Here is a 60,948-nt window from a genome sequence, read left to right as displayed (position 1 = left end):
ACTTTTTCAAAATCAATGTTAGGCAAGAATACAATTCCCTTGGAGCAAATAGAAAATGTATTAGGCTACTGCCATCTATGCGAATTATCCCACTATGTAGCATATATATGTTATAACATTTAATTAGTTTGTTTTTATGTGGTTCATTGATTTATTTACATTTTCCAGATTTCCACAATATTGTGCAAGGTGGATCACCCATTCGTTCTGTATTACGAAATGTTTTTTCAATTGACACTGGTTGTCCGCTCAGACGCTCCATAGTTGTGTCCTTCAAGTGACAGCGGCATCATGGCAAATGCTGGTAGCAGGGTAATTATTGAAGGAGAAACTATGCGATATGCTGAATACAATTCTCAATCTAAAATCAGGAGTGAAACAGAAATCGACAAAAGACTTGTAAGTATATTTTGTTGTTTGAATTTTTGGTGGATAACAAGCGCTGGTTATTTCACAGGCCTGCAGCTAAGATAGCTAGCTAGCTAATGCCAGAACCTTCTATTTACTAGCAATTAGCTGGTGGATAGTTACAGTACTAGCAACAGAAGGTTGGTTGTGTCATCACGGTGATGAATCTAGCAATCGCCAGTAACATGAATGTCATATAACAGGCTGTGATGTAATCAGTCGGCTGAGTGACTCAGGCTTGCAGTTAATTTTTGTTGTTGACTGGTGGAAAAAGTACCCAATTGTCATACTTGAATAAAAGTCAATATACCTTAATAGAAAATGACTCAAGTAAAAGTCACCCAGTAAAATAGTACTTGAGTAAGTCTAAAATTATACATAAGTATCAAAAGTAAAAGTAGAAATAATTTAAAGTTCCTTATATTAAGCAAACCAGTCCGCACCATTTAATTTTTTTAAATTGTATTTACGGATAGCCAGTGCACACTCAGACAATTTACAAACGAAGCTTGTGTGTTTAGTTTGTCTGCCAGATCAGAGGGAGTAGGGATGACCAGGGATGTTCTCTTGAGAAGTGCGTGAATTTAACAATTTTCCAGTCCTGCTAAGTATTAAAATGATTTGTAGTGAATACTTTTGTGTGTCAGGCATAATGTATGGAGTAAAAAGTACATGATTTTCTCTAGGAATATAGTAAAGTAAAAGTATAAGTTGTCAAAAATATAAGTAGTAAAGTACAGATACCCCCAAAAAACTACTTAAGTAGATCTTTCAAGTATTTTTACTTAAGTATTTTACACCACTGTTGACTGATGGATTGTTGTATTGATATTGTTCTGTATCTTCAGGGTGGTACTCTGATAGCGGTTGGCCTTGGTGTTGCTGCTGCAGGCTTTGCAGGTAAGAAATAGTATAATATACACATACACACACACCTTGCTACAGTTTGTATGCCAGATAATGTGATATAACCAAAGATTTTTGGTGTTAATTACAAGTTTGCCCATACAAACCGCGGCCATAAATTCTTTAACTAACCTGGTATTGGCGATAATCACTTCGTTCTCGACCGGCTCGATTTGGTCTTATGTAGAAAATTTGAAATTGTGTTTTTTTTTAAACTTTCGATAAAAGTAGAGACCCGGAGCTAGAAAATGGTATATCATACACTACAGTTGAGGAACCTCGGGTAAGTAATTCTGCTTTGAAAGTTGATAAACTTGTAACCACACTTTTGAGAAAATGGCCCTTGAATATTTTGTAAACCTACTGGAGAGTTCTTCTTTGTCTACACCCATTTATCAGTGTTCACACACTCTTAAGCCTTAGCCCCACCCATCTCTTTAAGGATATACATGTGTTAAACAGTGTGTACGATAGTGTATTAAACAACCAAATATTTCAAGACTAAAGCCTGGTTAATACTACGTCTATCGACATGTCTGTAGACAGTTGTCGCAGTGACATCATGAACATTCTATAGTCATCCGACATCAAACTTGTCTATAAAAAAGACGCGCTACATGACATCAGCAGCCTGGTGGTCCAAAATAGCATCACTGCTGTACCACACCAATAAACCCATCCGTTAAACAATTAATTTAGTATATGTCAGTCTAACAAACCAGGCAACTAAAGGCAACTTTGTAAACAATGTTTTTGTTCATTTCTAGCTTGTTAGCTAACGTTAAGTTAGCTGGCTAGCCAGTTCAAATAATGACCATATCAGAGCTGAAACATCTTAACTTTATCTTATTTACAAGTTAATGACGAGCTAATTACAGAAAATAATTTACTGTTGTGAGAGTGACGAAATAAACGCAGGGCATTCTACCGGAGAATTTTAGAACTTGGACACGGTCTCATTGACCTAATGTTATATCCTAATTTTACTTTGGTGCAGGTCATGTTGTGCTTTACATTTCCATCTCTGGTAAACACATAATTTCAAATAAAATCAATGTTTATTTATCACATGTACAGGATACAGAAGGTGTAAACGGTACAGTGAAATGGTTAATTCCATAGGAGTCTTTTGTTTAGACATGTAGCTAGCTAGCTAAACAATGAACCATAATCCCAACTCATAACGTTACTACCATGCTTAAATCTGCATGTAGCTAAAGCTAACCAACTAGGTTAAATGTTAGCTAGCTAACATTAGGCTATAACTAGCAAAGCAAATGGCTTTCTGAGATACAAATACAGTTGAAGTCGTAAGTTTACATACACCTTAGCCAACTACATTTAAACTCAGTTTCACTTTTCCGGACATTTAATCCTAGTAAAAAATTCCATGTCTTAGGTCCGTTAGGATCACCACTTTATTTTAAGAATGTGAAATGTCAGAATAATAGTATAGAAGGATTTATTTAAGCTTTTATTTCTTTCATCACATTCCCATTGGGTCAGAAGTTTACATGCACTCAATTAGTATTTGGTAGCATTGCCTTTAAATTGTTTAACTTGGGTCAAACGTGTCAGGTAGCCTTCCACAAGCTTCCCACAATAAGTTGGGTGAATTTTGGCCCATTCCTGCTGACAGAGCTGGTGTAACTGAATCAGGTTTGTAGGCCTCCTTGCTCGCACACACTTTTTCAGTTCTGCCCACAAATGTTCTATAGGATTGAGGTCAGTGCTTTGTGATGGCCACCTTGACTTTGTTGTCCTTAAGCCATTTTGCCACATCTTTGGAAGTATGCTTGGGGTCATTGTCCATTTGGAAGACCCATTTGCGACCAAGCTTTAACTTCCTGACTGATGTCTTAAGATGTTGCTTCAATATATCCACAGAATTTTCTTTCCTCATGACGCCATCTATTTTGTGAAGTGCACCAGTCCCTCCTGCAGCAAAGCATCCCCACAACATGATGCTGCCACCCCCGTGGATCACGGTTGGTATAGTTTTCTCCGGCTTGCAAGCCTCCCCCTTTTTCCTCCAAACATAACGATGGTCATTATGGCCAAACAGTTATATTTTTGTTTCATCAGACCAGAGGACATTTCTCCAAAAAGTATGAGCTTTGTCCCCATGTGCAGTTGCAAAACGTAGTCTGGCTTTTTTTAATGGTGGTTTTTGAGCAGTGGCTTCTTCCTTGCTGAGCGGCCTTTCAAATTATGTCAGTATAGGACTCGTTTTACTGTGGATATAGATCATTTTGTACCTGTTTCCTCCAGCATCTTCAAAAGGTCCTTTGCTGCTGTTCTGGGATTGATTTGCACTTTTCGCACCCAAGTATGTTAATCTCTAGGAGGCAGAACGCGTCTCCTTCCTGAGTGGTTTGACGGCTGTGTGGTCCCGTGGTGTTTATACTTAAGTACTATTGTTTGTACAGATGAATGTGGTCGTTCAGGCGTTTGGAAATTGCTCCCAAGGATGAACCAGACTTGTGGAGGTCTACAATTGTTTTGAGGTCTTGGCTGATTTCTTTAGATTTTTCCATGGTGTCAAGCAAAGTGGCACTGAGTTTGAAGGTAGGCCTTGAAATACTTCCACAGGTACACCTCCATCAGAAGCTTCTAAAGCCATGACATTTTTTGGAATTTTCCAAGCTGTTTAAAGGCGTAGTCAACTTAGTGTATGTACACTTCTGACCCACTGGAATTGTGTTAAAGTGAATTATAAGTGAAATGATCTGTCTGTAAACAATTGTTGGAAAAATTACTTGTCATGCACAAAGTAGATGTCCTAACCGACTTGCCAAAACTATAGTTTGTGAACAAGAAATGTGTAGAGTGGTTTAAAAACGAGTTAATGACTGAACATGTAAGCTAGTCTCTTACCCATATACATGGATGAACGTTTCTCCCTCTGTCACAGATGCCATGGTTGCCCTTAGTTTGAAGATGTAATCCGGAGACAGGTGTTTTATGCAACAGCCTTCTGTGTGTTCACTTTGACTCCCTCCTCGTATTTGTAATCAAATACCAGAATTTTCTTAATCTCCTTAGCTATCAAACTCTGGGCATTCCACTGATTTTAAAACTCGGTCACCTTCTTCCGTGACAACAACACTTGAGCACCATTTCATATGACTGTCTGGTTCAAAGAAAATGTTTTTACCTAAGTCAGGGATTTCCTCATTGCCTGATTAATTTTCAGAGTCAGCATGGCACGATTGTCCTCCAGAACAGTGGTTCTCGTCCTGGGGATCCAAAGGGGTGCACATTTTTGTTTTTGCCCAAGCACTACACACCTGCTTCAAATCATCAAAGCCATTTGAGATTTTGAGCACCTTTGGATCCCCAGGACCAAGATTGAGAACCAGTGCTCTAGAAAGTGGAGAGCATTAGCAACACCTTTGCAGTTCTTTGTGATATCTTTCAAAAAAGTCGCATTAGAAAGGCTTACCAACACATTCTGAGCAGCTCATGCATGTTATAGACAGAAGCATGCTACATGGCAGACCAATCCGAACTCCTCTCTCGGCATGTCCAGCCCATCAATAACCTCAGCAAATCATGGCTAGCGGGAAGGTCATAATTTAACAATTTTATTTGCATGTACAGATGGCATACAACTTTTTGTTATTAAAGCTCATGAAAGTTCACATGTTCCAGAAGCCATTTCTACCATAAAAAATGCATTTAGATTTTCTTTTAAATGCTTACGTTCAAATGTCTCGTCTGTGAAGTCATGACGTGCCTAGTTTCCTGAAACAAGTCACAAATGTCAGCGTACAGTTGCAGGTGGCAAATCCATGTTTTGTAATGCAAGAGACAGTTCGTCACCATCTTAGCTGCCCACATCTAGCATTTCACAGCATTTTGCAGGAACTAGTTGTTTCTATGCAACACTACACATATGCAAGAGGCATATCTCACTTGATACAAAACATGGATTTACTATCTTTCTGAGTTTTCTCTGGTGTTTGTAGAACCACCTGCAACTATACACATGTATAAGATACGTTTTTCCAGAATCAAGATCGAAGAGAGTACCGCCAATACCAAGTTAGTTGAAGAATTTATGGCAGCGGTTTGTATGGACAAACCTCTAACGTCCAGTAATGGACACCCAAAATCTTTGTACGCCAGATAATGTGATATAACCAATCACACATCCATGTGATTTAGAAAGTTGGATGTCTTACAAAACAGTTTATTCCTGTCATTTTATACAGTGATAGTACAGATATCATGTTGCAGAGCGCAGCAGTGAATAGGCACTATGCCATTATCCGCATTGGTACAAGAGTGTCAGTCAGCACAGCTGTTTTGTATAGTGGTTAATAGTAAGGCAGTGTGTGGTCTGCCAGTTGCCACAGAGTTCGGGTAATGTGAGGTCAGTGTTAGTTGTCGTGGTGGCTTTGAGGAACAGCACAGTCTAATTATCCTCTCAATGTAAATGGAAAGGCCAGCAGCAGGCCATCCGTGCACGTGCGTGTGTGCGGTCCCTTCATAGTTGATGGACTTTCAGCTTTGTAGTTTTAGGAAAACAGAACTTCCAGGCAGCCTGGAGGTGGAGTAGTGGATTTACACCACCCACTCAGAACATGTCAGTCACCAGGTTATAAATAATGCCCTGATTACTCCCTGAGCTTAGCAGCATGGCTCTCATACATGACTGAGTGGTTTTGTGTTTTTCTCTTGGAAACCAGCTCCTCCAGAGGGGTTTCTGCTAACTTCTTGTGTGTGTGGACTTTATAAACAGAGAATGTTTGGCAGGGTATAGATGCTGACTGGCTCTATGTGGGTTTGGAGAGTGACTGCAGCTTACCAACACAAACACTGACCCAGTACACACCGATGATAAACACACACACACACACACACACACACACACACTCCGATACATGTTACACATAGAAGACCAGTCCTTATAGCCTTTAGCCGTGCCCTTATCCTACTCATCCTCTGTTCGTCTGGTGATGTACAGGTTAATCCAGGACCTGCAGTGCCTAGCTCCACTCCTACTCCCAGGTGCTCTCATTAGTTGACTTCTGAAACAGTAAAAGCCTTGGTTTCATGCCTGTTAACATCAGAAGCCTCCTTCCTACGTTTTTTTAATCACTGCTTTAGCATACTCCGCCAACCATGATGTCCTAGACGTGTCTGAATATTCTGACATTTCCATCCCCAACTACAACATTTTCCGCCAAGATAGAACTGCCAAAGGGGGTGGAGTTAGCCTGCAGAGTTCTGTCATACTATCCAGGTCTGTGCCAAAACAGTTCGAGCCTCTACTTTTAAAAATCCACCTTTCCAGAATTAAGTCTCTCACTGTTGCCGCTTGTTATAGACCCCCCTCAGCCCCCAGCTGTGCCCTGGACACCATATGTGAATTATTTGCCCCCCATTTATCTTCAGAGTTTGTACTCTTAGGTGACCTAAACTGGGATATGCTTAACACCCCAGCCATCCTACAGTCTAAACTAGATGCCCTCAATCTCACACAAATTATCAAGGAACATACCATGTACAACCCTAATTCCTTGAACACGGGCACCCTCATAGACATCATCCTGATCAACCTGCCCTCTAAATACACTTCTGCTGTCTTCAACCAGGATCACTGCCTCATTGCCGCGGTCATACAACCACCCCTCATCACTGTCAAACGCTCCCAAAAACACTTCAGCGAGCTGGCCTTTCTAATATACCTGGCTCGGGTATCCTGGAAGGATATTGACCTCATTCCTTCAGTAGAGAATGCCTGGTTATTCTTTTAAAGTGTTTTCCTCACCATCTTAAATAAGCATGCCCCTTTCAAAAAATCTTGAACTAAGAACAGATATAGCCTTTGGTTCACTCAAGACTTGACTGCCCTTGACCAGCACAAAAACATCCTGTGGCGTATTGCATTAGCATCGAATAGCCCCTGCGATATGCAACTTTTAAGGGAAGTTAGGAACCAATATACACAGGCAGTTAGGAAAGCTATTTCAAACATAAATTTGCATCCTGTAGCATAAACACCAAAAAGTTCTGGGACACTGTAAGTTCCATGGAGAATAAGAGCACCTCCTCCCAGCTGCCCACTGCACTGAGGCTAGGAAACACTGTCACCACCGATAAATCTACGATAATTGAGAATTTCAATAAGCATTTTTTGACAGCTGGCCATGCTTTCCACCTGGCTACCCCTACCACGGTCAACAGCTCTGCACCCCCCACAGCAACTTGCCCAAGCCTCCCCCATTTCTCCTTCACCCAAATCCAGATAGCTGATGTCCTGAAAGAGCTGCAAAATCTGGACCCCTATAAATCAGCTGGGCTAGACAATCTGGACCCTCTCTTTTCTAAAATTATACCCGTTACTAGCCTATTCAAACTCTCTTTCGTATCGTCTGAGATCCCTAGGGATTGGAAAGCTGCCGCGGTCAGGCCCCTCTTCAAAGGGGGAGACAAACTGACCCAAACTGTTGTACACCGATATCCATCCTGCGCTGCCTTTCTAAAGTCTTCGAAAGCCGAGTTAACCTCTCTGAGCACGGAACCCGGTAGCGGGCTGAAATTCCACAACATACGTTGATCGCTACATAAATAGTCATATTAAACATTCATGAAAATACAAGTGTCTCACGTGTATCGAACGCCTAGAATCTTGCTAATCCAACTGCGTTGTCAGATTTAAAAAAGGATTTACTGCGAAAGAATACGATGCAATTATCTGAGTATAGAGCCCCATAAAAATAAAAAAAATTCAACCAGCACAGGCGTAACATAATCACAAACTGCATTAAAATAAATTGTTTACCTTTGACGATCTTCGTCTGTTTGCAATCCCAATGCTCATTGTTACACAATGAATGATCTTTTGTTTGATAAAATCCGTTTTTATAGCCTAACACGAAACATTTTGTGAACTGCTTGTGTCGTGAATTCCGTCTCATTCCATTTTCGACAACACATTCCAGGTAAATAACCCACACAGAACGTGACTTTTCCAGTCATGTTTGGTTTCATTGCAATCAACTGGTTTGTTTGTAACACAACCAAACCTGATGGGCCATTTCGCGGGACGTATTGACTGAAAGAAACCGATTTGAAGACAACAAGTAATGACATCACTGTGCACCAATGATATGACCACTGTTTCGTTGATTGACTGTATTTTAACCCAATGACCACTGATCGTCTTGAAATCTAGCCTGGTAGATAGCCAATGAGCTGAGGTAAGCGGGAATATGCAATGGTTGTGTGTTGGAAGACCAACCCATGTCGTAAACTCCAGCGTAAAGAGAGTCATTCGCTATTGAAGTTTTATTCCGGAAGGAGCTCCGCATTTTACGCACAGCGTTGTTTTGGTAAACGCGCAGATTCAGCTGTTTATATATCAATCAGTATGGCGACTAAGTCAGGGAAAGTTAAATCTAAGTCTAGATATACAGATGTACACACAATTTTAGAAGAAATTGATCGGAAAAGTGAGACCGAGATTGTTGTAGGACGATTCATTTAGCGATTCCCAAGTGGAGGAATATTTTTTGAATGGAGAGGACACCGTTGTAGCCACTGTATAATCTGTAACGTGCCTGCAGAAGAGGAACAATGTCACCGTTTTGGACTGGTAAGTTCTTCTCATGCTAATGCCGTTGTTTGAAATTATAACATAAAATATTATTTGTGAAATGAAATAGCCTATTTGAGGCTGTTGAGGGGAGGGCAGGCCCACAACAATGGCCAAAGTGAAATGGCGCCAGTAGATACAGCTGGTCTGTTGTAATATAATAGAGACAGTAGATGTAGCAGGTCTATAATAATATATTCAACCTTATGTTCCCTGTACTGTGTGTGTGTGTGTTAGAATACCGTTTTGGCATTTTGTATATAGTTATTTGTGTCAAAATGTATACCTTCACCAATTTTGCCACTTGGGTACATTTGGGCTACTTGTGTGGGACACCTGGGTGACTTCATGATAAATGTCATGTAGCACACTCATTTTGGAAGTTATCATTTTGAAACTTTGCACAAGTACTGTTGCCCTCTTATATTTTTCACTGAAATTGTCCCCATCATCCTATCTGAATGTTTGTTTTATCTTGTTAATTTTAAAGATGATGATACAACAATAAAAATAAAAAACATGTTTTTTTTTCATTGTATTATCTAAACCAGATCTATTGTGTTATATTCTCCTACATTCAATTCACATTTACACAAACTTCAGAGGTTTTTCTTTCAAATGGTACCAAGAATATGCATATCCTTGCTTCTGGGCCAGAGCTACAGGCAGTTAGATTTGGGTATGTCGTCAGGCGGAAATTGAAAAAGTAGGGGGGTAGCTCTAAGTTAAGCATCTCCAATCCAAAATTAAATCTAGAATGGCTTCCCATTTCGCAACAAAGCATCCTTCACTCATGCTGCCAAACATACCCTCGTAAAACTGACTATCCTAACGATCCTTGACTTCAGCAATGTCATTTACAAAATGGCCTCCAACACTCTACTCAGCAAATTGGATGCAGTCTATCACAGTGCAGACCATTTTGTCACCAAAGCCCCATATACTTCCCACCACTGCGACCTGTATGCTCTCGTTGGCTGGCCCTGACTTAATATTCGTCTCCAAACCCACTGACTCCAGGTCATCTATAAGTCTTTGCTAGGTAAAGCCCCGCCTTATCTCAGCTCACTGGGCACCATAGCAGCACCCACCCGTAGCACGCACTCCAGCAGGTATATTTCACTGGTCATCCCCAAAGCCAACTCCTCCTTTGGCCGCCTTTCCTTCCAGTTCTCTGCTACCAATGACAGAAACAAATTACAAAAATCACTGAAGCTGGATTCTTATATCTCCCTCACTAACTTTAAGCATCAGCTGTCAGAGCAGCTTACTGATCATTGCACCTGTACATAGCCCATCCCACCCAACTACCTCCTCCCCATATTGTTATTTATTTGTTTGCTCCTTTGCACCCCAGTATCTCTACTTGCACATTCATCTTCTGCACGTCTATCACTCCAGTGTTTAATTGCTAAATTGTAATTATTTCACCACTATGGCCTATTTATTGCCTTACCTCCCTAATTTTACTACATTTGCACACACTATATATAGATTTTTCTATTGTGTTATTGACTGTACGTTTGTTAATCCCATGTGTAACTCTGTGTTGTTTGTGTCACACTGCTTTGCTCTCTTGGCCAGGTCACAGTTGTAAATGAGAACTTGTTCTCAACTGGCCTACCTAGTTAAATAAAGGTGGGGGAAAAAAAATACAGGACAAGAACATAACTGTGGTGACCAGTGGAAAGGGGTCTGTTTGTGTAGGCCAATAATTATGTACTGTGTTTCAGGTCGTTATGCCTTCCAGTTGTGGAAGCCTCTAGGACAAGTCCTGTCACAGACTGCTAAGAGGATGCCCACCTCCGTAAGTAACCCACCAACTTGGTTATGTGGTTCATCACAATCCTAAGTGGAGATGAAAACGTGTCTAACCATGTAGACCTATATGTTTTTTTTTGGCAACTTCTAATGAACTCCAACTGATTGTTAGTATGTCTTGGTACACTGTATTCTGAAACTATGCATGATCAACGATGACACCCACTGGTTTTGCTGAAAACTCTCCCACCACGCTACAGACGCATATTTGCAAATCTGGGGGATTCATGAATTGCCCCATCAGATAGTCACCAAGCACCAATGTTTGTGGTATAGTACTTATTCCACTGACTGTCTGTAGGATGGGTAGTTGGTGGACTGACTCATGGTCTTCAGTTTCCCCTGCTTCACCTGAGTTATGGCTCCACAGACCAAAGGCCCCCAGACAGGGTGATGCACCCACTGCCCTCTCTCGTGTGTGTGTGTGTGTGTGTGTGTGTGTGTGTGTGTGTGTGTGTGTGTGTGTGTGTGTGTGTGTGTGTGTGTGTGTGTGTGTGTGTGTGTGAAAATAAAGCAGTGTGTGACGTGAGATGGATGAGTGATCAGACCTCACACTGTGTGTGTCTGGCAGTTTCTCCCAGTGTGTACTGTGTGACAATGAGGCAGTGCTTGACCGAAGGGAGTTAATGAACCCTATGTACCACAGAATGCACTTCCACCCTTCTTACTCTAAGCATTTACACTAACGAGTAAAAAAGGATACATTTCTAGACAGTCCAGTCAGTGGGTGAGTTGAATCATTTCTAGGTGTGCGTGTACTTTCAGTACTAACATCTCTTCTCTCTCCAGACCTTCTCATCACACTACTATAAAGGAGGGTTTGACCAGAAGATGACTAAGCGAGAAGCCAGCCTCATCCTTGGTATCAGGTAAGACTGGCGGAAGTGTGTGTCATGCTCGCCTGTTTGTGCGGGTGTGTACCCAATGTTTTATTTCAGTCTGTGTTCATGCTAAGGATGTGTTTGATTTCTCTGTGTATTTGATGGGTTCATATTAGTCATCTTTCTTTTTGGTTTAGTAAAATTTCACACTGTCAATCAGGGAGAAGAGAACAGAACACCTGAATAGTTTAGTGGTCAGAAGAACTTGATGTTCTTACTGCAACTTGTGAATGTGATTTGACCACTAGATGGTGCTGTAATCCTGTGCTAAATCTGTGTGTTGCCCTATTTTGTACATTCTACTAATCCCAATCCTGTATCTCTCCCCCCCCTATAGCCCAACCAGCACCAAGTCCAAGGTGAGAGATGCCCACCGGAGGATCATGGTCCTCAACCACCCAGATAAAGGTCAGTTGACAGTTTAATCCAATTTACTGGACATGAGAAAAAACAGATTGGAGACAACTGAGTTAATTATACAGTGATGATCTCCTATTACTGGTTCTTGTGTGAACAGCATATCACCTGTCTTTATTGAACCCATATACAAGGTGTTTTTCCCAGCGTCAGGCTTGTGCACTCGCCCCCTCTCCTCTATCAAGGTTAATGGCCTCCCTCGGTCTCCCTCTCCTGAGAGGTGTGTACACACACACACAAAGTCACGCTCATACACAGCAGCTAGTTTTACACACCCGTCCACACTGTTTTTCCCTCTCCTGAGAGGAATACACACACACACACACACACAGTGTGTAGTTTTTACTCAGTGTGAAATGAGAAATGGCCTGTGGGATTCCTCTCTGACTGGGCGATAAGGGCTGAGATGACAGAGAGGGAGGAGTTAGAGAGGGGGACAAAGAATAAATAGGGGATGAAATATGGGTCTATAGGGTCACCTGTAGGAACATCCATCAATACTGTCATCCTTGGATATGGCTTTGTGTTCTGTTTCAGGAGGTAGCACAGTATCTATTATAGTTCATTTTCATGTGTTTGGTTACTGGGACATCGATGGAGAAGAGAGGGTAATAACCCACAGCTTCTCTGTCTGTCAGTCAGTCAGCCAGGTCTGGGCAGGAAAGAGTGGACCGATTCCTGGTCAGAGTAATGGATTGGAATGATTGGCTAATTACCTCTCATTATTTCCTGTATTTGAGCCAATAAGGTCCAGTGAGCAAGATGACGCGATTTCAGAAAGGGAATCAGACTGCTCTCTATTTCTGCCTCTCTCGGCATCTAGCCCTGTTTTTAGTGTCTTTCCGTCCCTGTGAGTGTGCTGAAGGCCGTGCCAGGCCGGCTCTGTGTTTGTCAGTGACTGATTAGCAGACTAGTTGAGGCCTTCGTCAGGCCCTGCTCTCTGTCACTGCAAACAATAACACTCATTTATTACCCTAAACACACACATACAGTTCTGCTTCTGCTGACACAAAACACACCACCGGGGGGGGGGGGCAGTATACAGACATGGCTACTAAGAAAGTGTTGTACACACACACACACCTGTGCCCTCAGGCTGTCTTGGTAGTGTCACACAGCAGACTACTACTCCCAGGATGCTGTACTCATTGACCCTGTGAGCTGAGCAGACCACTCTGCCTCAGAACACACACAAATCTCTATCATGTGTTTTCAGAGCAGTGTGGTGGGGGTATGAGACGAGGAGAGGAAGTCACTTTAGACTATTAGTATGCGACCCAACCTCAGTTTGTGCTAGCTCAGCATACACCCATTTCCTGTGCTCCATAGTGATTAGTGTTCCACCGTGTGTTAAAGCACTATAAAAGGTGATTGGATGTGACTTAGACTGCTAATGACTGAGCCTACTGAAGTCCTCTACTCCTGACAGTAGATGTCACTGAGTTGTTGTTTTTTTCATGCCTGGGGAAACAGCTTGCATGCCATGTGTAGACTGTTATATTGTTCTTACCTGGAATGGATAGAGGGGTGAGAGAGATGGAATGGGGTAGGGGGGGGGGGGGGGACAATGGGAAGAAAAAAAAAGATTAAACAGGCGGGCATTGATGAGAAGCGGATGTGTGTTCTCTCTCCAGGTGGATCTCCTTACATGGCCGCCAAGATCAACGAGGCCAAGGACCTGCTGGATAAAGACCAACGCCGCTGATAAAAACTACAGCCCCCCATCACCCCTCTGACCTCCTGGACTACAGTATACTACAGATCTATTTATTCCAGCCCTAAGACATTACCATCCCCAGAGACTATTCTGTTCTGAAACATTTTTCCTGAACAAGGATATCTTTCAAGTTGAAGGTCGCCTGTAGTTAACTTTACAAAAGTCAACATGTCAACTGTAGTCTATTGTAAATACACTGTACCATAAGATACAAGATAATAATATTCCATACAATAAGAAATTCAAACCTTTCTGTTAACTTTTTATTCCTCTGTGTGGTAAAGACATTATGACCACTGTGAGATTAACAACACACTGACAGAGACCAAGCCTAGCTGAGCAGTGTGTGTGAATAACACGGTTAGTAATTTATCAAAGTTTGCTGAATAAAGCATTTTCTGTAATGGTAATCAATGACTCATTATTGTGTTTCTGTGATTAGTCCCTTTCCTCTGCGCTGAGATGCCATTGTAGTAAATGACTAACAGTGCTGCAGCATCTGATGGGAGAGGGAACATTGGGTAAGAGCTGTTTTTGAAGCTCCTGCAGTGAGCTGTGACACTTTACTTTAAGTGAGCCATTTCACCAGCAGCTTGCAGTAGGTTTTTCCACATATCTAGGAGGAAGGCTAGACAGCCATGTAATCTGCACCATGTTGCAAATGCCTTCATTCCAGCATGCTTTAGCTAGGCATCATTAAAAATCACCTCATTCTGGTAGAATGCAGTTATCAACTGATGTTCCAGTGAACCATGTCCGTCTCTGTTGGAAAGCTATTGATTATCATGTAGAGCAGCGATGGGCAACTTTTATGGCGGTGGCGGCCACAACAAAACCAAACTCATATTTTTATTGGTCCGTGGGCTTACAGAACGAGTCCGCCAGTGGCCCATCCCTAATGTAGAGGGTGAGTGCGTCAGGTGTGTGTGATAGTGTCTGCACTGTTCGTGTGTTGCTGTAGTACAGGTTAGGGCTCTGTGTGCTTGGCTGATCTCTGCTGTCCCTCCTGTGGATGGGTCTATTTCTAGCTTTCCTCTCCCTGTGAAGAACCCACATGGCCCTCCTGAGCCTCTCTCTCCCTCCCTGACCCCTCTCTCCCCCCACCCATCAGGGTATCTTTCCATTACCATGTGTGAAAAGATTTTGCTTCGCCAGCTTCCTGCTGTCCAAAAGGTTTGTTTTGCCAAGCTGTGCGGTACTGCCATGCTGGAGAGCGGGGAAATGACTCGCTTTTATAACCCACACCTCGTAAAAACTCTAACAGCTTGTGCACTATACATATGCAGGGCTCTGGGAATTTGCCGCAAAAAAAAAGAAAATGTAACTGCCAAAATAAAGGAAACACTTGTAAATGAGGATAAAGTATATTGAAAGATTGTGCTTTTTTCGCACGTCTGGTTCCTGAGTTAATTAAGCAATTAAAAACATCCCATCATGCCTAGGGTCATGTATAAAAATGCCCAGTTACCCATTATTTTGGCTACCATGGCTAGAAGAAGAGATTTTAGGGTGTGTGCGCAGTTGTCACCAGATCTCAACCTAATTGAACACTTCTGGAGCGGCGCCTGAGACAGCGCTTTCCACCACCATCAACAAAAGAAAATTATGTGATTTCTCGTGGAACAATGGTGTCGCATCCAGACACTTACAATCTATGGCAAGGCGCATTGAAGATGTTCTGGAGGCTTGTGGTGGCCCAACACCCTATTAAGACACTATGTTGGTGTTTCCTTTACTTAGGCAGTTATCTGTATTTATACCATGGCATTGTTGAGTACTGATTGGCTTGAAGGACATTCTAGAGTTTGCATTATTTAAGTAATAAGGCCCGAGGGGGTGTGGTATATGGTCAATATACCATGGCGAAGGGCTGTTCTTAGCACGATGCAATGCGGAGTGCCTGGATATACAGACCTTAGCTGTGGTATAATGCACATATACCACAAAACCCTGAGGTGCCTTATTGTTATTATAAACTGCTTACCAACATAATTAGAGCAGTAAAATGAATTATGCTGCACCTTGGGTCGTGAATGCAGATTTTAGAGAAACAAATGTCGGTACATATAAGTGTCTTATATTGGCTGAAAGCTTAAATTCTTGTTAATATAACTGCACTGTCCAATTTACTGTAGCTATTACTACGAAAAAATGGCATGCTATTGTTTGAGGAGCGCTCCTAACAACAAAACACTTTTCTTCACCGCGATAGGTTTGATTATAATTCAACTCTGAAGGTGAAATGTGTACTTACGTTCTGAAATCTTGCTCTGATTTATCATCCAAAGGGTCCCAGAGATAACATGAAGTGTCATTTTGTTAGATAAAATCCGTTTTCATATCCTAAAAAGCTCCATATAGCATGCACGATCGAGTTTGTATTTCCACTCGTTCAATTTGCAAATAAAGGAATCTGTGAAAATCTAACCCTAAACGTTGTTTCAACCAGTCAAATCCCGTTCGTATGTATTCCTCAGAGATCCTCGAACATAACGAGAATTCACTATATCATTAGGGGTGTAGTATATCCTATAGGACACCATATTTGATCAGATAGCGACGCCTTCATGGCACGCTGATGATGCGGGCAGCCTTCACTTGAACGACTCTAACTTTGTCATATAAGCACCAATTGGGGTCAAACAATGCTAGCTAGATAGCCAATGAGCTGGGCTTTACGGGAGTATGAGCCCATCATAAACCCTATATCTGTCGTAAAATGTAGCTACTAACCTTGTACGACAGCATGCCTTTTCCTTTTGGACTAAAATTATAAGACTATTCAGAGTTATGAAGTTATGAAAACTGGTTGTTTTGCAAATGTTGAACTTATAATATGGCTACTAATACTGGAAAAGCTAAACCAAAGTCCAAGTATACAGATTTGACGATATTCTTGCAGAAAAATGTAATATGAATGCAAATGTCTCCTTCACGATTTGACCAAATGTACCTGGGTGACTTTTCACTAAATGTCATGTAGTTCGCTCATACTTCAAGTTATCCGTCTGATGCACATATACTGCTGACATCTTGAGGACACCATCGGAATTACAACCAGAGTGATGGCTGGAACAGGGACCTTTCTGTTGCATTTCAAAGATGGTGGTAGAAAAAAAGGTTGTTTTTTTTCTTTGTATTTTCTTCAACCAGATCTTTGTGTTATATTCTCCAACATGCATTTCACATTTCCACAAACTTCAAAGTGTTTCCTTTCAAATGGTACCAAGAATATGCATATCCTTGCTTTAGGGCCTGAGCTACAGTCAGTTAGATTTGGGTAATGTCATTTTAGGTGAAAATTGAAAAAAGGGGGGCTATCCCTAAGAAGGTTTTACCAAATTAATTAGAGCAGTAAAATTAAATGTTTTGTCATACCCATGGTATATAGTCTGTTATAAACTGGGTGGTTCGAGACCTGAATGCTGATTGGCTGATAGCCCTGGTATATCAGACCATATAGCACGGGTATGACAAAACATTGTTTTGTACTGCTCTAATTACATTGGTAACCAGTTTAAAATAGCAATAAGGCACCTTGGGGGGTTGTGGTATATGGCCAATATACGATGGCCACAATTCAATACAAACTGTAGTCACATGTCAAACTCTGCTGGCCGTGAAGTGTAAAATTGAATAACAAGGTTAGATTTGACATGTCAGAAAAAAATACAAGGCTATCTTGCTAAAAATATATACAGTATAAATAAATATTGATTTTAGCGTTGGCATAGTCTCGTAGTGAGGAGCCTATAAAACGTAGCTCGGTTCATAAACATATTTTGGGGAATTCTGAAATGTGTTGAAATGAATGATCAAACTATAAAACTAACTATAAAACTAACGTAAACTCACTCACTTTTTTGTACATCGCCTTGGTCCGTACAATTGACCTTATTTTAGCGCCCCAAAAACGTAATACTTCCAGATCAACTGTAATGTCAATACCATTGTAAAGCACAATTTCTCCCCTTTCCAACAGAATCAATGACATGACCTAAACGCTGCCCGTTTCTTTGATTCAAGAAGGCAATGAGCTCCGTCGGATCTTTTTAAAAATGGCGGGTGGGGAAGCGAATCTAATGCGTGATAGTGAGAAGGTGAGATGTCCTGTGGCAAAACACGATCTGTCCAACTTATCGCCTCTAAAATGTAAATAAAACACTGTAAAGAGTTTATAATATGTGTCATTACATACCTATTTGAAGGTTTGTGTTGAATTTGAGTCTGGTTTTTAGGGCGGTGCTAAAGTGATCTTCAGAAGTAAACATTGTCTTTTGAGAGTCAATATCGCTTGCAGTGATGACGCAAAAAAGGACTAGGTAACCCCCCAACTGTCCATTTCTTGTACACCTGGTGGAAAGAGATTGTAAGACAGAAATAGTTGCTTTATGCGTGCTGTACGTTACGACATGACACGTCACGATGTAACGAAGGGTCAGTTTTCTCAACTTTTCTCCAATATTATAGAGCCATTACCATGTCGATCAACGCTTGAATAGAAACGTAGTTCACACCCCAGATTTTGAAGTCAACACAGTCGCTACAGTCCTATTAGTTTTCTTTGCAACCTCGTTTGAATGTCACGGTTGTGCACATTTGTACGGAATGAGTTTACGTTATCCAGTTATGAGTAACTGTAGCTAGCTACCTGACCGGAGTGCTAGCTAGATACGTTAGCTTACTAGGTACATTAATAGCTTTAGGTTGGTTGTTTTAAACTCAACTTCCAGATTTCCAAGGAGGTTGCCTCTTCGATCATCACTCTTTCTCGCTTGGGCAAGGGACATTTAAGGTACACTCAGGTGTAAAACGTCATTCAAGGGTTTAGGGCCGAGGGCTGTCTACTTTGAGTTTGAAACGCCGCCGGACTGATGGTTTAGTTAGCTAGCTAAACTACCAAGCATGTTTGTTTTGTTACCACGGCAACAGCTGTAACTATCTAGTAAACTTGCTAGCTACTTCAGTAGATGTTGAACACATTTATAGCAGCAAATGTGTTACATTATACCCATCGTATTAAAGGGACAATCAACTCAGGGCTCTATGCGTTCTCTGGAAAATAATGCAACTCAGTGGAATGTCAGTTCCACTCCTCTAGCACATCGTTGAACACACCTTCCACGTCTTTCATTATTTTCCATAAAACGCATAGGCCCTCATTGATCATTATCCCAACCCTTACATATCAAATGTTTTGCATAAAGATATCACATGATCACCCTGAGACAAGAATGGACTCAGGAATGTATTGTGTGGCATGCCTGTTGTGATGAGTCAGATTCATCATCTTATCTTTCATAACATTCTAGACAGAGCATAGCATTCCAGAGCAATCTATTGAGTTCCGTCACTCTTGCCATTCAAAACTCATTGGATGCATTGTATCCTCAGGTGTATCTTTAGCTGCTGTGGATAGACTCTGGCAGACAGACCGTCAGGCACGCAGACAGGCACACAGACAGGTCTTTGATCCACATGTCTGTTTCCTCTCCTCTCAGATAACTATCACAGAGAAGTGCAGTAGCGCTGCAGCCGCGATGTCCTCCACGTGTCTCTGAGCAGCACACCATCAGATCAAGACTCTCTCTGTCCCACTAATATCTTTCCACTGTTAATATCACAATAACATAACCCAAACCATATGGCAGAGTATCCAGCAGTCACATTGAATATTTCCTCATTCTTTCCAACTGGCAGCAGAAAGCAGTGAGATGAATGATCATATGGTCCACAACAACAAAATGTGAGAGAGAATTAGAGTGTACGTGTAGCTCAGGGAATGTACTCTCGCCATGATCTAGATTCTAGAGTATTTTGGATGAATGTGAGTGTGCATGCATAGATACATGTATATCTCATTCTAGTTCTGTGTGTTCATGACAGTCTCAAGGTAGAGGGTTGTTTAGCTGACAACATCCTAGTTGAAAAGAGGACATGGCTAGTATTACCAGTGACTGATGCTGAGATACACAGTGGTCTCTGCTCTGAGCTCTGATCACAACAACACCACCAGACAGGTCAACTGCTATGCTCTGTTCTCCCTCAATATAATTACTTCACACAGATTTCTTAGAAACTGTTATTCAACATTCTGTTGTTTGCAATGTTAAAATGTCAAGATGCACTTAATTAGTTGCAGTAAAGAGGTCAATGGAACTCAACCCAAAAATTGATGTTTGATGGAAACTTGTGTGGGAAAGATCCCAAATCTCCTCATTGCCCCCTAGTAAAATGTGCCTACATTTATGTCGTCAACCTGTCACAATCGTGTGTAGAATAAACGGACCAAGGAGCAGCAGTGTACATAGAGTTCCACATGTTTGTATAAATGAAACTCACCAAAAACAATAAACAGCAAACGAACGAAACGTGATGTCTTGAGTGCTCACAGGCACTACAGAAATACAAGATCCCACAAAAACCCAGTAGGAAAAGGCTGCCTAAATATGATCCCCAGTCAGAGACAACGATAGACAGCTACCTCTGGTTGGGAACCATACCAGGCCAACAGAAATAAAAAAAACTAGAGCACCCACCCTAGTCACACCCCAACCTAACCAACATATAGAATAAAAGGCTCTCTGAAGGACAGTGTCAAAACCACTCTTGATCTGCCAACTATGAGATCATATGACAGGTTAATTCGTGGTGGCAATAATTGCATTGAGAAAGCATTTAAAAGATTAGCACATAATGTGTAAAAAACATAGTTTGGGTTTTAACTCAGTGGGATAACTCAGTGTTGTGGTGCACAGATGATCCTGGTTCACACACACACACACACACACAGGCTACTGCTCTGCTGCAGCTCCGCTTCTCATCCCCTCATCTTTTGACACTCAACTAAAATCTCTCCTCTACCTGTCAGTCCTCACCTCTCAGATCTTAGAGGATTTCTCACCTCCTGCAGCTGTGCTGTCAGACACACAGGAGGACTAGAGGTTCTGTTCAGATGTAGGCCAGCCAGAGAAGTTACACCATCAGCCCTCAGGATGTCTGCTCCAGGGCTGGGCGCGGTGGAGTGTCTGTCTGGCAGAGAGATGGCTGGAACAACACATGCATTGAGGCCTCAGAAAAGAGGCATGACATTTGAAGCTTTGAAACAGGTGGAATGTGAAATGCCTCAACGCTGTAAACAAAGACACACAAAGGCCCTTGGCTAATTAATGCTGTCAACAGACATCATTAGAACAGGCTGTCTGGATAATGCTGCTGCTGTCTGCTTTCCCTCGGCTGCTAACACTACTGATATTTATAGATGGAGCCCTCATTTAATTTATACACACACACTGACATTAGCAGGCAGACACAGGAGCACACACACACACACACACACACACACACACACACACACACACACACACACACACACACACACACACACACACACACACACACACACACACAAGCACACCTCTGAGCTTAGAGAAGCAGCAACAGATTTCTTGACCCAGAGGCATACGTGTTGGCATCCTAGATGACAGTCCGCAACTCTCTCTCTCGCTCTAAGACATTTATTTGCATTGTAGAAATGACTGTAAATAACCGCCATGTCATTGAAAGTCACAATGACGCAGTACTGCAGCTGTTGTCTATTATCATACGTAAATCAATTCTCTTTGTTTACTCCTTACTGTCATATGGGCCCAATCATAACTGGAGATACAATACAAGTGGATAAATCAAACGTTTGAACTGTTGTGTAAATCTTACATTATGTCAATGGGAGATTTCCTCAATTTCCCTAGACACTTCCCAAACTATTTCAAATGTTATGGTTTCCTCTTGTCTTGGCCTTTGTTTCATGTTGACTGATATAGATGATAGACTGTATGGGTTTCCAAAATATTGCCTCCACTCCACCTATCCTGGGTTTTCAGATCCAAGCATAAGAAGGAGAGGAGACAAGAATAGAAGCCAACTTGACACAATGAAAGGAGATGAGTATAGTAACTACTGCAGAATATTGAGACTCTTGGATCCCAGCTCCCAGCAGACAACTAGACTATACGACCTCTGTATCTGCTAGCAGCTAGCTGGTGATGTCACACACACCAGAGAACAAAAAAACAGAATTGGCAGAGAGAGATCATGAGCTCATGGGCTCCTGAGTTCTTCTGCAAAAAAATAGAATTATAGTTTGATAAATGTAGATAAACTTGGATTTTTTTCTGCAAGGACTTATACAGAATACTACCCTACATCAAAACTTTCAAACCAAATCAAATTCCATTCTTAAAACCTTGATTTTGGACAAAATTACTACCAAGGACTGTCAAGAAGAAACTTCTAACAAACCAAAACCTGCAGAAGAAACACAGAGGAAACACAGAGGAAACCTGGAAATACCATCCAACACACAACTGAGTGAATAATGTTCAGTCGGAAACTACTTCTGATGCCAAAAAGTCAAAGATAAAAATCTCTAGGTAATTTTGTTATATACAGTGCCTTGCGAAAGTATTCGGCCCCCTTGAACTTTGCGACCTTTTGCCACATTTCAGGCTTCAAACATAAAGATATAAAACTGTATTTTTTTGTGAAGAATCAACAACAAGTGGGACACAATCATGAAGTGGAACGACATTTATTGGATATTTCAAACTTTTTTAACAAATCAAAAACTGAAAAATTGGGCATGCAAAATTATTCAGCCCCTTTACTTTCAGTGCAGCAAACTCTCTCCAGAAGTTCAGTGAGGATCTCTGAATGTTGACCTAAATGACTAATGATGATAAATACAATCCACCTGTGTGTAATCAAGTCTCCGTATAAATGCACCTGCACTGTGATAGTCTCAGAGGTCCGTTAAAAGCGCAGAGAGCATCATGAAGAACAAGGAACACACCAGGCAGGTCCGAGATACTGTTGTGAAGAAGTTTAAAGCCGGATTTGGATACAAAAAGATTTCCCAAGCTTTAAACATCCCAAGGAGCACTGTGCAAGCGATAATATTGAAATGGAAGGAGTATCAGACCACTGCAAATCTACCAAGACCTGGCCGTCCCTCTAAACTTTCAGCTCATACAAGGAGAAGACTGATCAGAGATGCAGCCAAGAGGCCCATGATCACTCTGGATGAACTGCAGAGATCTACAGCAGAGGTGGGAGACTCTGTCCATAGGACAACAATCAGTCAGTCGTATATTGCACAAATCTGGCCTTTATGGAAGAGTGGCAAAAAGAAAGCCATTTCTTAAAGATATCCATAAAAAGTGTTGTTTAACGTTTGCCACAAGCCACCTGGGAGACACACCAAACATGTGGAAGAAGGTGCTCTGGTCAGATGAAACCAAAATTGAACTTTTTGGCAACAATGCAAAACGTTATGTTTGGCGGAAAAGCAACACAGCTGAACACACCATCCCCACTGTCAAACATGGTGGTGGCAGCATCATGGTTTGGGCCTGCTTTTCTTCAGCAGGGACAGGGAAGATGGTTAAAATTGATGGGAAGATGGATGGAGCCAAATACAGGACCATTCTGGAAGAAAACCTGATGGAGTCTGCAAAAGACCTGAAACTGGGACGGAGATTTGTCTTCCAACAAGACAATGATCCAAAACATAAAGCAAAATCTACAATGGAATGGTTCAAAAATAAACATATCCAGGTGTTAGAATGGCCAAGTCAAAGTCCAGACCTGAATCCAATCGAGAATCTGTGGAAAGAACTGAAAACTGCTGTTCACAAATGCTCTCCATCCAACCTCACTGAGCTCGAGCTCTTTTGCAAGGAGGAATGGGAAAAAATGTCAGTCTCTCGATGTGCAAAACTGATAGAGACATACCCCAAGCGACTTACAGCTGTAATCGCAGCAAAAGGTGGCGCTACAAAGTATTAACTTAAGGGGGCTGAATAATTTTGCACGCCCAATTTTTCAGTTTTTGATTTATTAAAAAAGTTTGAAATATCCAATAAATGTCGTTCCACTTCATGATTGTGTCCCACTTGTTGTTGATTCTTCACACAAAATACAGTTTTATATCTTTATGTTTGAAGCCTGAAATGTGTCAAAAGGTCGCAAAGTTCAAGGGGGCCGAATACTTTCGCAAGGCACTGTAAAGCTTAATAAATAAGGCTACTAAGCTACCAAGCTGCTAGGACAGAACTGACCTGGCTGCAGCTTCAATTAGCACTGAAGTGTGAAATGAGATATGTGAAAACTCTTGAGCCTAACAATGGCAGCAGTGTTTCACAGCCTCCCCCACCCAAATGCAGAGGCCTTTGAAGCCCCCTGTGCCATGGCACATCCCTGTGCAGATGTCATCACAGTAGAGTACCCCTTGGATATTAAAAATAACACTGCACAGAATAAGTGCAAAAAGAATATCCTCAAGGACAATCCAGAGACATTTGCTGACTGCCACAAAGAGGGGAACGTAAGTAACTTAATTTTTCCCACAGACCATCCCCTGGCATGGCACGGTGCTACAAGAGCCGGGTGGAAACTCAGAATGACTTGTCAACGTGTACAAGTCTGGGACAGTAATGGTGCAGGGCATCCTCAAGCAGTTCCAGCAGGACTTTTACGGGATCAAAGAGAGAGCACAGCAGGAAAAGCTCTCTCTCTCTCTGTGACGACTCCCCCTTCCTGACTGAGTCTGATCACACCTCTTCAAACTGTCCTGCAGACGAGGATAGTCCCCCCCCCCCCCTCCCCAGCACTGAACACACCCAGGTCCCACAACTGCCCTGCTCCTCCATCATTGAGAGGACGGCTGGCTGCACTCTGGACTGAGGTGAGAGAAATTAAAGAGGATGGAGAGGAACACATGGCACAGCTAACAGCACCGAAGGAGGAGGTGAGAAAGCTGAGGTGTGACAGAGAGCAAGACACTCCTCCAGAGAAGCCAGCAGAACAGCCCACCTCAGACCCGGACCACAACCTCAACACCAAAATTGGACAGACAACACAGGACCCCCCCCAACAGCCCCCCCTGTTAGCTCCCCCGATAACCCTCCTGACAACCCCCACACATCCACTAAGGACACTCAGTAGCCAGAAACGGTGCTCCTCATTGATTCAAATGGCAAATACATTCAAGAGAATAAGCTTTTTCCTAAACACAAAGTGGCTAAACTCTGGTGCCCAAACCCTAGGCATGCCCTGGAACTGTTGTCAGAGGACAGACTAGGTTCCCCCAGCCACATTATAATTCACACCGGCACAAGCAACCTGAGGGCCCAGAAGGAAAGGGTGGCCACAGCACTCAAGGGAGTGATTGAAAAATGTTCTTCCACTTTCCCCAACGCACAAGTGGTTGCTACAACAAAAAGACATTCACTTTGCCACCATGCACTGGGTGAACGCAAGCATTTCCCGGGACTGTGCCTCAAACCAAAATGTTTACCTGGCCCACCACTCCACCCTGGACTTGAACAGGCTTTATGAGCAGGTCCACCTCTACAAGGCAGCAATCCCAACTTTTGGCAGGACCCTGAACGACATCACCCTCAACCGCAGCGCCAGCATCTCACACAGGAGAAACAGAGCAATGGATACCCCTCCAGACCAGCAAGACACCCTCCCAGACCCGCAAGACCCCCTCCCAAAGGACCTGCACCGACAACCCCCCCCCCCCCCCCCCCCCCCCCAGATCAGACCTATGCCCCTTCTGCTCCCCCCATGCCCCCCTCCTTTGCAGCAAATAAATATCTTGGAATTTTAATTGATGACGGCCTCTCTTTTAAATTGCATATTCAACAATTTACAAAAAAATTTAAGCTGAAATTGGGATTTTATTTTAGGAATAAGGCCTGTTTTTCTTTTGAAGCCAGAAGTATCAGCTACATTTATGCCTTTACTAGACTATGGGGATATTTTATATATGAATGCTTCTGCTCAGTGTTTGAGATCAATTGACACTCTTTACGTTGGCACTTTGAGATTTATTTTAAACTGCAAAACCCTTACACACCACTGCACTTTGTATACTAGGGTTGGCTGGCCTTCTCTAGTCACTCATAGGCTCAGTCACTGGTATACTTTTATTTACAAAGCCATTTTGGGTTTACTACCTTTTTATTTGGGACGGCAGGGTAGCCTAGTGGTTAGTGCGTTGGACTAGTAACCGGAAGGTTGCAAGCTCGAACCCCCGAGCTGACAAGGTACAAATCTGTCGTTCTGCCCCTGAACAGGCAGTTAACCCACTGTTCCTAGGCTGTCATTGAAAATAAGAATTTATTCTTAACTGATTTGCCTAGTTAAATAAAGGTTAAATAAATTTGTGCATTTTTATTGTTCAGAAATGTGGTGGGTACTCTCTTCGTTCGCTGGACTTTATCCTGCTAACTGTTCCAAATGTCCCAACTGAATTTGGTAAAAGGGCTTTTATGTACTCTGCACCATCGTCTTGGAACACCTTACAAAATACTTTTAAACTGGAAGAACTTGTCCCGATTGCTGTTTTAAAATCAATGATGAAGGATTTTGAGGCTGATTCTCTGACCTGTCAATGTTTTTAAATTTGCTGTTTTATACTCTTGTGAATTCAATGGTTTTTACTAGATTACTTGTAGTTTTTCATGTTGTCTGTCTGTAATTATTTTGTAATGACTTGGTGCTGCCTATCTTGGCCAGGTAGCTCTTAAAAAAGAGATTTTAATCTCAATGAGCCCTTCCTGGTTAAATAAAGGTAAAATAAATAAATACGTACAACATATGCCCAGGCCTTGAGCAGAGCAACACACCCAACCTCCACTAATGCCAAGCCCCATCCTGCAACCTATGAGGTATGTATCAGCTGCTCAACATGCTCTGCTCACACCTACTGTTACAATCTCATCCTGGAATATACAAGGTCTAAAGTCACCTGCCTGGCCTAAAGAGCAGGAACCGTGACTTCGTCAAAGAAATTGGAAATACAGACATTGTCATCCAACAAGAAACATGGTATAGAGGACTTGGACCCACTGGTTGCCCTCTAGGTTACAGAGAGTGTAACGGGATTCTTCCGTCGAAGGAGAGGAGGACCAAAATGCAAAATGCATAATAAGAAAACGATACATGAATAAACTACAAAAGCAACATATGTGTAAATCCGAAACAGTCCTGTGTGGAACAAACACTGACACAGGAGACAATCACCCACAAAACCCAACACCAAACAGGCTACCTAAATATGGTTCCCAATCAGAGACAATGACTAACACCTGCCTCTGATTGAGAACCATATCAGGCCAAACACAGAAACAGACAAACTAGACACACAACATAGAATGTCCACTCAGATCACACCCTGACCAAACAAAACATAGAAACATACAAAGCAAACTATGGTCAGGGTGTGACAGTACCACAACGGCAACCCTTCTAAATGACCCACTGGACCAGGGGTGTCAAAGTCAAATGGACGGAGGGCCAAATAAAAAAATCAGCTACAAGACGAGGGCCGGACTGTTCGAATGTTCATTGAAAAATTTTTAAATGACGCATATAGTCTAGTGAACCTAATTGAACCTACTGAAAACCTAACAAATATATTACAATATGATCAGATAAATAAAGCAATATTTTCTTATGGCTCTGTCAGTAATCTTTAATTTTCAACAGACACAAAAGACAAATTTCCTTTATATAAATATCCCCATAACATGAACATTAAATGAAAGAAACCGGTATTCAAGGCACCATCAGTAGACTATATTTTCTATTTTAGCAAAAGTGGGCTAAATTTACTTCAAAGAAAAAACAATAATAGCAATTTTCTATCATCCACTCAACTGAAATATTTTTAAAATATAATTGGATTGAAATACAAAAAAATAAAGTGCAAAAATCTATTAATCAAAAACAACACTTTGTTTAAGGAGAAGTAACATGCAGTGAAAACAAATATAAAATTTTAACTTTTAAACTTGAACTGAGTAAAAACTCTAAATATGTGATTGCACAGTAATGTTCACTTGTTTGAGGTTGAGGGTGATACTTGGTGGTGTCCCATCTTTTCCACAAGTTCATCAATGTTCGGGGTAAGGCTCTGAGCTGAAGAAATCCTCAGAATTGAGTGGAGGTGTTCAGCAGTAAGTCGACTTCTGTGTGATGTTTTGTTCAGGTTCATCAAAGAAAACAGTTGTTCACACAGGTATGTGCTGCCAAACATAGACAACGTTTGAGCAGCCTGGATGCGCAGCTGGGGCATTGTGCCGGGGAGGAAACGGGCGAACTCCGCAGCACCCACTGCCGCATATTTTGCCCTCAGTGCATCATTGCATTGGAGGTCAATCAACTCCATTTGGAGGTTTGGTGGTGAGCTTTCCACGTCAACAGCAAATGGGTTACCGAGCAGTTCCAACCTGCTTTTTTGTGCTTCAAAGTCAGCAAATCGGCGTCGAAAGTCAGCGGCAAGCATACCTATTTTATCAGCCAACTGTGTGCTCGGGAACGCACTGGTAGAGAGCTTCTCTTTCATGGTCTGGCAGCTGGGAAAGTGGCTCAAATTTTCTTTCCGCATCTGCGTCTCCCACAGAGTCAGTTTGGTTTTAAATGCCTTCACTGTACTGTACATATCAGAGATGACACGATCCCGACCCTGCAGCTGCAAGTTTATTGCATTCAGATGACTCGTAATGTCACACAGAAAAGCCATTTCACACAGAAACATTTCGTCTCGGAGTTGTGTTGTGTCTTTCCCTTTGCTGTCCAAGAACAGACAAATCTCCTCACGAAGCTCGAAACATCTTTGAAGCACCTTTCCCTGGCTTAGCCATCGCACCTCTGTGTGATAAGGCAAATCACCATGCTCCGTTTCTAACTCCGTCAGAAATGCCTTGAACTGGCGGTGATTCAAACCTTTGGCTCTGATAAAGTTAACTGTGCGCGTGATGATGCTCATTACATGCTCCATTTTCAAGGCTTTACCGCACAACGCTTCCTGGTGTATGATACAATGATAAGCTGTCAGCTCACCTGTCGCGTTTTCCTCTTGCATCTTTTCCCGTATCTTCGCCACCAGTCCGCTCCTGTGTCCACACATCGCAGGTGCTCCGTCGGTTGTCAAACCCACGAGTTTTTCCCAAGGCAGCTCCATCTCATTTACACATCTTGACACCTCTTCATACAAATCATGCCCCGTAGTTGTGCCATGCATAGGACGTAAAGCCAAAAACTCCTCTGTCACGCTTAGGTTGGAGTCCACTCCGCGGATGAAAATTGACAACTGGGCAATGTCAGAAATGTCGGTGCTCTCATCCACAGCCAAGGAATATGCAATAAAATCTTTTCCCTTTTTCACAAGCTGCTCTTTTAGATTGATGGACAACTGGTCTACTCTCTCGGCAATGGTGTTTCTGCTCAGACTCACATTTAAAAAGAGTTGCCTTTTTTCTGGGCAAACTTCGTCACAAACTTTAATCATGCAGTTTTTGATGAAATCCCCCTCCGTAAATGGCCGGGCTGATTTAGCGATCTCTTCTGCCAAAATAAAACTGGCCTTGACAGCAGCCTGGCCTTGTGATTTGGCTTTTTTGAACAGAGCCTGTCGAGATTTGAGGCCTCGTTTTAATTCCTCTGCCTTTTGTAGCCTTTGTTCCATGTCCATATTCTTGTTTTTGTCCGCGTGTTTCGTTTCATAATGTCGTCTCAGATTATACTCTTTCAGTACCGCCACACTTTCTCCACACAGAAGACACACAGGTTTTCCAGCTACCTTCGTGAACATATACTCCGACTCCCACCTTGTTTGAAACCCCCGGTTCTCAGTATCCACCTTCCGTTTTGCCATTTTTGATGGGTATCTGAAAGTTAATTTTACTGTGATGCTGACGACTGCTGTGCCAATAAATATTGAAATGAAGCAGCCTACTGCTCGGTGCGTCACCTTTGCATTGTGGGAAATGTAGTATTGGTGCGTGTAAAAGATCTGCGGGCTGCCGGCTTGCTGCGGGCCGGTTCTAATAATAAATCAAGATCATCCCAGGGGCCGTAAAAAACCTTCTTGCGGGCCGGATGTGGCCCGCGGGCCTTGACTCTGACATATGTGCACTGGACAGAGGGGCAGCTCGGGACAGAGGGGAAGCTCGGGACAGAGGGGCAGCTTCGTACTGGCTGACGACTCTGGAAGATCCTGGCTGACTGGCGGCTCTGGCGGATCCTGGCTGACTGGCGGCTCTGGCGGATCCTGGCTGACTGGCGGCACTGGCGGATCCTGGCTGACTGGCGGCACTGGCGGATCCTGGCTGACTGGCGGCACTGGCGGATCCTGGCTGACTGGCGGCACTGGCGGATCCTGGCTGACTGGCGGCACTGGCGGATCCTGGCTGACTGGCGGCACTGGCGGATCCTGGCTGACTGGCGGAACCTGGCTGACTGGCGGCACTAGCGGATCCTGGCTGACTGGCGGCACTGGTGGCTCAGGACAGACGGGAGACTCTGATGGTGCTGGACAGACGGGTAGCTCAGGCGGCGCTGGAGAGGAGGAAAGCTCCGGTGGCACTGGACAGGCGGGCGACTCCGGCAGCGCTGGACAGGCGGGAGGCTCCGGCAGCGCTGGACAGGCTGGAGGCTCTGGCAGCGCTGGACAGACGAGGCGCACTGTAGGCCTGGTGCGTGGTGCCGGCACTGGTGGTACTGGGCCGAGGACACGCACCTCAGGGCGAGTGCGGGAAGCTGCCACCGGAGGGCTGATGTCTATCCGGTACCACCTCCACACCGGACCGTGCAGGCGCACTGGAGCTCTTGAGCACCGAGCCTGCCCAACCTTACCTGGTTGAATGCTCCCGGTCGCCCTGCCAGTGCGGCGAGGTGGAATAGCCCGCACTGGGCTATGCAGGCGAACCGGGGACACCGTGCGCAAGGCTGGTGCCATGTAAGCCGGCCCAAGGAGACGCACTGGAGACCAGATGCGTAGAGCCGGCTTCATGGCACTTGGCTCGATGCTCACTCTAGCCTGGTCGATACGCAGAGCTGGTATGTACCGCACCGGGCTATGCACCTGCACTGGGGACACCGTGCATTCCACCGCATAACACGGTGCCTGCCCGGTCTCTCTCGCCCTCCGGTAAGCACAGGAAATTGGCGCAGGTCTCCTACCTGGCTTCGCCATACTTCCTGTGTGCCTCCCCCCAATACATTTTTGGGGCTGCCTCTCGGGCTTCCTTGCCAGCCGTGTTCCCTCATATCGCCGGCTCCTCTCTCCGGCTGCCTCTGCTCTCCTAGCAGCCTCCACCTGTTCCCATGGAAGGCGATCCTTTCCCACCAGGATCTCCTCCCATGTGTAGCAACCCTTGCCGTCCAATACATCATCCCATGTCCATTCCTCCTTGTGCTGCTCCTGCTTCCGCTGCCTGTCACCACGCCGCTTGGTCCTGTTGTGGTGGGTGATTCTGTAACGGGATTCTTCCGTCAAAGGAGAGGAGGACCAAAATGCAGCATGGTTGAAATTCATGTTTGTTTTTAATAAGAAAACTATACATGAATAAACTACAAAAACAACAACCGTGTAAACCCGAAAAAGTCACGTGTGGAACAAACACTGACACAGGAGACAATCACCCACAAAACCCAACACCAAACAGGTTACCTAAATATGGTTCCCAATCAGAGACAATGACTAACACCTGCCTCTGATTGAGAACCATATCAGGCCAAACACAGAAACAGACAAACTAGACACACAACATAGAATGCCCACTCAGATCACACCCTGACCAAACAAAACATAGAAACATACAAAGCAAACTATGGTCAGGGTGTGACAGAGAGGTCCAATCCACCAAACTACCAGGTATGAAAGAGGGTATGCTAATTTGACAGACCACGTACACAACCTGCACAAACAAACCAAAACCTGACAAACAAACCAAAACAAAGGCAAAGTCTTCTCATGCTTTGTTTACTTCAAAAAAGCTTTTGACTCAATTTGGCATGAGGGTCTTCTACACAAATTGATGGAAAGCGGTGTTGGGGGAAAACATACAACATTATAAAATCCATGTTCACAAACAACAAGTGTGCAGTTAAAATAGGCAAAAAACACACCATCAATTCCACAGGGCCAAGTGTGAGACAGGGATGGAAGTTAAGCCCCACCCTCTTCCAAATACAGTTTAAGTTGGAAGTTTACATACACCTTAGCCAAATACATTTAAACTCAGTTTTTCACAATTCCTGACATTTAATCGTAGTAACAATTCCCTGTCTTAGGTCAGTTAGGATCACCACTTTATTTTAAGAATGTGAAATGTCAGAATAATAATAGAGATAATTATTTATTTCAGCTTTAATGTCTTTCATCACATTCCCAGTGGGTCAGACATTTACATACATTAAATTAGTATTTAGCACCATTGCCTTTAAATTGTTTAACTTGGATCAAATGTTTCGGGTAGCCTTCCACAAGCTTCCCACAAAAAGTTGGGTGAAATTTGGCCCATTCCTCCTGACAGAGCTGGTGTAGCTGAGTCAGGTTTGTAGGCCTCCTTGCTTGCACACACTTTTTCAGTTTTGCCCACACATTTTCTATAGGATTGAGGTCAGGGCTTTGTGATGGCCACTCCAATACCTTGACTTTGTTGTCCTTAAGCCATTTTGCCACAACTTTGGAAGTATGCTTGGGGTCATTGTCAATTTGGAAGACCCATTTGTGACCAAGCTTTAACTTCCTGCCTGACTGATGTCTTGAGATATTGCTTAAATATACCCACATAATTTTCTTTCCTCATGATGCCATCTATTTTGTGAAGTGCACCAGTCCTTCCTGCAGCAAAGCACCCCCACAACATGATGCTGCCACCCCGTGCTTCACGGTTGGGATGGTGTTCTTCGGCTTGCAATCCTCCCCCTTTTTCCTCCAAACATAATGATGGTCATTGTGGCCAAACAGTTCTATTCGTGATTCATCAAACCAGAGGACATTTCTCCAAAAAGTACAATCTTTGTCCGCATGTGCAGTTGCAAACCGTAGTCTGGATTTTTTATGGTGGTTTTTGAGCAGTGGCTTCTTCCCTGCTGAGTGGCCTGTCAGGTTATATTGATATAGGACTCGTTTTACTGTGGATGTAGATACTTTTGTACCTGTTTCCTCCAGCAGCTTCACAAGGTCCTTTGCTGTTGTCCTGGGATTGATTTGCACTTTTCGCACCAAAGTACGTTCATCTCTAGGAGACAGAATGCGTCTCCTTCCTGAGCGGTATGACAGCTGTGTGGTCCCATGGTGTTTATACTTGCATACTATTGTTTGTACAGATGAACGTGGTACCTTCAGGCATTTGGAAATTGCTCCCAAGGATGAACCGGACTTGTGGAGGTCTACAATTTGTTTTCTGAGGTCTTGGCTGATTTCATTTGAATTTCCCATGATGTCAAGCAAAGAGGCACTACATTTGAAGGAAGGTCTTGAAAAACATCCACAGGCACACTTCCAATTGACTCTAATTATGTCAATTAGCCTATCAGAAGCTTCTAAAGCTATGACATCATTTTCTGGAATTTGGAATATCCTCCGTGTACAACGTAAAACATCAAATAATGCATGCAGAGCAGAATTAGGCCAATACAGAATACCTGACCACTGTGACTGGCCCAAACTTAAGGAAAGCTTTGACTTTGTACAGACTCAGTGAGCATGGCCTTGCTATTAAGAAAGGTCGCTGTAGGCAGACAAGAAAAGACAGGCTATGTGCACACTGCCCACAAAATGAGGTGGAAACTGAGCTGCGCTTCCTAACCTCCTGCCAAATGTATGACCATATTAGAGAGACATATTTCCCTCAGATTACACAGACCTGCAAAGAATTTGAAAACAAATCAAATTTTGATAAACTCCCATATCTATTGGCATGAAATACCAGTGTGCCATCACAGCAGCAAGATTTGTGACCTGTTGCCACAAGAAAAGGGAAACCAGTTGAAGAACAAACACCATTGTAAGTACAGCCCATATTTGTTTATTTTCCCTTTTGTACTTTAGCTATTTGGACATCGTTACAATACTGTATATAGACATATGACATTTGAAATGTCTCTATTTTGGAACTTGTGTCAGTTGAATATTTAATGTTCACTTTTTGTTTATTTCATTTTATGACACAAAAACAGAGCAAGGGAGAGTAAGAACATACATCATGGACCACTACTGCATGCTGTCTGTGTACAAACACAGGGGCAACATTAACAAACTGTCTGGGCCTCCCATGAGCAAATGAAACCTTCCTATGAATACTGTACTGTGTAATGAACTCTGTGCCGTTTCAGCGGAGTTCGCTGTGGTCTGCTGCCTTACAGCACCGGCTTGAGCTCTGCGATTATTCCTGTTCACTATTTAGGAGTGTAAAAATAGCAAATCACTGTGTATATCCCTCATGGAAGTGATTATGTTTCTGTTTCAGCCAGGCCCAGAGGATAAGGAACTGTCATGTGTACAATCTTCCTTAGCCAAAACCTCAGTCTAAAACAAGACTGTGGTACAAGTAGCTTTTAGAAATATCCTGTCGCTTATCTACTGTTATCTACTATTATCTTATGATAATTTTAAGAATTAATTTTGACATCAAGGGCATGTCTAGACAATCAGGCATTCCCGATAAGAGTAATTATGTCATTGCTGAATGATAATGTGTAGATTAATAAAACATTTAATTAATTCAATTGATATAGAACAGTGGAAAATGCTGAATCTGCAAATATGACTATCAAGATATCATTCAGTGTAGATCTGTATTTACAGATGAATTGTAGGGGTGGTAGTGTTTCCTGGTCAGATTGCATGGTAAGGAAACATCTCTGACCCTATTTTCATTCTATATTATCCTATTTTTTACATCAGCTATTTTTTGTCTATTTGAGTTGCTAAATATGGGGTAGCCATGCAGCTTGGGGAAAATATGAGATATTTCATAATATTTCACAATGGACAAATATTTTATCAGTAAACAGAGTAAAGAGGAGGAATCATGTGATTCCTTAATTGATATCTTTCTCCAGCTGGACATCCTGAATATGTGTGCTGAAATCCTGAGGCAGATAAGAGAGTGGAATCATATGGAGAGCAGAGCTGTGGGATGGAGGGATGGACGGAGGGAAAACTCCACTGCCAGGTGTCAATCAGGGATTAAATATACATCTCTGAAATGGACTACACTCCAATCCAATCACATCTGGCCAGCTGATCTCTTTTGTGGATAGGAGGATTAATAGAATGAAAAGAGCAGTGGAACCAGAGCCCTATATGCATTACATGGGTCTGAGTGGTACAGTGGCTGCAGTGGTCTGGTTTCTCCATCTACTACAGCTGCTTATGACAGGTCTCTGTCAGGCATATTACAGGCCTATGACCCTTCATACTGCTTTCTCCATGGTGACAGCAATCCTCTATCCATGAGAGAGCAGAACAGGGTTAGTGCAGAGCAGACAGGGCCAGATTCTCCCATATACTCTCCCCTGCTTACCCTGCTGTTGCATCAGTCAAAGCAATACAGTGTGTATTGTATGTAAGTGTGTGTGTGGTGCTTTACAACATGCTCTCACTACAGATTTACCAACGTAGGCTGCCTTGATTGCCTTGATTCCGACCCGACTATAATTTTACGGTTCGTTTTCTTCAATTTGTAGCTCACATTTTGCGTCATTCCATTCCGTTCTGTTTACCTTCCTTTCCTTTGTCACCTCCATGTAAGTTGTTTGTGAGGGTCACTAGCATTAGTGGATCATATTAGACTAACGTTGTGGAATACCAGCTAGTGAGAAGTGGAAAAGTGGAAAAGTGTGCGTAATAAAGGTGTTATTTCGGAATCGGGCCTATATAGCATACCAGCACATGATCAGAAGCTATAGGAGAGGAGAAAGTACCGGGAGAGGAGGAGAGGAGTTCTGCTCCTCCCCTCTCTCTCTCTCTCGCTCTCTCTCTCTTCTCATCCAGAATTAATACATTCTTCAACCTCCGCCAGCAGCACATCATCCAACATGGAATATCAGCTCACTATCTGGTTCACAAACATTAAACCAAAACATACAGAATTGAAGATGTATGCAAAAGCATGTATCTTTTGCCAGTAACAGCCTTGTCTTGCCATTAACAGCCTTGTCTGGCCATTAACAGCCTTGTCTTGCCATTAACAGCCTAGTCTTGCCATTAACAGCCTTGTCTGGCCATTAACAGCCTAGTCTTGCCATTAACAGCCTTGTCTTGCCATTAACAGCCTTGTCTTGCCATTAACAGCCTTGCCTGGCCATTAACAGCCTTGTCTTGCCATTAACAGCCTAGTCTTGCCATTAACAGCCTTGTCTGGCCATTAACAGCCTTGTCTTGCCATTAACAGCCTTGTTTTGCCATTAACAGCCTTGTCTTGCCATTAACAGCCTTGTCTTGCCATTAACAGCCTTGTCTTGCCATTAACAGCCTTGTCTTGCCATTAGCAGCCTTGTCTTGCCATTAACAGCCTTGTCTGGCCATTAACAGCCTTGTCTGGCCATTATACCAGCCAGTGAATTGAGTTGCTTGTCATGGCGATAAAGCTTCTTGAATTTAAAATGTTTTTAGATGGATCAGAAGATGTTTGGATAAAAAGCTTTTATTACATTAGAAAACATAATAATTTAAATGAGTAGATACCAATTAAACAGTGGCAGAACGCACAGCACACACTGGACACAGAAGGCCAGAGCAAAGAGAGACATCCAGAGGGTGAGACCAGTACAGTACAGTCCCAACCCAACCCAACAGTATCAGTACCAGTCATCAGTAGGCTACTAAAGTCCGTTCTGGGTCACAGACAGACAGACAGACAGACAGAGAGAGAGAGGCTGGCTAATGCTTCAATCCTGTTGGAGTGTGAAACTGGGTTTTACAGCAAAAAGCCCCACAACACACTGGACGTGAGGGGTAACAAGGGTTACAGTTATAAATCAGTAACCCAATTCTCAAATTTTCCCCATTCCCATCCATATTTCGATTGCAGCCGTCCGATATTCCTGTATCCCTCCCAGCCTAGTGGGAGTCAGCTGTTGACAAATCAGTTACGCAACTGCTCCAGGGAGAGAGAGAGAGAGAGAACAGAGAAAGAGAGGGAACAGAGAAATAGGCATCACACACAACTCCAGTCAATGAGAGGTTCTGTTGGCTGGGGTCTGGTCACTAGGTTACCATAGAGAATGTCTGCTCTGTGACCTCCTTGGCTGACATCCGTGGATCTTGTTATACAGCATCGAGTGGAGATCCGTGTGGTTCCCTCAACCTCCGTGTCAGCAAATCTTTCTCAAAGATATAACCTCGGAAAGATCCATCAGTGTCTGTTTTGTGTTTGAGAATCATCACCATGTTCTATGGATACACAACATACACACACCGTTCAAACACAGTCTGTGGATTTGACACGCCTTCTATTCATGTGTCCACCAGGCTTTGTGGCTGGTCAGGAAGTGTGTATGTTCCTGTACCACACGTGGTCTGTCAGGCCATGTGTGTGTCTTGGGTCATGTGATGTGTTTGTGTCCCTGTGTCACATGGAGGCGAGGCTCTGGAAGCCACAGAACTTCCAGCGTTTCTCCAGCGTGGCTCCCACTCCACTCAGCTCCTGTCTGAAGACACTGGGCAGACGACCCATCAGAGACTCCAACTCACCCGCTGACACCTGGACGGGAGAGGGACGGGGACAGGTGACATCACCTAACGGGTCTTTCCTATTTGTGTAACAATTAGATAAGATTTCATATGCCCATTTCAGTCCCCCCCCCCCCAAGCTTTTTCCCTTTCTCTATTTTAGTGACTATTTCATGTAAACTGACCATAGTGTCCAGTCTCTGGATGTAAGACCACAGATAGTCGATGTTGGCTCCAAACGGATGGACATGGAGGAAGGTAGATATGATGCCTGCAGAGAAACAGAGAGCGATTGAGAGATAGAGAAAGAAACAGAGACACAGTGATAGATTGAGAGATAGAGAAAAACAGAGAGACATTGAGAGAGATGAGAGATAGAGAAGAGAGAGAAACAGAGACATTGAGAGAGATGAGAGATAGAGAAGAGAGAGAAGCAGAGACATTGAGAGAGATGAGAGATAGAGAAGAGAGAGAAGCAGAGACATTGAGAGAGATGGAGAGAGAGAAGAGAGAGAAGCAGAGACATTGAGAGAGATGAGAGATAGAGAAGAGAGAGAAACAGAGACATTGAGAGAGATGAGAGATAGAGAAGAGAGAGAAGCAGATACATTGAGAGAGATGAGAGATAGAGAAGAGAGAGAAACAGAGACATTGAGAGAGATGAAAGATAGAGAAGAGAGAGAGACAGGAAGAGGGAAGAGAAAGAACATGCTGTTAAACTTCAGCTCTCCAGCAGAGCTGGGAAGAGAAAGAACATGCTGTTAAACTTCAGCTCTCCAGCAGAGCTGGGAAGAGAAAGAACATGCTGTTAAACTTCAGCCCTCCAGCAGAGCTGGGAAGAGAAAGAACATGCTGTTAAACTTCATCTCTCCAGCAGAGCTGGGAAGAGAAAGAACATGCTGTTAAACTTCAGCTCTCCAGCAGAGCTGGGAAGAGAAAGAACATGCTGTTAAACTTCAGCCCTCCAGCAGAGCTGGGAAGAGAAAGAACATGCTGTTAAACTTCAGCTCTCCAGCAGAGCTGGGAAGAGAAAGAACATGCTGTTCAACTTCAGCCCTCCAGCAGAGCTGGGAAGAGAAAGAACATGCTGTTCAACTTCAGCTCTCCAGCAGAGCTGGGAAGAGAAAGAACATGCTGTTAAACTTCAGCTCTCCAGCAGAGCTGGGAAGAGAAAGAACATGCTGTTAAACTTCATCTCTCCAGCAGAGCTGGGAAGAGAAAGAACATGCTGTTCAACTTCAGCTCTCCAGCAGAGCTGGGAAGAGAAAGAACATGCTGTTCAACTTCAGCCCTCCAGCAGAGCTGGGAAGAGAAAGAACATGCTGTTAAACTTCATCTCTCCAGCAGAGCTGGGAAGAGAAAGAACATGCTGTTCAACTTCAGCTCTCCAGCAGAGCTGGGAAGAGAAAGAACATGCTGTTCAACTTCAGCTCTCCAGCAGAGCTGGGAAGAGAAAGAACATGCTGTTCAACTTCAGCTCTCCAGCAGAGCTGGGAAGAGAAAGAACATGCTGTTCAACTTCATCTCTCCAGCAGAGCTGGGAAGAGAAAGAACATGCTGTTCAACTTCAGCTCTCCAGCAGAGCTGGGAAGAGAAAGAACATGCTGTTCAACTTCAGCTCTCCAGCAGAGCTGGGAAGAGAAAGAACATGCTGTTAAACTTCAGCTCTCCAGCAGAGCTGGGAAGAGAAAGAACATGCTGTTAAACTTCAGAGCTGCAATCTGCATTTTGCCGACGTGCCATGCAATAAAAGCATCCCGCGCCGCCATAAAAAACGCTGGTCCGAGTAGAAACATCACTTGAGTTGATTACTTGTGAGAGGTCCTGCAGAGGTAACACAGCGACTCAGGGGGAGAGAATATAATGCGGTCCCCTGGGAAGCCTGAGCCAATATTTATTCCCCTGATTTATATGACGGAACATTGCCCATTACAGACAGGACTAATTTACTCCCCTCAGCCACCACCACTCAGACGGAACCACCACACTGCATGGGGGGGGGGGGGGGGGGGGGGGGGGGGGGGGGGCTGGTGTGTTTGTGTGGGGGGGTCTTAGTGTGTGCATGTGTGTGTGCGTTCACGTCTATACGTGTTGTGGACGTGTTGTTGTGTATGTCCATGCATGCGGATGCGTATCTGTATGTGTTTGTGTGTGTGTAAAGGTGTGTATCCCTTACAGAAAAATGAAAAGCCCAGAAGCAGTGTTGGCTGCCGTCAAAGGAGGCTGGTGGGAGGATCTATTGGAGGACGGGCTCATTGTAATAGCTGGAATAGAATAAATGGAACGGTATCAAACACATCAAACATATGGTAGTCCATGTATTATATTCCAGCCATTACAATGAGCCTGTCCTCCTATATCTCCTCCTACCAGCCCCCACTGGCTGCGGCAGGCTGGGAAGCAGACAGGGTGGCTGGCTGGCAGGGAGATAGAGAGCTCTGCCTCTCCTCTCCTTCATGTTGGCTTTCTGTGGGCCGCGTTAAAAGAGATAAATGTGCTTCTGCCTACTCCTCTTTGCTCTCCTCTGCTCCCCTTTCGTCTGCTCCCCTCCCTTCTCTGCTCTGCTCCAACCGGCTCCTGGCTCTGTTTTACACCAAGCTGTTTTTACCTCCCTGCACCACCAAAATGAGCTCTGCTTTCCAGCTGCTAATCTGAGAATTGGCACAGAACTATTTTGTGCTTGTGCCTACAGGAGATTCAGACAGTGAACAGAAACAAAAGGAAAGCAGGCTAATAAAATTACTCCAGTCAGAATCAGAATAGAAGCTGCTTCCTTTTTGTGATGAAACTACATTTCTGGGAGCTGAAATGGAGGGGAGGTAGAGGGGGAGGAGAAAGGGGGAGGAAAGAAGGAGAGATGTAGAGGGGGAGGATAGAGGGAGACAGAGAGAAGAGCCACGGGAGAATTAGGCAATTTGTGTTCTACAGTCAGTCTCTCCTCTCGCCTGAAACCGGTTTGTCTTTTCTTCTGTTCTGGCTGACGGCATCCTCGTCTATCTCAGTGTCCCCGGCGCCCTGCGATGGAGTGTGTTTCTGTGTGTGAACACAACCATAGCACTGCCGCGTGCAGCTGGGAGAGATCATGTGTGTGTTTGTGTGTGTGCCTGCATACGTGCATTTTGCATGTGCCTACGTTCAGAGTTGACGTGTGTGTGGCCAGGGCCAGCAGCTACTGCTTGGCAACCAGACCCATAGTACCTTTCACCTGAACCCCCCTCCACCCAGTCCTAGGGTTCTTCATCCAAGAACACAACAGACCTACCTAGTCTCAGAGCAAAACATATGATATTTTACAAAATCCGTGCCACTACAAGACCAAAAGTATGCTGATCGAACATTTCATTCCAAAATTATGGTTATTAATATTGAGTTGGCCCCCCCCTTTCCAGCTATAATGGCCTCCACTCTTCTGGGGAGGCTTTCCACTAGATGTTGGAACATTGCTGCAGGGACTTGCTTCCATTCAGCCACAAGAGCATTAGTGAAGTCGGGCACCTATGTTGGGCAATTAGGCCTGACTCACAGTCTGCGTTCCAATTCATCCCTAAAGTGACTGGCTCTGCGCAGGCCAGTCAAGTTCTTCCACACCGATCTCGAGGGTTAGGAGTTAAGTTAAAGGGTTAAGGTTAGGGGAAGGGTTAGCTAACATGCTAAATAGTTGCAAAGTAGCTAAAAAGTAGTAAGCAGTTCTAATTTGCTAAAATGCTGAAGTTGTCCAGAATGAGATTTGAATGTGCACCCTTTGGATAGCTAGACGTTCACATTATACATCCGACCAATGACCCTCCATTTGTTTTGTTTTTGCCTTAATTAACCTTTTTTTTACTAGCAAGTCAGGTAAGAACTAATTCTTATATACAATGATGGCCTACACTGCCCTATGGGACTCCCAATCACAGCTGGTTGTGAAACAGCCTGGATTTGAACCAGGGGGTCTGTAGTGACGCCTCTAGCATTGAGATGCAGTGCCTAAGACTGCTGTGCCACCCGGGAGGCCCCTGAGTGTCATACCAAATATAACATTGTCATACCTATTTGAGTGACTCGGATTCACGTAGGCCAATTTAATGTAACCTAACGTAAAGTAACATTTCATACTAAATGGAGTGGCACGGATTTGAGTAAAATATTATATGTTTTGCTCTGAGACCAGGCTGGATAGACAGACTTTCAAGACTGTTTCACCCCATTAACAATTGGCTCCCCTCCAACATGTCGAACACCAACCATTAAAACACTCCCAGTCAGATGAATATTACAGGCGAAAATGTAACAATCCAGATAATATTATGAATATGCTTTGTAGTATACATCAAATGTATATGTACTGTACCCAGTAGCAGAGCCTCTCTCTCTGATGTGAGGGGTCCTCTCATGGCTGCTTCACTCCTCCTGTCTCTGCTGCGGTACAGAGTGGTGGCATAGCCGTTCACTACCTACAGACACACAAACAACACAGTGTTAGTCCTTATAGACACACAAACGCAATGTGAGCTGATGTGTGTGCACTCATCGGGGTAGTGTTCTTTTTATGAGAGAGTGGCTGGTGCTACTGATGCTACTCCATTGGGATACCCCCCTTTCCTTCCCCTTCTCCTCTCTTCACCAGTGCATCTCCTTTCACAGGGCACAAGGGACATACACAGTAACACACTACAACCCCCTCCCCCTCCCCATATACCCTTAATGCATAGGCCTACCCCCCTGTCATCAGACGCTGACGTCACCTCACACTGGCTGGCTGGGTCAATAAAATCACTCAAGAGATGTTGATTGCATGTGTGTGTGTACACAGGAGGCTGGAGAGGGGAGGACAGCTCATAGTAATGGCTGGAATGGTATCACACATATGAAAACCAAGTGTTTGTTATGTTTGATACCATTCCATTAATTCTGTTCCAGCCATTACTATGAGCTGCCCTCCCCAATTAAGGTGCCACCAGCCTCCTGTGGTGTACAGTATTGTGTGTACAGTATTGTGTGGGTACTGTATAGTGGTGTATGTTGGGGCGAACTGACCTTCTCAGGTGTTTCTCCGTTGGTCCCCTCCACTACCACTACATCCCCGTATGTCAGCATCTGAAAACAAGACACACAGAGAACAAGACAGAGACCAACATCAAGTACTGACCCTTCATCCCTGGTAACCCTGGTAACAAACAGAGGCATAGAACATGGTCTTAGTAACAGAAGCAGGATCCAAGTAGCTGTTGTTTAAGGTAGCATCTTTAGACTATATGGAAACAATGTATCCTCCCTGGATGTTCTATCTGTCCTTTCATTTGTTCATCTATCTATCTGTTTCATCCATCTATCCACTGGTAGCTGAATACACTCTTTCTCCACAGGAGCTCTATTCCTATTGATGTTCCCATTATCTCAGTCCAATAACAATGAATAAACAGCTACAGTTAGCAGAATCAGATAGAATCAGAAAGGTACTCGTCCATCCACAGGTTGTATTATTCTCAGCAGTGGAGTGTGTTCATGGATGCCAAAGGAAGCCAGCCTTCCACGTACATTTGACCAATGATACAGGCTAATGATTATAACGTAGATTCTGATCTCACCATGAATTCAAACATTGTGCCACTGGCTTGAGACGATTGAAGTTCAATATGTGGCCTAGATGTAGTAGGTTCATGTTAACTAGCTAGCTAGCTAACTTAGCTGGTTCATTGTTGCCCATGTGAGGAAGTTAGGCTAGCAAGCATTTTTTCCAGGTAGCCTAGTCTAGGACAACTAAAAGTGTGTACTACTGAATGACAGTCAGATCGTTTTGCCAACATGAAAGAGAGGATGACATTGGGGTTCAACTAGTCTACAAGTAGGGTGAGTCAACATGTTGTTTCTACTTGCACACACACACACACACACACACACACACACACACACACACACACACACACACACACACACACACACACACACACACACACACACACACACACACACACACACACACACACACACACACACACACACACACACACACACACACACACACACACACATAGTGAAGGCAGTGCTCCTGTTGTCTGTGTGGTTCTAAATCAGTATGGGTGATATGTCTGGTGAGTATGCAGGCCATGGAAGAACTGGGACATTTTCAGCTTCCAGGAATTGTGTACAGACCCTTGCGAATTCCTGCATTATAATTCTGAAACATGAGGTGATGGCGGCAATGGGCCTCAGGATCTCATCAGGGTATCTCTGTGCATTCAAATTGCCATAGATAAAATGCAATTGACTTCATTGTCCGTAGCGTATGCCTGCCCATACCACAACCCCACCGCCACCATGAGGCACTCTGTTCACGACGTTGACATCAGCAAACTGCTCTCCCACACAACGTCATACACGTGGTCTGCGGTTGTGAGGCCGGTTGGACGTACTGACAAATTCTCTATAAATTACGTTGGAGGAGGTTTATGGTAAAGAAATGAACATTCAATTATCTGGCAACAGCTCTGGTGGAAAAACTTGAGACATCTGTGGCATTGTGCTGTGTGACAAAACTGCACATTTTAGAGTGGCCTTTAATTGTCCCCAGCGCAAAGTGCACCAATGTAATGATTATGCTGTTTAATCAGCTTCTTGATTGGCCACACCTGTCAGGTGGATCGATTATCTTGGCAAAAGATAAATGCTCATTAACAAGGATGTAAACAAATTTGTGCTCAAATTTGGAGAGAAATAAGCTTTTTGTGCATATGGAAAATGTCTGGGATCTTTTATTTCAGCTCATGAAACATAGGACCACCACTATATGTTGCGTTTATATTTTTGTTCAGTGTACAACGTTTTTGAGAAAGATTATTTGAAAAATACAATTTTATTGAGTAAATGTATTAATTTGTTTCTTTTCATTTTGATAACAGATGAAAATGGAATGAATGGAAGGTTATTCATTATTGGGGGAAAAGGGGGGGGGGGCAGGGTGGAGCAGGGCTAGCCTCAGAAGAAAGGACAAACACACATGCCTGCTGCCTGTGCTCTCAGACCGTCTTGAGAGGAAGTTTGAGCCATTTGAGCCATTTCAGAGTCTGGCTGGCTTGGAGAGGAGTGAGTGGGGTGGAGAGTGAGAGGAGAGGAGAGGGGGATGAGAGGACATGGAGGGAGGGGGAGGAGGGACGTGTGTGTGCCCCCCTACTGAGGGAGAGCAACTTGTGCAGAAACAACGATAGAAAGAGAAAGAGACAGAAATAGATAAAGAGGAGGGAGATAAAGAGAATATTTGAAGAGACAGCTACAGTAGCCTGCCAAAATAAATACTAGACTGCCACTACATCAAAACCATGTCCTTAACTCCCTCCTGCAGTCTGTATGTTTCACTATATTTAAGAAATAAGGCCCAGGGAGGTGTGGTATTTGGCCAATATACCACGGCTAAGGGCTGTTCTTATGCATGACACAAGCGGAGTGCCTGGACACAGCCCTTAGCCGCGGTATATTGGCCATATATCACAACCCCCCGAGGTTCCTTACTGCTATTATAAAACTGGTTACCAACGTAATTAGAGCAGTAAAAATACAAGTTTTGTCATAATCGTGGTATACGGTCTGATATACCACGGCTGTCAGCCAATCAGCATTCAGGGCTCAAACCACCCAGTTTATAAATACAGTGCCTTGCGAAAGTATTCGGCCCCCTTGAACTTTGCGACCTTTTGCCACATTTCAGGCTTCAAACATAAAGATATAAAACTGTATTTTGTTGTGAAGAATCAACAACAAGTGGGACACAATCATGAAGTGGAACGACATTTATTGGATATTTCAAACTTCTTTAACAAATCAAAAACTGAAAAATTGGGCGTGCAAAATTATTCAGCCCCCTTAAGTTAATACTTTGTAGCGCCCCCTTTTGCTGCGATTACAGCTGTAAGTCGCTTGGGGTATGTCTCTATCAGTTTTGCACATCGAGAGACTCAGTGAGGTTGGATGGAGAGCATTTGTGAACAGCAGTTTTCAGTTCTTTCCACAGATTCTCGATTGGATTCAGGTCTGGACTTTGACTTGGCCATTCTAACACCTGGATATGTTTATTTTTGAACCATTCCATTGTAGATTTTGCTTTATGTTTTGGATCATTGTCTTGTTGGAAGACAAATCTCCGTCCCAGTCTCAGGTCTTTTGCAGACTCCATCAGGTTTTCTTCCGGAATGGTCCTGTATTTGGCTCCATCCATCTTCCCATCAATTTTAACCATCTTCCCTGTCCCTGCTGAAGAAAAGCAGGCCCAAACCATGATGCTGCCACCACCATGTTTGACAGTGGGGATGGTGTGTTCAGCTGTGTTGCTTTTACGCCAAACATAACGTTTTGCATTGTTGCCAAAAAGTTCAATTTTGGTTTCATCTGACCAGAGCACCTTCTTCCACATGTTTGGTGTGTCTCCCAGGTGGCATGTGGCAAACTTTAAACAACACTTTTTATGGATATCTTTAAGATATGGCTTTCTTCTTGCCACTCTTCCATAAAGGCCAGATTTGTGCAATATACGACTGACTGATTGTTGTCCTATGGACAGAGTCTCCCACCTCTGCTGTAGATCTCTGCAGTTAATCCAGAGTGATCATGGGCCTCTTGGCTGCATCTCTGATCAGTCTTCTCCTTGTATGAGCTGAAAGTTTAGAGGGACGGCCAGGTCTTGGTAGATTTGCAGTGGTCTGATACTCCTTCCATTTCAATATTATCGCTTGCACAGTGCTCCTTGGGATGTTTAAAGCTTGGGAAATATTTTTGTATCCAAATCCGGCTTTAAACTTCTTCACAACAGTATCTCGGACCTGCCTGGTGTGTTCCTTGTTCTTCATGATGCTCTCTGCGCTTTTGACGGACCTCTGAGACTATCACAGTGCAGGTGCATTTATACGGAGACTTGATTACACACAGGTGGATTGTATTTATCATCATTAGTCATTTAGGTCAACATTGGATCATTCAGAGATCCTCACTGAACTTCTGGAGAGAGTTTGCTGCACTGAAAGTAAAGGGGCTGAATAATTTTGCATGCCCAATTTTTCAGTTTTTGAATTGTTAAAAAAGTTTGAAATATCCAATAAATGTCGTTCCACTTCATGATCGTGTCCCACTTGTTGTTGATTCTTCACAAAAAAATACAGTTTTATATCTTTATGTTTGAAGCCTGAAATGTGGCAAAAGGTCGCAAAGTTCAAGGGGGCCGAATACTTTCGCAAGGCACTGTACATTTCTATCCTTGTCAGTTACTCGGTATGTTAAAAACCCAATAGCCAACCCTACAGAGCTCAGGGGCCTCTGTACTCATATACGATACAGTACAGTACAGATCAGTAATAGGGACACCCTGGTACTGTTATGTGTAAGGAGGTTATTTTTGCCATTTATTTCTCTATATCTTCATAACCATCATGACTCAGAACCCTACTCTCCCATCTGGATCAGTGAGTGCGAGTTTCCACACTCGTGTGTGCGTGTGTCTGTGTGTGTGTTTACACATTTGTGTGGATGCATGTTCTCTCACCTTGTCTCTCAGGGCTAGGACCTCTCCCTCCAGGTATCTGTGTTCGTCTCTAGCCTGCTCCAGCTCCACCTCCTTACTCCTCAGCTGATCCTGCAGACTCAGCAGTTGCTGGGAGGAGAGAGAAACACACAGAGAGACAGTTACACAATAGACCACAGCACAGTTAGATAGGGAGACACACAGGGAGACAGTTACACAATAGACCACAACACAGTTAGATAGGGAGACACACAGGGAGACAGTTACACAATAGACCACAACACAGTTAGATAGGGAGACACACAGAGAGACAGTTACACAATAGACCACAACACAGTTAGATAGGGAGACACACAGAGAGACAGTTACACAATAGACCACAACACAGTTAGATAGGGAGACACACAGAGAGACAGTTACACAATAGACCACAACACAGTTAGATAGGGAGAAACACAGAGAGACAGTAACACAATAGACCACAACACAGTTAGATAGGAAGACACACAGAGAGACAGTTACACAATAGACCACAACACAGTTAGATAGGGAGACACACAGAGAGACAGTTACACAATAGACCACAACACAGTTAGATAGGGAGACACACAGAGAGACAGTTACACAATAGACCACAACACAGTTAGATAGGGAGACACACAGAGAGACAGTTACACAATAGACCACAACACAGTTAGATAGGGAGAAACACAGAGAGACAGTAACACAATAGACCACAACACAGTTAGATAGGGAGACACACAGAGAGACAGTTACACAATAGACCACAACACAGTTAGATAGGGAGACACACAGAGAGACAGTTACACAATAGACCACAACACAGTTAGATAGGGAGACACACAGAGAGACAGTTACACAATAGACCACAACACAGTTAGATAGAGAGACAGTTACACAATAGACCACAACACAGTTAGATAGGGAGACAGTTACACAATAGACCACAACACAGTTAGATAGGGAGACAGTTAAACAATAGATCACAACACAGTTAGATAGGGAGACAGTTACACAATGGACCACAACACAGTTAGATAGGGAGACAGTGCTGGGAGGACAACAACAACAGAGAGGGTGATGAACACAGAGGAGACACCAGTAAGCAGGAACAACAGCAGGCAGAGGTCTGACTGTGTTGTGGTCTGTCTGGGTCAGGTTGTAAAGGGAGGGAGTGTGAATGCGGTAGACAGGACAGTCAGAATAAATCCGAGTGATGTGTACTGTAGCTGCACTTCCCCTATTACTCTTTGTTTCTAGGTACCGGTGCTTTAGCCTTTAATGACCTTTTGCTAGTGAAAGCATAGGTACACATACCTGCAGCATGTGATGAGAGTGTTGGCACTGTATTCTATTGATGGTACTGTATATCAATTACTGTTGGTATCAGCACAATCCCAACAGTGGAATCACAGGTGGAATATGATCCAGGTGTAGATGGTGTAATAATGTACCTGATGCATGTTGTGCATGCTCTGCTGTAGCAGGTGTGTGTGTGTGTTGAGGGAGTGTTCGGGGTCGTCGGGGTGGCAGGCCTTGCCCTGCTCCTTCCTCAGCAGTTCCACCTCGTTCCTGTAGGCATCCAGCTGCCAGCGCAGGGAGTCATTCTCCTCCCTCAGAGAGGCCCCAGACTGGCCACACACACCTTTAGAGGAGGAGGGGAGAGAGGGTTAGACACAAGACACACACCTGGAGAGGAGGGGGGAGAGAGGGTTAGACACAAGACACACACATATGTATGCACGCACACACACGCACACACATACACACACAAACTGCAGTGAGTCAACTCTCTACCCAACCTGTGAGGTTCTGAGTCACTGGAAGTGGAGGTTTATATTGTTCTCTCTCCTCCTCCATACATGTAATGTATTCAGGACACATCAAAGGGAGCTGTTCAGAGCGGCTCAGTAAAGCACTGCTGTCCTTTCAACAGACTCCTTCAGCAGGCATTAGAATAGGCTGCAGCTTTGGAGCAGAGCAGTAATAGATTGTGAAGTGTTCTAAATCTGAGCAGCTTGGTCACTGTACCACCACAGCTCATCTAGAACATCCCATCATACCCCAGCTGCTAGATTGTTCTTCCTGCCATTTGACTGGCAGTGTCTAGGGTTCTGGGGCTGTGTGACAGGTCATGAACATCTACCACCAATATATACTGTAGCAGTCTGGTGATTTATGAGCTACACTGGTCTGCCATCATTAAAAGGTACCAGTGCCTAGGGGCTAGCAGCTAGGACACAAGCGCTAGGGCCTAGAACCTAGGAGTAAATTTGGGATTGGGCCTGTGTCTGACCTACCGTTGTCCTCCCTACGTATCTTCTTACAGGGGCTCTCATCCGAGTCATCATCAGACATCTCCATCTCCTCCTCCCGGCGAATCCCCATAATCTCCTCACTGTTGGCGTTCCGCAGCTCCTGTCACATCACAACACAAGGACACCTCAGTGTCTCAGTACTATACACCCAACCAGATGCCTGTCTAAAAATGGTTTCAACCAGACTGCCCTTTTAAGGATGGTTACTAACTTTATATATTGTACCTGTGGACAGAGTATGTGGTAGAAGAGGATCCAGTTACCCCTAGAGACTGAACTATGGTCAAATGAGTCATTCCACCTCAAAAAGCACAAGAACGAGGATTTCGACACCCACCATCTCGCCCAAAGCTCCGAAGCATGGCTTGCTGAAATGACATGGAATGACTCAGTTTTGTTTTCCTTCTGCAATGGTTAAGGTTAGTATTTAGAGGGTAATGTAAACTGATCCTAGTCTGTGCCCATGGGCAGTTTGAATGCTTCCTTTTTTTCACACGCTAAAGACAGAGGAGCATAGAAATCATCTCATTCTCCCAGCTGCTCTGATAACTAGTACTGCCTCAGCTGTGAGGCTGTCTAATACCACCACTGTGAAATCTCTCCTCAAATAAAGTAAATATGCTTAGCAATGACTCAACTAGGGGAGAGAGGGATAGAGTTATGAGAGGAAAAGGAAGAGAGAGAAAGGGAGCGAGGGTTGGAGGGAGAGTTTTGTTATGTGTGACTGTGAGCACAGAAAACCTCAGCTGTAGTACTGAACCAGCCAGATCCTTTTTCTTAGAAACTACAGTACGGCATGAAGACGGAGAAAGCCAATGGTGTTTAGAGACTTATCTGATCTCCTGATTTCTGCCAACTCCTTTATCAGCTCATAATAAAACTGGAATTTCATATTACTGTTATGTTGATACTGACATCAGTAGCTAATGAATTCACAGCCATTTGTCATAGTTAATCCATGACGGTTCAGACTGCAGAGTTCCCTTACTTTAACTACTTGAACACTTACCAAGCATACTACTGAACCGTAACAAAGGATTTCACAATGGTGGCATGCTAGCAAGACTCACTCCGTAATGTTTACTGTTAGTGTCTCTTCTTCCACATCAATGCCTTACCTCTGGTTGCTTTGAGAATAGACATGGCATGATTCTCACTGACTTGACTTAGAGACATGTACAGTATGACCATAGAGGGCTTACAGTATGAAGGGTCATATAAAGTTAAAGAGATTCTCCAGTACTTTTGTATACATTTTAGCCAGTAGTTCTGAAGGTTCGCGCTCACAAGACAAAAGTCGTCCCCTGAAATTGCAGAGATGTGCACCACGTCATTGCTCTCTCTCGCTTTGCTGTGTGTGCATCTTGATAGCTGTCACTTAAATGGCAAGGGGCTGAAGCTCATTGGCTAGAACTCAAATTGCTAGGGGGCTAGCCCAGGTGGGGGGAAATGTAGGGAAAATGGCGCAGCACAGCATCCAGAAAAACAGTCGCTTTCAAACTAGGGGTTCCGTGCCTAATGGAGGTCATTCTAATGATAGATTATGAGTGTATGACCAATACATCGACACATCCAGCCTAAAGCGGGAGGTTTAAAAAATACTTCGTATTCGCCAAAGTTCCTGGTTCCTGTCTTTAACATCTGCCTGGATAATGCTGTCCCTCACAGATAGACACTCTCAAATACCTGGTCATTACTTAATTCTACTTATTACATTAATTCACTTCAATAAATCGGCATGGTCTCCAAATGGCCAAATCAAGACCAAGGTGGTGTAAAATAATCAAGGATTCAGATCTAGGTTTGTGTAATGTTTCTACAACCAAATATATCCCCATTCCATGAGATCAATAGGATGTTTTTTGTTTAGTTGTAATGAAAGTGATAACTAACATAATATGTTTCCCTCCTGTAGAGAATGTTCCAGCATGCTGACTTGTTATAATTCCAATGAATTATTGATCTGTCTTAACTCTGGAAGCCTCTGTTGCCATAGCACCCACTCAAACTTTCTAGGAGGCCTCAGATCTTTAGTTACTGTCATCTGCGCGCGTGTGTGTGTTTCATCAATGTGAGAAAAAAGTATACGAATAGTATTGTAGGAGAGAACACACCGCATACGTAGATCAGAACAACATGGCTGTCTGTCTATCTGTCTGTGTATCTGTGAGGGCACAGCAGTCTGCAACAACGGCAACATGAAACACAGTAGGACTCAATCCTTCTAGAATGTCTGTCTGTCAATCTCTCCTGTCCTGAGGGGTCCAAACATGACAAGGAAGAAGGGGGGTAAGGAGAGAGTACCAACCTCACACTGCTTTCTCCAAATGTCTATGTTCTTGCGCTGCGCTTTAGTAAAATGGTCCCATGCCTTCTGCCTGGAGGCAGCGGTGAACACAGCCGTGATCTGCTCGACTTGGGGTGAACAGGAGAGTCAAGACAAGACTTTATGTAGCACTACTGTACCACCCAGGCACAACACCACAGAGAAGACACTAGGAGCTTCATCGTGCCAGCCTGGGTTAAGGGATCCCATTGCATTTTCCTCTACCACCCACCAACATATTGAGAATCATTGGGTGGGCTGTGATTTAGACACATTGTTTTTGTTGGTTTGTAGGGCCTCCTAGGTTAAATGCTGGCTATAGTGTAACCTGGTGTCTCCTTCACAGTGCTGTACAGTACTTACATCTCATACCTGCTGATTCAGTTCCTTCAGGACTGACAAAGACAACATTCTACAATGGATGGCTTGTTTTGTGATACTAGACAAACTATTGAATTTACATAAAATTAGTATTTTGTCATGAATCATTCATAACTCTTTTGGAAGTGTTGTATTTACTGTAGTCATCACTATTCTCCCCACCAGTAGAAGAATGTTGCCTTTAAAGCTTGGCTCTGTTCTGACTGCATACTGTCAAATTCATCTTCAACAAACAACAGGAACTTTAATAAATAGTGTCATTATTACTACTGGACAAGTGCACAGTGAGCAGGTCAACATTAAAACTACACCCCCTCATCATCCTCTACGTCCACTCTGGTGATTTACTTCCTGTCTCTGGGACTTTGCTTCATGGATTTTCATATTAAACCAACACCAGAGGATTATATAGCTCCTTTTTCTTCTTGGTGTTGAGCATAACAAATAAGACTCTAAATAGTACCGTTCAAACAGCCATAAGCCATTGATCAATCGTGCTGTTGAGTCATTGTCTTTCCAGATGGTATTTCATATCATTTCAATATCAGTCCATAGTGTACATTGACATTGTTTGAGAGTGCCTGCTGGATGAACACTGTACTATGATGCCTACCTGGGAGGTACAGTAGGTAGATCAGCTGGTCCTCTCCTGTAGTAAGCTCCAGACAGACACACAGAGGTTTCCTCAGGACACTGTACTGTACGTACCTCTGTCTGGTCTCTGACTACTGTCACCCTCCCTAACTACAGGCTCATCACTGCACAGCTGTGTAGAAATACTGGTCTTTAGTGCTATGTGAGAGGTACCTGTAGTTCTCTGTGTCTAGGAAGGGTTTAGGTCAATAAAGTGTTACAGGTAGTGCACAGTTTGTCTAGTTAGATGCTTACACTGAGTCAGTATGGCCAGCAGGGAGTTTTTAAACGTCTCCTTGGCTAGCTCCATCTCCTCCTCGTGCTGGGCCTTCTCACTCATCAGTCTCCGGACGTGGCTATTGGCCGACTGGATCATAGAGTAGAAGTGATTAGCCGACCGCCGGTTGACCTCACCACGGTCGATCCATGTGAACAGGACCGCAGTCGCTTCACTGAAGTTATGGTCATCTGGAGGGGGATGATGGGGGAGAAGGAGGGGAGAGGTTTAAGGCTGAGGGTTTCATTTTTACGGCTAGGGGAACGTTTCGACAACATCCGATGGAATTGCAGAACGTGAAATTCAAAATAAATTATTAGAAATATTTAACTTTCATACAACCACAAGTGCAATACACCAAAATACATATGAACTTCTTGTTAATCCAGCCACTGTGTCAGATTTCAAAAAGGCTTTACGGTGAAAGCAAACCATGCTATTATCTGAGGACAGCACCCCATCAAACAAACACATGGCAATCATATTTCAACCCGCCAGGCGCGACACAAAACTCAGAAATAACGATATAATTCATGCCTTACCTTTGAAGATCTTCTTCTGTTGGCACTCCAATATGTCCCATAAACATCACAAATGGTCATTTTGTTCTATTATTTCCGTCGTTATATATCCAAAATGTCAATTTATTTGACGCGTTTGATTCAGAAAAACACCGGTTCCAACTCGCCCAACATGACTACACATTATCTAATAAGTTACCTGTAATCTTGGTACAAACATTTCAAACAACTTTCCTAATCCAACTTTATGTATTTTAAAATGTAAATAATAACTGAAATTTAAGACGGAATAAACTGTATTCAATAGCGGATAAAATGAAAGTGGAGCGAGGGCGAGGTTGTGCGCCCCAAACACAACAGTACACTAGACTCGACACTCAGTCTGAACAGCCATACTTCTTCATTACTCAAAAGAAAAACATCAACCAATTTCTAAAGACTGTTGACATCTAGTGGAAGCCCTAGGAACTGCAACCAGATGCCTCAGAAATCTAGATTCCAATAGAAAAGCAATTGAAAACACAGTCACCTCAACAACAACAAAATTCCTGGATGGTTTGTCCTCAGGGTTTCGCCTGCCAAATAAGTTCTGTTATACTCACAGACATCATTTTAACAGTTTTAGAAACTTTAGCGTGTTTTCTATCCACATATACCAATTATATGCATATCCTAGCTTATAGGCCTGAGTAGCAGGCAGTTTACTTTGGGCACACTTTTCATTCGGATGTGAAAATACCTCCCCCTATCCCAAACAGTTTTTAACAGTGAAGCTGAAAGCCTACAAAAATTAACTTGGGTATTCAAAGAAAGAAATGATATGGCAATACACTTTGAAGAAATTCTACTTATATCTTCCCCTCCGTGCTTCAGTGCACAGGAACTGAACAGCATGGGGAGATTACCTATCAGACTGTTTCATATTTTCTGAGAGCCTGTGGATGAGACCACACAGTCTGTTCTGAACACAAAATGCATTTCTGGGTTTGAAACTGGATTTTGAACGAGCGTAGCCTCTAACTGTCTGTGTCTCGGTGGGCCTTTGTCGAGTGCATTTTTCACATTTGTATAATAATTGAAAAGTGCCACAGAGCCGTGTCCGATTGTACAGCGCAGAGTGAATTAGACATCGTTTAATGAGTTCAATACCCACTGCAACACGACCTGAGAGCACACAGATGCTCGGCTGAAAATACTTTTCACCTCACAGCTCTAGTCCTATTCAGGAGAGGCAGCAGCGTACAATCATGCAGTCATATTATAATGCAGTCACATGAAGGTATTGTGGGCCAGCAAACACTGGCAATAATGAAAGTCTATTTCCCCTTTTCAATGAATAATCAAATAAAAATATCACACAGTGTTTTGCTTGTGTAATATTAATGGAAAGCTTAGAGAAAGTCTCTAGAGTAATAGCCAGTGGTGTAGTGTAGGGTAAACCTTTTTTATTGTGTGCGAGTGTTTATCCACCCTAAAATGTGACACACACAAACACTGACACACACACAAACAAACCCAAACCCACACATACACTGACACACAAACAAACACACACACACACACACACACACACACACACACACACACACACACACACACACACACACACACACACACACACACACACACACACACACACACACACACACACACACACTCTTGCTCGCCCTCTACCTTCCCCTCCTCTTTCTTCCATCTGTCACCACCAGTTAGCCTTCCTCTGCTTCAGCCTCAGTGTGAAGGCTAATAACATTCCTTCATAACAGCAGCTGTATTACAGTTTTTATCAATTGCTAAAACACTAAAACCCATTGGCTGAACAAAGTTCTCAGTTGCCTGGACTCATTTAGCTAATTATGCAGTCTGTTGTCAATACCTTAAACCATTTCACATGATAAAACACAATTTGCAGATCTCAGTTAGACTTTTCAGCAAAACTCTAAACACATTCTCATTCTCAAAACACATTCTGCACTCTAATGCACATGTCATCCATACTGGTAAACACAAGTGGCAACAATCAAATACAAATAGAGAACATATGTCATTGATTGAACACAACCACTCAAAATTGATTTAACCTGTTTGAAATGATGCGACACAACCAATATACGCCAGTTCAGAGAGCAAACAGGTTGTTGAAGGTGGGAAGGAGAAAGTCTGAGAATGGATACTGTAGTACAGTGCATTGTAGGCTGTATACTGTACAATGGATGAATTGTATGGCCCTGAACATTGTGCTATCCATTTATTAACAGTACTGACGGCTCAATAGATTTTGACTGGTTGCAGGTTCATATCAACAAAGAACAAGAATTACAGTATCACAGAGACAAAGGACAAGTTTATGAGATGCAGGGTAAAGTACTGTAAAAATAGGGGTACAAGGAGGAGGAACAACAAAAGACAAAATTGCAAAGAGCAAAGCAGAGTAGTAATTTCTGATCAATTTTGACCTAATATGATAGAACATGTTTTCTTTCATCAAAGGACAATGACATTTTTTTGGGATTAAAAATGTACTTCTCCCTGAGAATTGTATGTTCTGAACAATGTGTTTTATATTTTTCGGTGTATTGTTTACTGACTGCTTGAGAGTGTATATCATTTTGATCACTTTGTTTATGATTTGAGAGCAGTGTTTGATTTTGAACACAGGTAAAACTGTTTTGAGGCGAATGTTTCATTTTGCAAGAGGAGTCAGAGGTTATGTAAATAGTGCTTGAAGATGAGGTATTGTGTTTAATGTTTTCAGGAAATGGAGCAACGTTTCAGAAATTGTGTTTTAGCAATTGAGAAAAACTGTAATTAAGAGAGAGACCGAGTAATGCTCTGTAATATGGTAATGAACATGTTTAAGCTATTTACCCGCCTGAGAATGTAAAAGCATTAACCAGAGGCTGTTTGAATGAATATGATTATGGAGAAACAGAACACTTTCAAACACCACTCTGAACAGAGAGCAGAGGCAGTGGAACAGGGGGACAAGGAGGATAGCACAGAGAGAGAGAGAGAGAGAGAGAGAGAGAGAGAGAGAGATTGTGCACATCGTTACAACATTGTATATATATATAATATGACATTTGTAATGTCTTTATTGTTTTGAAACTTCTGAATGTGTAATGTTTACTGTTCATTTTTATTGTTTATTTCACTTTTGTATATTACCTACCTCACTTGCTTTGGCAATGTTAACACGTTTCCCATGCCAATAAAGCCCCTTGAATTGAATTGAATTGAGAGAGAGAGAGAGAGAGAGAGAGAGAGAGAGAGCGAGAGAGAGAGAGAGACCACAGGTAACTTCCACAAAGCTGTGAACGATCTGAGAGACAAGGCAAGAAGGACATTCTATGCCATCAAAAGGAACATAAAATTCATTTAGGATCTGGCTAAAAATACTTGCATCAGTTATAGAACCCATCACCCTTTATGGTTGTGAGGTCTGGGGTCCGCTCACCAACCAAGAATTCACAAAATGGGAAAAACGCCAAATTGAGACTCTGCATGCGGAATTCTGCAAAAACATCCTCTGTGTACAACATAAAACACCAAATAATTAGGCCGATACCGGCTGAATTAGGCCGATACCCGCTAATTAACAAAATCCAGAAAAGAGCTGTTAAATTCTACAACAAAGCCATCACCTACAGAGGGATGAACCTGGAGAAGAGTCCACCAAGAAAGCTGGTCCTGGGGCTCTGTTCACAAACAAAAACAGACCCCACAGAATCCCAGGTCAGCAACACAATTAGACCCAAACAAATCATGAGAAAACTAAAAGATAATTACTCGACACATTGGAAAGAATTAACAAAAAAACATAGCAAACTAGAATGCTATTTGGCCCCAAAAAGAGAGTACACAGTGGCAGAATACCACTGTGTACTGTGACTGGCCCAAACTTAAGGAAAGCTTTGACTATGTACAGACTCAGTGAGCATAGCCTTACTATTGAGAAAGGCCACCGTAGGCAGACCTGGCTCTCAAGAGAAGACAGGCTATGTGCAAACTGCACACAAAATGAGGTGGAAACTGAGCTGCACTTCCTAACCTCCTGCCAAATGTATGACCATATGAGGGACACATATTTCCCTCAGATTAAACAGATCCACAAAGAATTTGAAAACAAACCCAATTTTGATAAACTCCCATATCTACTGGGTGAAATACCACAGTGTGCCATCACAGCAGCAAGATCTGTGACCTGTTGCCATAAGAAAAGGGAAACCAGGGAAGAACAAACACCATTGTAAATACAACCCATGTTTATGTTTATTTATTTCCCCTTTTGTTCTTTGCCATTTGCATATCGTTACAACATTGTATATATACATAATATGACATTTGTAAAGTCGTTATTCTTTTGGAACTTCTGTGAGTGTAATGTGTACTGTTCATTTTTATTGTTTATTTCACTTTTGTATATTATCTACCTCACTTGCTCTGGCAATGTTAATACATGTTTCCCATGCCAATAAAGCCCCTTGAATTGAATTGAATTGAGAGAGAGAAGGAGAGAGGGGGGAATATTAGCAGGAAAGCACAGAATGGGAAAAGAAATGAACCCCCAGCAACACATTTCCCACCAGCAGAAGACGATGGCTGGGTCTAATTGTGTTGCTGTCCTGGGGCAACTGTGGGGTCTGTTTGTGTTCGTGAACAGAGCCCCAGGACCAGCTTGCTTAGGGGACTCTTCTCCAGGTTCATCTCTCTGTCTCTGTGTCTCTGTCTCTCTCTGTGTCTCTGTGTCTCTCTGTGTCTCTCCCCCCCCCCCAACATGAGGAAGCCTAGGAAAGAGGGAAGATACCTGCCTCTAGTTATTTACGTCTCTCTGTCTGTTCAGGAAAAGAACAGATGATAACACAGCATGTAGCAGTAGCTCTCTGTTCAGGAATGTTCACATGCTGCTATGATGGTTAGTGTAACACAGTAGATGGATGATGAAGGGAAGGGAAGACATGACAGTATTTCTCATGCAGAGAGAGAATGGGTAGTGTGTCTGAGAGAGCTCTAGCAGACAGAGTGAGATCAATAACTCATTTAGATGATAGAAGAAATTAGAAACGAAAAAGGTATTTTTCTAACATAACATGATCGTGTCAGATTTTTTTTCCAATATCAAATCACCATAACATCATGTTCCATTGGTCTGTCTGTACTACACTAAGATATCAATCATGAGAATGTATGTTTGATTGTTTCCATACTGTGAATAAGGACCAGGAATAAATGAAGCATGTCTGAGTATGTAATACAGTGTGCAGCTTGGACCAGTTTACAGATTACACACATTTACACACCACCATGGTCCATCTGCAGCACACACTGAGCGTCAGCTGTGGGATGGGTGGCTGGCTATAAGAGGCACAGAACATCCAGACAACATCAGTACTTCATCAGTACTTTATCATGAAAACCAAACAACCAACCAAACACCACCGCCGAATCTGGGCTCAGAGCGACCATCCTCATTTGTCCTCTCACCTTTCAATCTCTCCGCAAGCAGTCCTGCCTCGTGGTCTGAGAAGTGCATGATGGGAGGTGGCGAGGGCGGTCGGAAGAAGTCTTCGTGGATCTTGCGTCGGTGTCGTTCCTCCCTGGCCAGCAGCCTCTGTTGACATTCCCACTCATACAGGTCGTCTCTGGCCTGAGCAAAGTCCACGTGCATCCTCCCTGAGTCCTTCTTATCTGTACTGGAGCCGATACGCATCCGGTAGCCTGGGGAAACAGGGCATTTAGAGGTCGGGTACACTAAACACAACAATACAGAGACATTCAACACAGGAACACAGACAAACATACTGTGGACAAATGATGTATACAGTCATGTAAACTCATACTCCCACAGTCAGATACACTCAAAGGATACAGTATTACAAATGCTTACATTCTCTACCCCATGTACAACCAGAAAGATCATTAGCAAATCGAAAGGACAAACTCTACATTTTCAACTATTCATAATGCAAAACTATTCATGTAGTCCTCGTCATCAATAGGCACATCTCCAGCCTGCATAGCTACAGTCTATTTCTGCTCCTGTCTTGGTGTAACGGCTTTAAGTGTTGAGCTTCAGGACACAAGGTCACTGTTTTTACTCCTCTACAGTGTTAGTATTGTTAATACATATTCTACTCAAAAGGAATACTATAAACTGCTGCAAATACATAGTGCTGAAACTGCTGACCACTGACCAGAGAGGTAGCGCATCTAATTTGTGTGTTGTGTGTATAGTATAGCATTGGCATAGTATAGTATAGTATATTATGTGTATAGTATTGTATTTGTATAGTATAGTATAGTACTGACCAGAGAGGTAGAGCATCTCATTTGTGTGTTGCGTGTATAGTATAGCATTGGCATAGTATAGTATATTATGTGTATAGTATTTGTATAGTATAGTACAGTATAGTACAGTATAGTATAGTATATTATGTGTATAGTATTGTATTTGTATAGTATAGTATAGTATAGTATCGCATAGTATAGTATAGTATAGTATATTATGTGTATAGTATAGTATAGTATAGTACAGTAGAGTATAATACAGTATAGTACTGACCAGAGAGGTAGAGGGACTTGTCCACCATGAACTCCTCACTGAAGCGGATGTGACAGAAGTTCTTCTTGCTCTTCCTGATGGCGATGATGTCACCACACGGATCAAACACCTCCCTGATGATCTCCTCGCTGGCATTCTCCGGCAGACCACCCACAAACACTGTCTTACACCCTGGGGGGCGCTCCCGTGTTGACGGAGGAGGCAGGTCTGGAACATCATGCATGCTCAGGTCATATCTGATGACAACTCTCAACCAATTTCCATATATCAACCAATTTCTATTCATTGATAACGAAAGGAAGGAAAATCATGCAAGTGTGTGTGTGTGTCTGTGTGTGTGTGCATGGGTGGACGTGTTTAACTATACTTGTGTTTAACCCTACAAGAATAGTAAACAAACAAAAATTTGACCAACGGGACACTTTTCTTAGTACCCACAAGGTCAAATGCTATTTCTAGGGGTTTAGTGTTAGGGTTAGAATTAGGTTTAGGATTAGGAGCTAGGGTTAGGGTACAGGTTAGGTTTAGGGGTTAGGATTTGAATGGGAATGAATTGTGTGTCCCCACATGGTTAGTTGTACAAGACGGTGTGTGTGTGTGTTGGTACGTGTGTGAGTCTTACTGGGGTTCTGGGGGAACAGGGTGCAGCTCTGGCAGTGGATGATCTCCTTGATGATGGGGGGACCAGGGGGAGGAGGGACCAGGCTGATACCTGCCATCATGGGGTTGATAGGAGCTAGGAGACCCAGCCCTGGATCAAAACCCTGGATACAGAGAGAATCTGGAGGAGAGGAGAGGAGGGAGAGAAGAGGAGCAATGAGACCCAGCCCTGGATCAAAACCCTGGATACAGAGAGAATCTGGAGGAGAGAGGGAGGAGAAAAAGAGTTTGTCTGAAGGAGAGGAGCAATGAGACCCAGCTCTGGGCTCTAATTAAAGGCTTGGTTACAGGTACTGTATGGAGGAAACAGAGAGAGAGAGACTTATTAATATCTTCAGAACACAACATGATGAGAATGGGAGAATGAACAAGACAGAAATCTCCAGTGCTGCTCGACTCAGGCCCTATACAGTCACACAGGGTCTGAGAGAGAGAACAGACACTGATCTACCTTAGAGTAGAAACCA

General features: G+C 43.3%; 2 protein-coding genes across 2 annotated transcripts in view; one reads left to right on the top strand and one right to left on the bottom strand.

The window, feature by feature from the left end:
- The first annotated feature begins 251 nt into the window (after window positions 1-251).
- LOC139380751 (DnaJ (Hsp40) homolog, subfamily C, member 15) lies at window positions 252-14,166 on the top strand. Its single transcript, XM_071123748.1, has 6 exons — window positions 252-399; window positions 1,257-1,308; window positions 10,654-10,727; window positions 11,531-11,610; window positions 11,960-12,030; window positions 13,674-14,166. The coding sequence occupies exons 1-6, from the start codon at window positions 292-294 to the stop codon at window positions 13,742-13,744; spliced, it is 456 nt and encodes a 151-aa protein (XP_070979849.1). The 5' UTR covers window positions 252-291; the 3' UTR covers window positions 13,745-14,166.
- A 22,085-nt stretch (window positions 14,167-36,251) lies between these two features.
- Window positions 36,252-60,948, bottom strand: part of LOC139380227 (ecto-NOX disulfide-thiol exchanger 1-like) — an 83,931-nt gene continuing 59,234 nt past the window's right edge. Inside the window, exons 4-15 of the mRNA XM_071122761.1 lie at window positions 60,444-60,602; window positions 59,822-60,028; window positions 58,744-58,977; window positions 52,717-52,929; window positions 51,430-51,536; window positions 49,104-49,221; window positions 48,258-48,448; window positions 46,804-46,911; window positions 42,315-42,374; window positions 41,629-41,731; window positions 37,481-37,566; window positions 36,252-37,326 (exon numbers count right to left, since the gene is read on the bottom strand). Coding sequence (XP_070978862.1) covers window positions 37,195-37,326; window positions 37,481-37,566; window positions 41,629-41,731; window positions 42,315-42,374; window positions 46,804-46,911; window positions 48,258-48,448; window positions 49,104-49,221; window positions 51,430-51,536; window positions 52,717-52,929; window positions 58,744-58,977; window positions 59,822-60,028; window positions 60,444-60,602 — 1,718 coding nt within the window. The 3' untranslated portion in view covers window positions 36,252-37,194. The remainder of the gene's footprint in view (window positions 37,327-37,480; window positions 37,567-41,628; window positions 41,732-42,314; window positions 42,375-46,803; window positions 46,912-48,257; window positions 48,449-49,103; window positions 49,222-51,429; window positions 51,537-52,716; window positions 52,930-58,743; window positions 58,978-59,821; window positions 60,029-60,443; window positions 60,603-60,948) is intronic.

Source organism: Oncorhynchus clarkii, chromosome 22 (assembly GCF_045791955.1).
Source record: "Oncorhynchus clarkii lewisi isolate Uvic-CL-2024 chromosome 22, UVic_Ocla_1.0, whole genome shotgun sequence".
NCBI classification, from domain to species: domain Eukaryota; kingdom Metazoa; phylum Chordata; class Actinopteri; order Salmoniformes; family Salmonidae; genus Oncorhynchus; species Oncorhynchus clarkii.
This window is presented reverse-complemented; position numbering and strand designations above follow the sequence as displayed.

Bases quoted from the DNA above. Each gene is read 5' to 3' on its own strand.
- LOC139380751 (XM_071123748.1), top strand. From the start codon at position 292: ATGGCAAATGCTGGTAGCAGGGTAATTATTGAAGGAGAAACTATGCGA. The intron at 400-1,256 runs GTAAGTATATTT...CTGTATCTTCAG, and splicing joins CAGAAATCGACAAAAGACTT to GGTGGTACTCTGATAGCGGT. The intron at 12,031-13,673 runs GTCAGTTGACAG...TTCTCTCTCCAG, and splicing joins CCTCAACCACCCAGATAAAG to GTGGATCTCCTTACATGGCC.